Genomic DNA, 72,089 nt, shown 5'->3' on the forward strand with positions numbered 1-72,089 from the left:
GTGATGTAATAAATAAAGTTTTATCTGACATTGTTTGAAGGGGGAAATAGCCAGCAGAGAAGCAGTCATGCTGAAGCATTTGCTGTGATAGTTAGAACAAATGCTTGAACAGAAAGTTGGTTCTTGTGCAGATCTTAGTGCAGCTAATAGTAGACTCACTAAAGCTGTGTGGAGACATTATCAGAGATCATGATGGCTATTGTAGACTCTATGTGGACAATATGAAGAGTTGTAAGGACTCCTTCATAAGAAGATTGGCTGCCATTGATGTTGTAGCATGGAGACTACAGTGAAGCTGTAAACAGACAAAACTCAATAAAGAAGAGTTCTGAGAGCATAACATTACTATCAAACATGCCTTGACAAGATTGGGTCGGAGCCCTTGGGGTTGGTGCCTTAGAAGTTGGAAGGATTGGTGTCCTCGGGATTGGTGCCTTAGAAACTGGAAGGATTAGTGTCCTTGAGGTTGGTGCCTTAGAACTGGAAGGATTGGTGTCCTCGGAGTTGGTGCTCCTAAGTCCAAGGTTGGTGCCTTGACAAAACAGAGTTGGTACTCTGGAGGTTGGAGCCTCACAAAAGTCCAAGTTGGTGCTTGGCAATAGATTGGAATTATATATATATATATATATATATATATATATTGTATCTGTTTTATTGTAAAGATTATATTAATACAAGAATTTATTCTTGTTGTTCATCTTGTGTTCTGAATATAAATGTTTTAACTGGTAAAATAACAATTGAAAAAGAAATACTGATTCACCCCCCCCCTCTCAGTATTTCCAACAAAAGGAACATGTTGTTGTCAAAGATCAGACTAAACACAACAATATGCAGGTTGTAAAGTGATATGCAACATCCAATGGTGGTAATAATGGGGTTCAAAGAAATTTGTCAATGGTAGCAAAGGATGAAAGCTCAAGTTCAAATTCTAGTCGCAAGAGTGCCACACAAGTTGGTGCAAATCCATTGTCAGCAACTTTTGGGTAGAGTGTGGATACTATATTCAACAACAGGAAAACATCTGAAGAATGGCTGTCAATGTAGGGCCATGTTCTCAAAAATTTGAAGGGCCCGGTTGTGGAAGATTTCACGTTAGACAAGCAACCTTTTTCTTGTTCTTAGTTCATGCTACTTTCTGTGCAAGAATAATCTCAACAGCTCACCGCTCAACGGTTTTGATAGGAAAGCATGCAATGAGTTCTATTTTTTCACAAGGGAAACTCTCACTAAGCATAATGATACTGGTTAGGGGTTCCAATGTGGCTCCTAACTTATCATATCTTGTTGGTCAGAAGGGACACACAATAGTGCATACCCAATTGATGACAATAGAACCATTGAAGCACAATTTCCCTCCTTTGGTGGAGGAAGTCGGGACACTTCCCACTATAAATAGGGAGGAATTGGGCAACCAAGAAATGCTCACCAATCAGAAACATCTAGACAACAAGGAAAAATCACACTACTTTCTTAGCAACATCTAAAAACTCAAAAAGAAGGAAACATAAAAAACTAGTAAAGATGGAAACATATCTATAGTTGTTTTATCTAATAATGTAATTGATTTTTATCTCATATATTTTGTAATTAAAAATGCATAAGGAGAATGTTTTCATTGTTTATAAAATGTTCATCTCTCCCTCATAATAATATGATGGTATTGTTTTCCAGAACATCTATGTTATTCTCTCCTTTTCTGAATCTTTTTACATCTGCATGTAGATTGAGATGCTTGAGGTCTTAAACCTCAATGTACTAAGAAATGACTAGCACCAACAAACTGGTACCCTTAATGTTGAATGTGCAAGTTTCAAGAATCAGAGAGGGGTCGAAAGGAAGCCCCAATTCTAATTCTTAATAAAACTTGTGATGTTGTTACTAGAATAATGTATTAATCAACCCAACCCATATACACCCTTACAAGCTAGCTAGGCTCATTCAAGCAGATGTAAACTTTCCATTATCTCAAAAAGAAACATATAGGTCACGTAATTTCTCAAAGAGAGCTACAACCTAATTAACAGTCACCATTCATTAACCATTCATTTATCAATCAAACATGATAAGATCCTTAATTTGGATTTATCATAAAATCATTCTTATAACCAACATATAACTAGATAAAGAAAAATAATAGAGCAGCCATTAAAGCCACCTAATAACAAGTAAATTTACTCATAAAGACAAGAGGAACTTAGCTCTTATTAACCATATGCAAAAGCCAACCAAGTCAGGGATGTAACACCCTCCTCCCACATCTACCCAAGCAACCGGCTAACTGGGGTAAACATGTGACGAGAGGATATTATGATTGAATTTGACCTCCTATGTAGCCTTAAGGAAGTGGAATCGACAAAACAAGGCCTTACAGACCTCCCTCATGTGCTTCAGGGCCCCCAAGAGCTAATCCACCACTCCAGGTGCCCAACCCCTGAGTTAACCTAACATTTTAATGAATTAGACCCAGAGTCGCTCCCATGACAAGGCATGCATGTGACTGTAAACCTATAGTTGTTCCCACAATGCCTGCAAGGGAGAGACTGCAGTCTCTCTCAGCTAGTTCTGTGCCAGAGACTGCGAGATTTAAGCCACATTTTTAGGGCTAGCCTCCAAACCAATGCCTAGAACTTGATGAGACTTTCCAAGACAATAAATTACACCAAGGAAAATCCTCTAACACAAAACTTGATCAAGGGCTTGACCTAACCAAGCCTAACCATGGCAGACATTTTGTCAAATACTTAGTAAATATGCAACCTAGATGTGTAAATAACATATTTGAGTGTAGGGGTCTCATACTTATCTGAGATTCGCTATGAAGCATTTTATCCTTATCACATTAGCTTCCATTTCATCCATTAGGCCATAGATACATTGATCATTGAATAACAAGTAAGAACATGATGAGAGCCATACATAACTGTTGTCATAAAATTCATACATAGACAACATAGTAGGGACAAAAATACCAATGAAATAACATCCATATAAACCACATATAATCCATCATAATGCTCATAGAGATACAAGGAGAAATACCCTTTCATTAATGATGTAAAATACAAACTAGTGATGGGACTTCCACATTCTACCTGATCGTAGAATGGCTGAGCCAAATCTCTCTTCAACCATTCACCACCATGCCATATTCCAAGCATGAATGTGGGATATCATGGAACACATCAATCAAAACTCATCTAGGGCTTCCAAAGGCCATCGACCTCAACCCATCAAACAGTGATTCCACCTCACAGTCAGACATCACAAAACCATCATCATATTGGTCTCCATCCAAGCCTTCCAGAGCTTCTAGAGAATTTGTCCAATCAAGGTTTCCAGAACTAGTAACTCAACCCACAACTTATACATGGATTCTAGAGCGTTTGTCCAACTAGGGCTTCCAGGACTAGCATCTCAACCCACGTAGGGCTTCCAAAGAGTTTGTCTAACCAAAGCTTCTAGGACTAGGAACTCAACCCAAGTTGTTACAAGGCTTCGAGAGCGTTTATCCAACCAGGGCTTCCACGACTAGTAACTCAACCCAAGCTAAGGAAACATGAGAACCAACCAAAAAAAACAATAAAAGTAAACTGACAATCACCATGGCTATCCAGGAAATCAAAAGGTTAGGCAATCCACTGTCAATCCCATCTATCCTCCATGCCAATGACAGATCACAACCAAAAATCCACATGCATATGCCATGCATGCCAAAACTAGTGAAGGAAACATACATGCAACTCGGTACCTGCAAGTAAATATGATGTAGCTGTTGATCCCGATGCCCTCTTGCACTTTCCATCTCTTCCTTTACCTTCTTGCTCCAAGAATACAAATATGCCACACCCTCCAAGAGAGCTCCAAGAAAACTCTAAGTCTCCAAGATTATGAGAGAGAGAGAGAGAATAATGAGAGATCTCCAACACTGAACTGACCAAGTCTTACCCACTGATCCTCAGAAGCATTTTTATCCATGAGGCCTCTATTTTCTTCATTTTCCATTATTTTCCTTCATTTTCCTCCTCACATGCAACCTGTGACCTTTCACCTTCCTTTTCTCCTAATTTCCATTATTTCCATAAATAAATTCCAATTAATGCATCATGCCTTTCCAAAACCCTATCCATTTCCTTTGCCAATTTCCTCTAGCCATAATAAACCGAATCAACACCCATTAGGATGTTTCCCCCACCATTCAACTTGGAATACATGTCCCATCACTGTGGCCTTATATATTTTTACATGGAATTTTCACTAGGGATGTTAAAGAACCATCCCCCTTGGGGAAACACTATCCTCGGTGTTCAATGACACCTATAACCAACAAGATTGCTGAAACAAAACATACTTCCCATGGAGCTTTATAACACAACTCGTTGCAGTATTTACAATGACCATCTGCTGAAAACATGAAAATCATACCGTTTACTGGAACTTTATAACATAGCTCATTATGATATTTACAATAACCACATATACACATACACATTTGCTTCAACCATAAAATAACCATATTTTCTATGGAGCTTTATAAACTAGCTCGATACAGTATTTACAATAATATACACATATATACATATGCACATTTTCTCAACCAAAAAATAAAAGTGTACGATGCCTGTATCCACAACAAGGTAATCCAGAGGCTAACACCTCCACCCTCAAATTAATACCATGATTCAACTCCTTCCAATCAAGTCCATAATCCACTGCAAAGTCAAATATGTAACAAATGTCCAACTCTACAATCTAGCGCCACTTGTCGTCTCAGTGAACATTTACCGGCTCATTGTTCCAGGGTGCACTCCCAATGTGCATTTGATTCCATATGGAAATTCTAATGACCAAAACAAATCCATCCCCAGTTTTCCCTTCTCTACTATACAATCCCTTGGGAAATCCATTCAACCCCTTCCGTGCAGTCACTTACCTTCCAAGTTCCGCTGGCACCCCCCATCACTTGGCAAGGCTTCCTCACATCATAAGATACAACAACCAAGGCATATCCCTGCCTTAAAACCATCATACCGGTCATAGCCTGATCATGGAAATCAATGGAAACTATTGTGTACCAGTGTCCCACAATGGCCCTGCTCCTGAAGACATTACCAATATATTGCTTCCTGTTTCAATTCCTTTGTTGATGTTGCTAATTCTTGCAGTCACTTTCAACCACCCAACTAGGCATATTCATGCATTCTTGTACCAAGCACATAATTTCCATTAGATTCAAAATAAATTGAAATAACTTCCAGTCAGACCTCATTGGTAGATCGTCAATAAGGTACACTTGAAATCCTATTTACTTCCTGTCAAAACAAGTCAAACTAGAATCATGTAAAAATCATCACATCAGGTTAGCTCAAAACACAAACATCATAAATCACATTTAACCATGATAAACCATAATCATATATCACATGTAATCATCATAGACCAAAATCATAAATCATATGCATAGCAAAACTAAAATAAAATACTGATACTTATCCTTCATCGATCCTTACTTCTTCCTTTCTTCTTTCTATACATACACCGGATCAGTTTCCACACCCAGCAAACACTCAGTGCCTTCTCCTCCACCAAGTGCACATACGCATAGTGTGCATCACACACATACAACCACACACGCCATACAACACCATGCAACACATGCACCTATACCTGACATACAACACATACACCTACACCCAGTGTATGTACGTATATGTGCACAATGTACATAAGAAGAAATACATTCGCACACAACATGCGATACCACAAAATTCATACACGTACACCCGTTATACAACACAATTCATACACCTACAGCCAATGTATAAAATACAATACATATGCCTACATCCAGTGCATAACACAATACATGCAAGTACAAAATGCACATTCAGTACCACATGCCCTCAACACAACATGTATGACATGCACACAATACCATTCTTGCACCAGTACCATATGTACAACATGTACATAGTACCACCTGTACACCACACCACTTGCACAATGTGTGCACAACATCACATGTACACAGCACCACCTGCACAATGTGTACACAATTCCACATGTACACTACACCACTTGTACAATGTGTATACAATACAACATGTACATAGTACCACATGCACAACATGTACGCGACACCACATGTACACAATGCTATGTACACAACACCACCTACACACAACGCCACTTGTATAACATGTACACAACACCAGATGCACACAAAACCACTTGTACAATCATGCACACCATACCATATGTACATAACACCACATGTACAACATGCACGCAACACCACATACATAACACTACATATCCAACATGCACATAACATCATCTGTACATGGCACCACATATCCAACACACACAGAGCACCATATGCATACACCACCGCATATCCATCATTCACACAGTGCAATATGTACATAGCACCGTATATCCAACATGTACGTAGCACCATCTATACCCAACACTGAATATGGAACATTCATACAACACTATTTGTACTAACAACTTGTACATAATATTGCATAAACAACATGTACACATACTACATATGCACAATATTGCATGCACACAATCATTCATGATGCAACTTGTACAACATGTACGACATATGCACCACAATAATACCACACATCTGGAACCACACTACCTCTACCAAGCAACCTTCCTTCTGGTGTCTTATCTATGCTTGTCCCAACATGCTGCAGACCTCACTGGTTTCATTTCGTTGTTTTATCCCTCAATATAGCCTATCCATAACATAGACATAATATAATCGCATAATATCAACTCATAACCACATGATGTTGACCTCATATATTTGTCATGACTATTCTTCCCACTTGATTCCTCATGAACCAGGAACCTCTTCATGCCATTCACCTGTGTAAGCAATCATTCCTCCACAAGAACGATTCTAGATGACCCTGTCAGACAAGTGACATAGATACATGGACACATATATACATATACATAAAAATTAGCATAAAACAATCATGGTCCTGTCAGGCAAAGACATTCATACACACATATATATAAATGACATAAATACACCTACATGTATACATATATAAACATTAACATAATCATGATCATAACATAATTACCATATATCATGGTCAAGGTTAGGAGAATTCCCTTTATTCATCCACAAAATGCGCGACATTGAGAAAAACAATTCCCAACATAGCCAAGGCATATGACGCCTCCAATCCATTGATCTTACCCTTCTTGATTTCCTTTCCCATGATCTTTCTGTCATCGTCCATTTACCATAATGAACCCAACCAGTCCAACTAGATGTCACAGGCTTACCTTCTGTTGCACTTACTCATGCATTGAGCTTCATCCAAGCCTTACATCACATGTCGATTACCACACAACTCTCCTTGAGATCCCTTAACTTTTATCTTTCCCAAACAATTCCCAAGACTCAAAACATAAAAGGAAAGACAAGAAGAAAACAAGAGAAAACCACAAAAACCAATAGCAATACAACATCACAAACAAAGTGGTATGATCATGCACTAGACATAAAAAAATTGAAAATCAAGTGCAAGAAAATCACAAAAGACCAAAGGCACAAGACTAACAATAGACACCATGACTCAATCCCCATGGTTCCCAGTGCTTCCAAAGGAAAGCTCAACCTGAGCCTTCTTCAAAATTTCATGGCAATCTCTTTGCCATGCAATCCCCTACATCATATTTCCATAAACACATAATTGTTAGTGTATAAGTAAACATAATAATATACCATTTATCTTACCTTGTTGTGCCAAGCACACTGCATGCAACTGAACACATCCACACCATCTCTCAAGGGACTCCAATTCCCTTGAAAGATCCACTTGCAAGTAGAGACTGGCCAATATACCTGTCAAGTACATGTTCATGAATATAACACATATCCACATCATGTCAAACAAAATCAATGTTAAGAAGACTTCCTGTATGCAAAGCACTCATTCGTTTGGAATTAGGGTTTCCAAACATAGCCAACGAATTACTCCCAAATCCTTTCTTTTACCTTTTTACCTCGTTGCAATTGAGGCTCACTGTTTACTGTCACATCGCCCAACTATTAGTTATATAAACACATCAACTATTACCTTGTGTGCTAATACCAAGCATGTTTCCTGCAACTGCTCACACATGTCAACCACATGCTCCAAATATAAAGACAATCATATCTATCAATTTGAAATCAAATTTTACAAACAATCATGTCATAATCCATAGTCAACTCATAGCCATTATACATAATGCCACAACTATCACTTGCTATACTCAAGTACATATCAATTATCTCAACACGTGTTGGTACAATCATCTCAAAGCAATATCATTGGAACACATACTTGTATTATGCAATTCATCAAACATTCAACCAACTTGCAACCATACCATGTTAAATAAATCAACTAGATGACATAATAGACACCAAACACTCAATCACCCAATAGATGACATAATCAAACAGTTAAGCACCAAGCATATGACGTAAGAAAACGGATACCTTAATGTATCTCAGGGGAGGCAATCTTGTCTGCACAATCAATCCATGTTAGCACGATATATCTTCACAGTATATTAACCGAAACATAAATAAGATCATGATATCCAAATTAGTCACTAGCTAACATGTTTACATCATAACTCATACACAATTATCTTTCACACATATGCAAATTCAATCTAGATTAGTACAACACCATATCACAAATATGTCGGCTCATACCTGAATATTGTAACCATAACCATTTTCATAGGCCAATCCAACCTAGTATGATACATATAACATTAAGACCTTAATGTAATAACCCTAATCATCAAGTTACTAGCATATAAAACCAATAACCTATAGATCATGCTCATCAAAAACATATAACCTAATCATCAAGTTATCTAACATAAAACAACAATAGCAATGCATACAACCACGTGTTACTTTCATTCATGACTATTCGACACATGTGCATATAACTATGTTAATCAACTAGCATTTATCGTGTATGTAACCATAACAAGGCATGTACATAAACCTAATGTATATAAAGCTAATGCATACAACAATCCTTAACTTACATACCTACATGCCAAACATACAATACCTATATGACGATCCACTCTTATCCCAAAGTGTAATGTTGCAACCTCATTATGGTGATCTGCATCTCCTGCTCTATCTCAACCAACACATTAGCATCATAACAACCAATAGCACCATGATGACCTAAATTGCATACAATGACTTCACAAGGCATGTTTGACCTATTATTCATGCATAACTATAACCAAGACCATACATGCATAACAACTGCATATATACATATAACACATGAGTACAAAACCATATACACACCATTCTAGCTAGAGTTTAGACATCAATGTATGACCATACCAACTACAGAAAACATGGCCTCATGCACAAAAACAACCACCTCATGTGCACTTGATAATATGAGATCACTGATGTGCATAACAATGCATAATCAACCATACACACATGAAGACATACTCCATGACAACACCTTCAACCTTCACATGGTGACATCACTACAACCATGATCAACACCATGCAAATGCAACAAGAACATGGACTACATGCATAAGGAACACATATGCAACCAACATGAATGCATGACCAACACACAACCCAAGGAGAGTGCAACCATGCTCTGATACCACTTTGTAACACCCTCCTCCCACATCTACTCAAGCAACCAGCCAAACAGGGTAAACATGTGACAAGAGGCTACTATGATTGAATTTGACCTCCTATGTGACCTTAAGGAAGTGGAATTGACAAAAAAAGACCTTACAGACCTCCCTCAGGTGCTTCAGGACCCCCAAGAGCTAATCCACCACTCCAGGTTCCCAACCCCTGAGTTAACCTAGCATTTCAATGAATTAGACCCAAAGTCGCTCCCATGAAAAGGCATGCATGCAACTGTAAACCTATAGTCGCTCCCACAGTGCCTGCAAGGGAGAGACTACAGTCTCTCTCAGCCAGTTCTGTGTCAGAGACTGCGAGATTTAAGCCACTTTTTCAGGGCTAGCCTCCAAACCAATCCCTAGAAATTGATGAGACTTTCCAAGACAATAAGTTACACCAAGGAAAAGCCTTTAACACAAAACTTGATCAAGGGCTTGACCTAGCCAAGCCTAACCATGACAGACATTTTGTCAAGCACTTAATAAATATGCAACTTACATGTGTAAATAATAGATCTGAGTGTAGGGGTCTCATGTTGATCTGAGATTCGCTATGAAGCATTGTCTCCTTATCACATTAAATTCCATTTCATCCATTAGGTCGTAGATGCATTGATCATTCAATAACAAGTAAGAACATGATGAGAGGCATACATAACTGCTATCATAAAATACGTACATTATCAGTATAGTAAGAACATAAATACTAATGAAATCACAACCATATAAACCACATATAATCCATCATAATGCTCATAGAGATAGAAGAATAAATACCCTTTCATTAATGATGAAAAATACAAACCAAGGATGAGACTTCCATGTTCTACCCGACCATAGGATGGCTGAAGAGAGATTTGGCTCAGCCATCTAAAGTGGAACTTCTTTCATTTTCCTTTATTTCTTTTGCATTTTTGCCTCATGTCCTTGCTGACCTGTAATAACTAATTGTCATTTATTATGTTTTGCCTCTTGTCAATGCCAATTTCCATAGCCAATAAATAATTAACCACAATTGGATCACCATGTAATTTCTTTCCCCTCATTCAACTTGGAATATGTATCTTATGACGTTGGTTTGATTTTTTCTTTTATAATGTCTATACATTATTTATTTACATGGAAATTTAACCTGGGGATGTTACAATAAACTTCATTAACAAACATTGTGTGCTTTGTCTTTATGGTTTCTTTTAATTTGCTTCTTCTTTAAGTGTATGCACATAAGGTATTTAAATGCTCTTTCATGCAATTCTTCTTGCATCAGCCGAAGAAAAGAGACTAGATAATGCTAGTATCAGAGGAATACCAGATCACCCTATAAAAAAGAAATCACTCATCGCTTGGAGTGAAATCCTTAAATAGACAGTGGGTGAAGGCTGGTCTTGAGACACTCTGTATTAGTTGATAATATTGATTTAAAATTTATCTGAAAGCACTCAACCTCAAGCTTTGGAATTCAGCTCGAGGGTGACAGCTGCAAGTAAGAATTGGTTGCAATTGTCTATGGTTGGGTGGAGAGTTAGAGACCCATTCTGATTTTCTAAGCATGTTTAATCAGATAAGCATATTTAAGCCTTTACACATTGATTGTTATGTATATGTTTAATGTGTTGGGTTAATGCATTTGATGATAGTTCACTATGTTAATTAATGCATGTGACATAATGAGGAATGTGAATTCTTGCACAATGTTAAAGATCCATGAGATGGATGAGGAATGGCTCATTCCTAGAGCAATAATGTACCTTTTTTTACTTATTAATCATGTTTCGTATATTATATGTTGGCATAGAGGTGTTAATTGGATAGATAATAGTCAAGGATGTGAATTGGGCAGGAAAAATATATTGCAGATGTTGTGAATATATTTACTGGAATAGGCTTACTCCTGTGTTCATTATGGGCTTGAAATTTGGCTTAATATTTGTGTATGGTGAGATGAACACCTCTCTGTTAGTTAAATAGATAAATAAGTTGGGAATAATTGGGCTATTTGGCCTTGATCTGAATACTGCAAGCTCAGGTAGGATAACGTTTTCATTACTCATGTGAAGGTCTAAATATCTTGTATTTTTAGGTTGGGTTGAGGCCATGAGAAGCTCAAAAGAGATAACATAATTTCATACGCACATATATCAGTTTGTGTGTACAATGTTCTAATAGCCATGACCATGTGTCAACAAAGCTCGAGAGCGATAGCACTAGAGTGTGCTTCATAAGCCCTTAATGGCTACAGTCGGACTTTGGCGTAAGTCTAGATGTTTGCAAAACCACCATAATCGAGCCTTGGATTCCTCCTTTCGTAAATGGAACAAGCATGAACATCGTCTCATTTTCCCTAGCCTTAGAAACTTATCCAAGGTCATGGTGGGATTTATTGAGTCGAGTAAGGGGATGACTTCATGGCCATATTGCTAGCCATAAGACTGTAAGGTTTAACTCATTGCAAGGCTTGTGTAACGAGCAACCAAGACTAAGCGGGGGTAATCAAAGGTTGGTAAAGGAACCAAGATGACGTCAACCAAGAGGGGTTACATCCTTGAAGCCCACGCAAGGTTGCATGAGAGAAACACCCGTGATGGTGTGGGGCCAAGCTAGCATGGAAAGAATGAGGACCAATCGGAAGCATTGTCAGCATAGTGGTTGTACCCCAAAAGTGCAGGCAAGACGTGAGTTGAGGGGAGAAGGATGATGTCAGCTCGAGCTGCAATGGCATACACATGGGCCTGACAATACATTCAATGGAGTATGGAGTATAATTAGAGAAATTTTGAGGTCTAAAATTGGAATCCTGCAGAATATTATAAAATAATAGTGGAGATAATAAAATAAGATTAGATTACCACATCAGGTTTTGGAGGGGAAAAAGAAAAAAACTATTTTTTCAACTCGTATTTTCAAATTATCTCCCTATGATTTTACTCAAATTTTGAGCGAGAGCACTTGTTGGATGCTGCAATCATGTTTTTTCATGTATTTCACATTTTTCGTGTAGTAGGGTCCATAAAAAATATGTAACATGGGTACTCCTTGGATGTAAAATTAAATTATGCATCCAACGAGTGTTTCTGCTTGAAATTTGAGTAAGATATTAGGGAGATAAGTTGAAAATACGAGTTGAAAAAGTAGTTTTATTTATTTATTTATTTATTTATTTTACTTACCATTTTACTCCAAAAATGTTGAATCATACCCCATGGTTTACATCATCATATTGAATCTTATTGGTTCTTATAAAGTTTATTTTTGTTGTACAATTTTGTTTTAAGACCCATTTTTAACCTCAAGATTTCTCTAATGGTGTGGACCCACAAACGGGTCTACCTTAGACCAAATGTTAAGCGCACACTTGCAATGGGTCGGGATAGGAGGTTAGGTAGGTGGGTATAATCATTAAACAATTGCCATGTGGGATAGGAGGTTAGGTAGGTGGGTATAACCACGTGACCAAGTAGATGAGGTGGCACTCTTTGAATTGTTAGGAGCTTATTGGTCACATCTCATGATCTGAAGGTCGGATTGAGGTAAAGTTTTATATCATTGGAATCATCTCTATGAGATGAACACAATGGTGAAGCCAAACTAAGTTTCGAGTAAGTTGAAATAATAATAAAATTTAGACCCCATTTCCATAACAACATCTTAGATCTTGGGCCAGCATAGTAACCACCTCTCATAATCGGTGTTATGGTAAGGATTAGGGGGGGGGGGGGGGGATTGTTGCAAAACACTAGGGGTATGTGATCCACAATGACGTGGCCCCAAGCCACGTCACTCCACCTCCAAGCCATGTGGCACCACATACCACTAGCTATGTGTCACTTAAATTCACACACCTTTCCCTCCTAATTGGACCAAATCACCTTGCCATGTGTCACTTTGTGGAAGCCCCACACCAACATCTAGGACACATCACTTCCTCGTGGTGTCCACATCACCTGCGCCCTCAACCCAGGCCAAGGGTCCCACTAGGCCTTGGTTATTCGTGTTTGAAATTTGGGGTCCACGACACTCTTCCCATCAACTGTCAAATCCAGTCCATTCCTCATGATGGAGACAAACTATCCCACCACCATGCCCAGTACTACAACACCACAATCATATCTTAAAGCCACTTGGGTGCAACAATAAACGAGAATTCTCATGACAAGTGATTGAGGGGGATTCCCTCCCACAACTCCCATCAATCGTGCCCTGAGCATAATGTTAACATATTCCATAGTCGTAGGGGTGTGACATGACGTGATTCTTCATGTCAGTTAAAAAGTGTTCTCCCCATCCTACGATCATCCCATTCTGTTGAAAATACCAAGGCATTTCATTAGAATTTTATATAGGTTGACAACCAAAACACATACTTATTTAGATCTTGTGCCAACTTAAAGACTCTAGGGACTTTTGAGGCTTTGACGAGCCTTCCTAAGGTCTGTGTGTAGCCCGAAGCAATTCCACTATGGAATTGAATTTTTATTTAACCATCACGCAATATAAACAACCTACAAATTGCAACAATTATAGAAATGGCTCATAAATAGAGTTTCATTGCAATATTAAACAAGATTGTGATTCTTCCAACTCATAAATATGCCAACCATTAGAGTATTGAAATAATTGAGAATTTCATGTCTCCACGAAATAGTCACCATTGCACATAAACCAAGGCATCATTCATAACAACTACACAAGGAAATATTCAAACATAGTTACCCAAGCATATTACCCATTCAAGACATGCAATAATACACACAATAATAATTCAATATAATTCAGAACCATTCATGCATTCATTACATACAAAAGTAGGCATTAGACATAAGTCCATTGTATACAATCATGGCACTTATTTGAATCATTTAGCATGGGTTGGGAACTGAAGTTGGGACTTCAACTCTCCACCCAAACATAGACCAAGTACAACATTATTTCTTGCAGTTGTTCACCCTCAAGTTGGATCTGAAATCCAAGGGGATTTCAATTAGAATTAGCTAGTATCATGCTCATCTCCAGGAGTATGGGATTATTTTTCAGGTGGTTTATCAACTGTCACTCCTTAAGGTAAGCACTACAGGTATCCTGTAGCTCATAATTCTGGGTGGTTTATTAGCCTACTTGATAAACATTGATTGGTTTAGAAGCCCTCCTAGAAATCACTTAGCAATTTATCATTCCTTTCAGCAAGCACCCCAGTGAATGTTACTCTTCCTAGTGGTTTTTCAACCATCTTAACATTGAGAATTGAGGGATTTATCAGCCTCCTCAATAAGCCCTTAGTGGTTTATCAGTGACATAGTAAGCACCCAACCCAATGCTCTCTTTTGAGCTTTCCACTGATTTCTCCAAGTTTGGACATGCACCCAAATTACAACTTCAAAGCATTTACACAGGGAATACCATTCCCTCAGCTTCAATAGGCTCTTCTAGTGCTCAACATGCACTCAATAATTCTCTTTGTCCAATGTTCTCTACATGTTGTAGGTCTCCTCTTCTTTTGTTGTTCACAAATCAAATTTCTCCATTCCATTCTATCCTCTTTTGCTTGTGTCTGATTTTTCCTTCCACGAGACCGTTTAATTTCCCAAATCACTCTCCTTCTAGGAGGTATGGAAAAATATGTGGCCATTTTCTTGAGAATATTTTGTTGTCATTTGTTAGGTGAGGTGCATTCTATTAGGCTAGCCTAGCACCACTCAGATTCTTCCACTCAAATCGTGGATCCATATCTCAATTATCATTTCCAACCAGTTATTAAATTTTATTTATAATCTTTGTAAATTACAAAATCAAAGTGTATGCTAGGGGTATTACATATTTAAACATTCTAAGGCTATCTTGCTTCTTTTACTATCCATTGTAAATATGATTCTTTTTAATTTCATATTGATTAATCTTTTCTCCCTATAAATTCCAAAAGTAATTTGTTCACATTATATACTATGCCTTTTTATGTGATTCCATCACAATATTGAGCCTTGCCCACTTTTGACACACACAAAAAATGTCACCAAACCATGGTCACATGCAATTTTTTTGGGAAAAAATTAGTTTATAAACATTAAAAAATATGAGATTTTTATTATAAAAAATGGTTTGCATTCTTATGATCTTATCTACATTCCAAGAGATTAATATCCTCTTACATAAATTCCCCTTTTATTTTTACATAAAAGATATAAATCTTATATATTTGTCATTTTTTCCACATTGAAAATATATTCTCTTCTAAGGTAATTAAGTCAATTTTAACTAATATTCTTTTAATTTATTTATAGTTTAGGTTAAATGCTTGATATTATAGAAAGAAAATAGATTTGAAAACTAAGATTAAATGATAGAAATCGTGAAATATAAATCCCAATATAATTTTCATTGTACTTATTTTCTAAACTTTTATAATATACCTTATATATTCTTAATTTCATTTATTCTTTATACATTTCATAAATAAAAAATCTTTGTTCCTATACATTATTTAACTTTTTTATATTAAATATTTTTCAAAAATAAAAATAAAAATTATATCCAATATAATTTTAAATAAATTTTAAATTCAAGTGGCTCACTAGGGACTAAGTTCAGCGAAAATTTTCTCATCTCATGGAGGCACTCAACGTAATAGCGATCATTGCCTCCTAAGGGGGGATCAACGCAATGGTGATCATTACTTCCTAAGGGGGGATCATTGATCTAGGTGGATATTGGTGGCCACTCGCCTCTTCCACTTGGACCCCCATCATTGTTTCTTTTAGTTTCCTTAATTGTAGCACATTTTACTATTTTTGGCAGTATATCAGGTTTTGAATTTTTGGAGACATTTTGAGGCCCTAAGCGACATTTTTATTAAGAAAATTGTCAAATTAAGAAATAGTGGCACGAGTTTGCAGTCAAAAGTTGTAGTCTTCAATAAATATTTGTAACCAGGTATCTTATGCGTCAAACGAAGATCATATGTCAAAGTTACGATCCCGGGAAGTTGTTGTAACAATTCACCCCAACGGAGCCCACATACTTTTGGCACTTCATCTCCTAGGATTAGGTTCTTGGATGTTTAGAGTTTTCCATTATTTCTCAATAATAAATTAGTCTTTGTGCCTCATTGTAACACAATTCAGAAGGCATGTAGCTGCCACACCTATTCTCAAATATAAGCTATCATTGCCTAAGCTAGTTTATTTTCATTCTGCATAGAAACAATTTTTAGTACTTTGTTATTAATGAATTGAATGTGGACTGCCTTCAACTATACTTTCCACCATTATTGGACACATCAGACATTGCAGAACAACTAACACCAATAGAGCTAAATCCAAACTGCATGAAACATACCACAACTGATCGGATCATGGACGCATAGATCAAGAACACTAGCCAGCAGAAGATCTAACACTATTAGGTTGTCAAAGCTGACCAAATCCTGCACCAAGGCAAGTGGTTCACGAGGGACCAAGTATAGCAGAAATTTCTCCATCTCATAGAGGCACTCAACGCAATGGGGACCATTTCTTCCTAAGGGGGGAGGACTAATCCAAGTGGATATTGGTGGCCACTCGCCTATTCCACTTGGACGTCCACCATTATTTCTTTCAATTTCCTTAATTGTAGCACAATTTACTATTTTTGGCAGTTTTTCGAGTCTTGAACATTTGGTGCCATTTTGAGGCCCTAAACAACTTTTTTTTGGAAAACGGGAAACTAGATACCCATATCATGGGTTTGCAATCAAAATTTGTAGTCATTGGATAAATATTTCTAACAAGGTATCATGCACGTCAAACGTAGATCGTATGCAAAAGTTACGAACACGAGAAGTTGATGTACCAAACCCCAACAGAGCTAGAGACTTTTGGCACTTCATCTCCTAGGGTTAGGTTTAACCATCACCCAAGCTAGTTTATTTCCATTCTACATGTAAAAAAATTTAAGTACTTTGTTATTAATGCATTGAATGTGGACCACCTTCGACCATACTTTTTACCGTAACCATAAACATCAAAAATTGGAGAACAGCTAACACCAAGAGAGCTAAACCAGACTGCATGGAACATGCCACAATTGATCGGATCATGGACATGTAGATCAAGAACACTCACCAACATAAGATATTACTGTATTAGGTTGACAAAGTTGGTCAAATTCTGCACCAAGGCAAATGGCTCACTAAGGACCAAGTTCAGTGGAAATTTCCCCATCTCATGGAGGCACTCAATACAATGGGGACCATTGATTTCTAAGAGGGGAGGATTGATCCAAATGGATATTAGTGGTCACTCGCCTGTTCCACTTGGACCCCACCATTATTTCTTTCAATTTTCTTAAGTGTAGCACAATTTACTATTTTTCGTAGTTTTTCGGGTCCTCGACTTCTGAAGTTGTTTTGAGGCCCTAAGCGAAGACTATTTGGAAAATGAGCAAACAAATAACCTACAACATTGTTTTGCAGAGGAAAGTTGTAGTCCTTGGATAGACCTTTCTGATGAGGTATCACACGCGGAAAATGAAGATTGTATGCCAAAGTTATGAACCCGAGAAGTTGATATACCAATTTACCCCAAGGGACCCACAAACTTTTTGTGTTTCATCTCCTAGGGTTAGATTTTTCATGTTTAGGGATTCCCATTGTTTATCAATAATAAATGGGTCTTCGAGCCTCATTGTAACATAGTTCAAAAGACATGTAACCGCCACATCTCTTCTCAGAGGTAAGCTACCATCACTTGAGCTAGTTTATTTTCATTCTACATGTAAACAATTTTCAGTACTTTGTTATTAATGAATTGAATGTGGACCGTCTTTGGCCATACTTTCGACCATTAGTTGACACATCAGACATTGCAGAACAAATAACACCAACAGAGTTGAACCCAAACTGCATGGAACATGCCACAACTGATCAGATCATGGACACGTAGATCAAGAATACTCGCCAACAGAATATCCAACTGTATTAGATTGTCAAAGTTGGCCAAATCCTACACCAAAGCAAATGGCTCAGCAAAGACCAAGTTTAGCATAAATTTACCCATTTCATGCAGGCAATCGACGCAATGGGGAACATTGATTCCTAAGGGGGGAGGACTGATCCAGGTAAATATTGGTGGCCACTCACCTATTCCACTTGGACCCCCACCATTGTTTCTTTCTGTTTCCTTAATTGTAGCATAATTTACTATTTTTGGCATTTTTTTGAGTCCTGAACTTTCAAAGTCGTTTTGAGGCCCTAAAAGAATTTTTTCTTGGAAAATGGGAAAATTAAAAATAATTGTCCCCTGTTTCCAATCGATATTTGTAGTCTTCGGATAGATATTTCTAACTAGGTATCGTACGCGTAAAACGGAGATCGTATGACAAAGTTACGACCCTCGGAAGTTGATGTACTAATTTACCCCAGCGACTCCCACATATTTTTGGTGCTTTATCTCCTAGGGTTAGGTTTTTTGGTTTTTAGGGTTTTCCATTGTTTCTCAATAATAAATAGGCCTTTGAGCATCATTTTAACATCTCTTCTAAGAGATAAGATACCATCGCCCGAGCTAGTTTATTTCCATTCTACATGTAAACAATTTTTAGTGCTTTGTTATTAATGAATTGAGGTTTTGTTTTCATTGTATATCTTTGTTTTTGTTTATATATGTATTTCATTTTGTTCCTTCATAGATTTGGATTAGACACTTCCACTATGGAAGTGAAACTTTATTTAACCATCACATAATATAAACAACCTAGAGATTGCAATAATGATAGAAATGGCCCATAAACATAGTTTCATTGTAATATGAAAAACGACAGTGATTCTTCCAACTCATAAAAAGGCAAACCATTATAGTATTGAAATAATTGAGAACTGCATGTCTCCATGAAATAGTCACCTTTTCACATAAACCAAGGCATTATTCATAACAAACACACAATGCATTATTCAAACATAACTACCCAAGCATTTACCCATCTAGGACATGCAGTAATACACATAGTAATCATTCAAGATAATTCAGAACTATTCGTGCATTCATTACTTACCAAAGCAGGTATTAAACTTAATTCCATTGCATACAATCATGGCACTTATCTGAATGGTTAACACAAGCTAGGAACTGAAGGTGGGACTTCAACTCTCCACCCAACCATAGACCAACTGCAACATTATTTCTTGCAGGTATTCACCCTGGAGCCAGATCCACGATACGAGGGGATTTAAATGAGAATTAGCTAGTATCATGCTCATCTAAAGGAGTATGGTATCATTTCTCAGATGGTTCATCAATTGTTGCTCCTTAAGGTAAGCACTACAGGTCTCCAATAGCTCATAATTCTGGGTGGTTTATCAACCTACTTGATAAGCATTGAGTGGTTTAGCAGCCCTCCTGGAAAGAACTTAGTGATTTATCATTCCTTTCAGCAATCACCCCAGTGAATGCTACCCTTCCTAGTGGTTTTTCAGCCTTCTTGACAACACTGGGGGGTTTATCAACCTCCTTAGTAAGCTCTTAGTCGTTTATCATAGACACAACAAGCACCCATCACCCACACAAGAAGCACCCATCACCCAATGCTATCCTTTGTGCTTTCCACTGACTTCTCCAAGATTGGACATGCACCTAGACCACATATTCAAAGAATTTACACATGGAATCCCATTCCCTGAGCTTCAACAGGTTCTTCCAGTGTTCAGCATGCACTTAAGCTTTCTTTTTGTGCAACATTCTCTACATGTAGGTCTCCTCTCTTTTTTGGTTCACAAATTGAATTTCCCCATTCCTTTCTCTCCTCCTTTGCGGCTTATGTCCCCTTTTTCCTTTCACAAGACTTTTTGATTTCCCCAATCGCTCTCCTTCTAGGAGGTATGGAAAAAAACGTGGTTATTTTCTTGAGAATATTTTATCGCCACTTGTTAGGTGAGGTGTGTTCTATTAGGCTAGCCTAGCACCACTCAACTTTTCCCCCTCAAATCGTGGATCCATATCTCAATCATCAGTTCTAACTAATTATTAAATTTTATTTATAATCTTTGCAAATTACAAAATTAAGGTGTATGCTAGGTGTATTACATATTTGAACATTCTAAAGTTATCTTGCTTCTTTTACTATTTATTGTAAACATGAATTTTTTCAATTTCATATTAATTAATCTTTTCTCCCTATAAATTCGAGAAGTAATTTGTTCACATTATATAGTACAACTTTTTATGTGATTCCATCACAATATTGAGCCTCACCCACTTTTGACATCAAAAAAAGATGTCACCAAACCGTAGTCACATACAATTTTTTTTGGGATAATAATTAGTTTATAAACATTACAAAATATGAAATTTTTACTATAAAAACTGGTTTCGATTCGTATAATCTTGTCTACATTCCAAGGGATCAATGTCCTCTTACATCAATTCCCCTTCTATTTTTACTCAGAAGATTTGAATCTTATATATTTCTCATTTTTTTCACTTTGAAAATATATTATCTTTTAAAGTAATTAAATCAATTTTAACTATTTTTTTAAATTTATTTACAAGTTATATCAGATGCTTAATATTATAGGAAAAAAAATAGATTTCAAAACTAAGATTAAATAATGACAATGGTGAAAAATATATCCCAATATAATTTTCAGTGTACTTATTTTCAGAACTTTTATAATATATTTTAAATTCCTTATTGTTTATACATTTCACAATTTTTTTCTCCAATCTAATTGAAAACTTCCTATACATTATTTAACTTATTTATGTTAAATATTTTTCAAAAATAAAAATCTAAATTCAATCCGATATCTTTTAAAATAAATTTTAAGTTCAATTTTAAAAAAATCCCTATTTTATCTTTCGTAGCATATCTCTCAGAACTCTCTTCATTATGACTTTGATTATTCCATGCCAAAGAATTTTGCTTTTCGAGCGTGTAATAAAATGATTTCATACCTTGCCACCCCATCATTAAACTCATTTCTTAAAGGTAATTGTTATTTTTATATTATGTTTAAATGATTTCATACCTCGCGACCCCATCAGTAAACTCATTTCTTAAAGGTAATTTTTATTTTTCTATTGTGTTTCTCTGAATTAATATAAAATGTTAATTGATTTTCTTATTACTTTTGTGGCAAAACAATGGATATTGCAATGGGTTTTTGGTCAAATCCATATTAGTTTGGGTTTGACCAAAAAAATTTGCAAAAAATCTATAGTATAACATTACACATTGAAATATATAATTTTTGAAAAATAATTTTAGTTATGTTCAATTTGGTTGTCTATCAAATTTAACGTGTTATTGCCCTTTACCTCTATTAATGCGCCCATTAGCTCTATTAATTAACCAAAAGTACATAGATCACATCAAAGTATAGGATGGGCATTTAAGATACAATTTGTTTTGGAAAAGCAATAAATTTATTACTAATGAGTATAATCATTTTATATTCCTATTTTTATTTAAAATTACATATATAATTTAAAATGATTATTTAAAATCACATATGTAATTTAAAAAAATTTATTAATGGTATGTGAGAGATATATTATTATTTTTACATCGTATTTTTAAGGGGTAGAGGTCACTTAGGTTTTTGTGCGAACTTAACCATATATGATAGATTTTACACTATTTTTTTGTGTAAACTTGGTAGATCCCCTTTTCTAATAATATTTTTGGTTTCAACAAAACTGCAGGTGGCCTCAACCTTCCCACAGGGAACCAGGTCTATTAGCCACCTGTCTGCATCAAACGCTGTCCAAACAATAAACAAAGTTATTCTAATCATCCATGCTACATTGGCTACCTTATCTTCTATATGCTTCATGCTGAAAAAATAAATGCTAATCGTCATCAAAACAAAATTTAACTAGCAACACTGCTTCATTCATCTGAAGAATCGATTGGGGTCGGGGCTTTCACACTCGACCCTGGTACTTCGCTTCGCATCATATTCTGGAGATTATGTTCGACCCTATTCAGGCAGAGATTATTTTGATACAGTTGCATTTGGACAGACTGTATCCCCCTCTGAAGATCCTTTAGACTTGGTTTTGTTGGTCTGTCCTCTTTCGGTTCTTCTCTTTCCTTATAGGTGGTCATTTCTCTAGCCAGGATGTTTTTCATAACCCAATATTGTTGGTTGGTATGCCGAAACAAATTTTGGTGACCTTTGGTATTGCCTGGATCTTTGAATATTGTCTCTGATTCCTCTGCCCGAATCTCTTCATTTTCGATGTTAGCATTTAGTTCTCTTTCCCATTCAAAGATGACAAATTTCACCTCGCCTGTGGTTCCTACATAATATGCGTTGATGAGGTTCTACATACTTTCCTTTCCTCTTTTCCTTGGTTCTTTGCTTACGACTCCACGCCTTTCATTTTTTCTCTGTCTTTCCCGATCTTCTGTTTGCTTTCCTTCCCTGTTGGTTGTCTTTCTTCGACATCCGAGTATTCTCGCTGCTTTTTTCTTTCCTGTTCGAGCGGTGCACCTGGACTAGGGCCTGGTACTCACTAGCGTGGTTCAAGTACTGTGCCATCAGAGTCTTCTGCACACTGGTATTTAAGCTACCTATAACAGAAACCCTAATTAAGACATTATGAACCATAATTAAATTTTTCATAGTGGAAACATAGTAATTTATGCTCTGTAATTTGGTTTTGACATAATTCCTTATATTCTTGCTTTGATACTTGGCCTAAGAATTGGATTTGTTCCCAGCATGCTTCCCCATTTTTGGGTGAGACTGCTCAAGTGCAGTCTCTTTTGTCCACTATGTGCCCTCTTCATTGTTTTTACCCCAGTCGACACCCAGGTTCCACTCGCTTCCCTCAAGGTTTGCAAGATAGAGACAATTCCATGTTCCAGGTTGCTTCCCATGAGTAGTTGAATTTCCCCGTTGTGTGGCTCCTGCAAGACCTCCCTGAGCCTCCAACATCCTATGCTACCAACCCTGCCAACCGGTCTCCTCGAAGTCTTTCTTCCCTGGTTATCACCACCCCATAGGGTAAGACAATGCTTTACCCTTCCCCCCCAAACGCCAGTTATGTCACCGAGTCGCGAAGGTCCTACCCTTCGCCAGTCAATCCCCTCATTGAAACTTAACCAAACCCAAATTTGGATGTTCTACCCTCCTCAATTTTGGGGCTAGTTACTGCACCCACTTCTAGCAGCCCATTCCAGGTCTTGCATCGACGATGTACTAAGGGTTTGCATCGAAACCATCAGGCCAGAGAGGGCACTAGGGTTAGGTTTTGCGTCAGGCCTCCCACAATTATCTTTATTTCCTTCCCTCCCAATCCATATACCCATCCTTAACTGCCAAAATAAATTCTTCATACAGATGCAGTTGAAACTGCTCAGGATGACGCTACTGACAGAGTCAATTTGACCCAACGTTCTCCTTCTACCCCAGGACCTAGCTACCCTGATATGAGATTTGGATGTCCCTTCCCCCCCTCCCCGATGGCTCTCCAGTCTATCCCACCCCAGGTTGACAGGGCAATAACCCAAGGATAATAATAAGCTTCAATTCTATATTCGACAGGGAGAACCATAATTATTAACCTGTAATCGTCTACAGGATTCATCACTGTTCCTCTTTCTATCTGAAATCGTCGTAGGTTCCAATTGATATTTCCCATACCAAAGCAGGGGAAGGCAGGGAGCACATACCAAGTTTTACAGGCAAAAGCCAAACGCTGCTTGACGTCCCCCAACACTCTGCGCTTTCTAACTCCAACTGCACACCCTTCCTTCGTTTCCTGCATGCAATTTCCTCTCGACCTTACCACATTTCCCTTTGATTTTCTCATCCACCTACCCGACCTCCCTTCTCATCCACATGATTTGCTCTGCTGGCTGCCTCCCTTCCTTTCTCATGTGGGTCTCGGGATGAGAACCCACTTACCTTCCAATTAATGCCCTTCATTATTGATTGCCTACTTCTGGCTCATGGAAAATTTTAAGAACCCCCCTAAATTTATATGTATAATAAATGGGCGAATCTCGATGGTATATAGGAAAAATGGAAGGCAATTTTATCAATAATATAATATGTATATATAATTTTTTGGTGAATCTCTCACCAGGATTGGCGAATATTTTCCTCAATTATAAAATCTTGTAAGATCTTGGCGAGTCTTTCACTAAATAATAAAACTTTGTAAAGTCCTAGTGAATCTTAGCATTGTGAACTCTTAGAGAATTTTTTGAAAAAGTATAAAACATATATGACAAGAGCCACATGGTGGCAATATCACTGTTTTTTTTTCACATTTCCACGACATGGAACTTGTTTATAAAATTATAAAAAAGCCAACCAAGTCCCTTATAATATGCAGGTAAGCTTATAACAGAGTCTGATACCTCTACTATGCTTGTCTTCATTCAAGTGTCATAGCTGCTATACTTAACACTGTGAATCACAACTCTCTCAGAACTCAACTCTATAGTGTAATTAAAACCTTTGGAAATTGAATCTGACAACTCTATAAAAAGGATTAGTGAAATAGAAGCTTTTGTGAATGAGCCCACTAACTATCACTGCTAAACAATCAATCTAGATTATGAAGTCTTCCATCTTGATCACAATCGTGCTCACGATCAAGGGAGTGTGACCACCTGGCCTGACATAATGGCCATCATAGCTTCCAATAATCAACAACCACCTTGCAAGGACATCCTAGCTCATGTCTCATGAATTTTATTCATCAATCTTAACTGATATAAATCTTATAAAGATAATATTAGAATCCTCTCCAGATTCACTATTAATACAAGGGTAAAGGAAATTTTCTAGCTCAAGGCACTAGCCAATACCAACTTTGGTATTTGTGACCCCTTTGTGGGGATGCACCTACCCTGCCCCGTTGGGTTTCTGCCTTGTAACATAGTTCAAGGATCACAAGACTTTCCAATCTTCCTACTCCATTAGACACACTTTATATGCTATACATAGTGAATGGAAAAGAAGCATTATAGAACACACAATTTCACAGAAGGAAGAAAAATCTTAGCCAGTTCAATATCAAAATCTTAACCACTGATTAATAAAGAATAACAAGTAGTGTAATGAATTGTTCTGAGTTATTTATTTACAAGTTGTAAAGAATGTAGTGGAATGGAAAATATTACTTAGGCAACCCTTCAATATTTTCTATTAATATGTCTGTGCATGTACATATGAAATTAAGAGCATTGTTGAATACAAAGTTTCCTTTTCTCTTGCCTCCATTTTGACAAATCAGTGTGAAATCAGTGTCACTTTGAATCTCCTTTCCTGTGTGGATGTTTTGACAAATCAATGTGAAATCAAAGTCACTTTGAATTTCCTTTCCTGCGAGGGATCACATCCACAGTTGATTAGTAAAAGATAATCTACTATATATTATGTTCAAGAAACTGACTGCAATCTACAGTGGAAACGAGACCTCAATTCTTATTCTGAATTTGAATATCTCAGGACAACATAAGAGATAAAAATGCATATGGCCTTAGTAGCTAGAAAACAATCACTCCATCATTACAGAACCACCTAGATTTCGGCACTTAATCTAAATAATGGCACTAGTTGCAATGCTTATTTGCATTAACACCATGGAAAAGCAACAACAATGTTTCAAAGCACACTTACTGGAAAAGTTGTAACATTCCGAGAATATTTAATGATAGCATCTGAACCTCATAGCTATGGTGGGGAAACTAGGGAACCCAAATCTTGGAAGATATCTCATACCAAATCTGAGAAAAAAATAAAAAGGGAAAAAAATCAAAATCTATAAATCAAGCAATGAATTGTTTACAAATCAAATACAATTCCTTTAACTAACAGTTAAATTGTGGTGATATATTTAAATATTTAGTAAGAGGGGAACTTCAAACCATGGAATATTACCTTTGTCATTACTGTCATCCCTCAGTGACTGAGATTACAAATCAATACTTATGGAAAGATTGTAAGAAATTCTGTGAAATAGTAAAGCATAACCTCTATTTTCAAGCAACAAAATCAAGACATTGTTACATCAAGAGCCATAATTGATACATAATCAATGAATCAAGTCCTTGTATGGCACAGGCTTGTTTCATAACCTCTATTTTATCAATAACAAAATCAAGACATTGTATGTGGTTATTGCCAAAAGGAAACTGCGTTCTAATTTGGAAGCGGATCTTATCAAAAGACATGGATTTATTCAAAGCTACAAAGCCTAATGGGTTACTAAAAAATAAGTTGGAATATGGGATCATGATACTTAAATTGAAAAAATATGCTTTCCTTTTAGAAACATTACAGTTATACAATGTTTTTTGAAAGCATTAGAATTTGAAATTGGGCCTTTCTATCAAGACAAATTTTCATTAACAGAATGTACTTTCCTACCTGAAACGTTGTAGATATCCAAGAAAAACTTGAAAAGCATAAGAGAACTTAACATAATGTACTTTCTTTCCTTCCTTAACATTCTTAAAGAGTTGAGGTTCCCCAAGTCATTAGGGAACTTTCGAAGGAAATGACAGTTAGTAATAGTCCAATTCACAACTGAAGATGTGTCACAAATACGAGGGGGCATCTCCTCCAAATCACAAAAGTGCTCCAGGTTAAAATCTAGCATTATTGGAAGCTTAATGCTCGACTGGGTGTTATTGAACCCAGACATTTTTCCAATCTTCACTAAAAGCTTAAAGATAGCTTCTCTAAGTTCTACATGACTTTACTATGCTCTTGAAGTGGGGGCACATGCAGCCTCTCCAAGTGAATAGTCTTAAACTAAGTGAAGATAAGGCCGATAGATCATTCAGTGTGGATCTCTTTAACCCATAATTGAATACTATTAGGACTTTCAAATTTTTCATGGAACTCAAAAATGTTGGAAGAAAGTATTTGCTTCCAGAAAAGAATAAAACTAAAGCCTCTGCTTGAGGACAATTGATGTCACACCACTAATACTTCTCCATGGAATCTGTATAGGTAAACCACAAATGTAGAATTCCATTAGAATATTGTGTTTATTGAATACACAAATGAAATCATTGCATTTCTTTAAAATATCTTTTGAAATCAAAATTACCGAAATTACATATCGATAACCTAGTGGGTGTAAGATAAAATTCACCCGTGTCATTCACAGAAAGCATGAGAAAAAACCTAATACTATATATAAAACCAATAAAAATTCAAATTCATCACTTCTAAGGACCTCGTAACTACCCTGCCAATACACAAGTATTGGCCTGTTTGCAGTTAGAAAAATTACCCAAATTACAATCTGTTTACTCCAACCTATGTTGGAAAGTTATAGAAGGATGACTAGTGCAATCAATCCATTCCTTTTAGCCCTGGATTTGTTTCAGTATAAAACAGAAGCATACAAATATACTTGTCCAATGTCTATGCTTTAACCATTCACCTTAAGATGTTTTTACAATATAATTTCCTAAGTCTATTTAATATCTTCATTATCATAAAAACCAACCTATATCCATCTTAACTTCACATCTACCACTCTTAGGGGGATGAAATCTATTTATCCCTTTGAGCAATTGGTAGACCCAGAATTAAGATGGATCTAAGATGATAGAATTTTCCCTTTAAATGGTCTATGCTCACATGAATACCATGGGTCAATACCATGGGTTATCATAAACCTGGAGCTTAAAAATTACTATTAGTAATTTATAAAAAATAATAAAATTAATAGTTGATTTTTATTTTATTTTTTATTTTAACCAAGTTAAAATGTTTAACATACATTAAATTACAACATCCATTTTTACTCTTGATCCACCAAGCCCCGAGAGGGATCAAATATTTTTTCACTCTATGCTAGTTTGCATATCACGATATTTGATACCTCTCGGGGGTTAGTAGATCCAGAGTAAAGATGGATCTATGCTGGTTTAATTCCCCCATTTAAATAGGCTACATTCCAGGTGAATACCATGGGTCAATACCATGTGCCATTTTTATTTTTATTAATACTAATATTAGGGTTAATAATGTTTTTTTGCATGGTATTAATAATAATCTAGCTCATGGTATTTGTCCCATAGTATTTTGCCCATAGGTTTCACCTAAATATAACACATTTTTTGAGTGTTCGTAAATATAAGGTGACTTATGGAGTAAATATAAAAAAATGTTTTATTTGTTTACCATACCTCTCGTTTATATTTTTATTAATTTACCATACTCTCGTTTATTTATATTTTTATTAATTTACCATACCTCTTTTACAAATATGGTATTTGGCCCATAGGATTCACTTAAATAAAACCTCTTTTTTGAGCCTTCATAAATAGAACCAGGGTTATGAACTAAATATAAAAAGAGGTTTTATTTATTTACCATACGTCTGATTTATTTATATTTTTATTTATTTACCATACCTTTTGAATAAGTATAAAAAGACGTTTTATTTATTTACCATACCTCCACTTTACTTATATTTTTATTTGTTTACACTCTTGCATGTATATAAGGTGACCTATGGAGTAAATATAAAAAATGTTTTATTTATTTACCATACCTCTCATTTATTTATATTTTTATTAATTTACCATACCTCTTTTATAAATATGGTATTTGGCCCATAGGATTCACTTAAATAAAACCTATTCTTGAAAATTAGGGCGAATGGAAGGTTGTAATTGCTAATTTCAAGGCCTAAATTTACCTTTTTATCCTCTCCCTTAAAATAAGGTGGGCTATTTGAGGTGATTTGTGAAAATGTACTATGATACAAAATATTCGCCCACTAAAAATTTAAAACCCCTTAATTTCGCCAAAGGGCGAACATTCGCCCCTAAAATTTTCCATGTTCTGGCTGCTCTTGCCATGAGTTTCCCGTTTCTCCATCTCCACTAGCCAGCTCTCGTGCCAACTGTCCAAGCTCACTTCCCTCTGCCCGTCGTGCCATCTGGCCGACTTCTCTTACCTTTGCCCCGCCTTGACATCTGTTCCTGCCTTGATTTGCCCGGTTCTCCACATCTGCATGCCGGCGCTCGTGTCAACTGACCAAGTTCGCTTCCCTTTGCCTGTCATGCTATCTGGACAGCTTCTCTTTCTCGGACTGTCGTGACATCTGGCCAACCTCTCTCCCCTCTATCTTGTGTTTCCCATTGCACCCCGATCGGGGGTTCTCTCCCTTTTCCTTGTCTATTCTCAGGATTTCCTCAAGACTGCACATTCCTCCCATTCACTTAACTCGTCACCCCTTATATCAAGGTTTTTGCTAGTATGTCCACACCCCCAATTGGCTAAGTTATCTGCTGCCACGTTCCCTAATCGCGGACATATGTCGAAACAATATAGTCTATCCTTTGTATTAGATTTCCTATTTCTTGAACCAACCGTGCCGTCCTCCAACTTTGCCTTATCTTCTCCCATCTGGTTCCTTGCTAGAGTTTTTTTACCATCTCTATTGCCAGTCTCGAGTCTCATTCCACCTCTAGTCTCTGAAACCTTTCTCTCCAAGCTATTTTTAGCCCTCGCTTTAACGCATAGAGCTCTGCTTCATTATTACTCGCTATTCCACTATTCCACAATCCATGGTGCACAGGAAAATGGTGTTGCCTTGATAATCTCGGAACACCGCTCCTGAACCTGCAGCCCCGGGGTTCCCTTTCGCTGCTCCGTCGAAGTTTAGTTTTATGAACTCTTTCTGGGGAAACACAAAGAGGGTTGGGGAGTCACTGGGAGTACATTGTTGTTTCCATGAATTATCCATCAGCGTGTTGGGATTCAGGCTTAACCTTGCTAGTATACGACCTTCCTGTAGGTTGGTTTCCCAATCTTCTGGGTACCAGTTCTTTACAAGAATCATTTCTCAGATGTTCTGGACTATCATTCCCCATAATTCTATTGTTGTTCTCTTTTCCCCTTTAAAAATTATTCAGTTTTTTTTCCTTCCACACCACCCAGAGCAGGAATCCAAGGGATATCTGCCAGGCTCGGTTCAGGATGGGATTCTGGTAAGGCTTCCTTCTCCATTTTTCCATTGTTAATTTCGTACTTGTTTGATCCTTGTCTCTATGGCCAAAAAGTTTCACATGATACTGCCATAGAACCTCACTGTAACTGCAGGTATTTAGTAAGTGTTCCATCGATTCCGTTTAACTTTCACATATGCAGTAGGTTGATGGTCCTTTCATCCCCCTTATCTGTCGCTGATCCCAAGTTAGTGCTCTACCATGCCGAACTAGCCAAAGGAAAAAAGCTATTTTGGGCCATAGTTTGTCCTTCTAGATTTGTTCCCATATGGGTGGCCCTTGTTTTTTATGATGTGTTGCTTGCAGGTGGTAACCTTCTTGGATGGTGAACATCCCTTTTATTTATATCCCCACCTTATTATATCTGGTCCTTCCAATATCGCTATTATTCAGGACTCCATCTCCTTCTCGTAGGTTGCCCATTGAATCGAATCTGGAGCACTCGACCAATCTTGTTTCCGCTTCCATTTTCTCCAGTGTTTCCCTGTATCCATTCCCCAATAACTTTTCACCGTCTGATTTGCAGGGTTATTTGTATATTGGCACATTTCCGCAAGGTCTGGCCTACTATATAATTTCTCTCTCTGCTGCCATGCCTCTTGCCAGAATCTTGCTTTGTCTCCTCCCCTTATTTCCCAGAAACTATGATTTCTTATCAGTTCTTTGTTTTCAGATGCCAGATTCTATATCGCTGACCCCTTTATGTTTCCCTGGACTCTTAGCCTTCCTTCTTTCAATCTTGGCATTCCATATTTTCTCCCCCATATTTATTTCCATAGGTTTGTTCTTCTCTAAATCCATCTCCATCATAGCTTAGGCCCCATGACCTGGTTTAGAATATACGGGTCTCTGAGACCCTGCGCTCCTGCTTTGATAGGTTCGCTTAGCCAATACCAAGATAGCAATGCCCATTTTTTAGCTGTGTTTGGCCCTTGCCACAAGAATTTCTTGAAGATGTCAATCATTCCTTGGAAAACAGTTTTAGGGACAGCTTGGCTTGATAATTGGTATATCGGAATTGACTGAAGCACTGTCTTCAATAATATTACACTACTTGCCATATTCAGAGTCCTCAAAGTTCAATTCTACAGCCTCCCTTGGATTTTTGCCAAAAGAACTTTCTAGTTTGCCACTCTGATTGGATGTAGATTTAGCGGGATCCCCAAATATTTTGAGGGTAGATTTCCTATGTGGAAGCCCATTATTCTCACTAGAAAAGCTTGGGATTGGGCTGTTGTATTGAAAAAGAAGATATTCGACTTTTCTTTATTGATCTTTGTCCCTAAAACACTCATGAAATCATTTAAGATTTCAACCAAGGTTTTGGCTTCCTTGAGAGCTGCTTGCCAAAACATCATTATGTCATCGACAAACTGTTGACGTGTTAATCGCAGGTCATTACCCCACATTTGCAGACCGATAAATTGACCGCCTTGCACTTTCTCTTTTACTTATCTTCCTAGTCCTTCAACAACCAATATGAACAAGAAAGAGGACATTGTATCATCTTAGCCCCCTTGTTGCATTAAATGCCTCCGTCAGAGCTCCATTTAGAAGGATTGAGAACACAGGGGTGGATATCATTGAATAGATCTAATTTATCCATCAAGGATCAAAGCCAAACGCTTTCAGGATTCCTTGGAGGTAAGTCCAACTTAGACAATCATAAGCTTTTGATAGATCTAGTTTTATCATCATTCCTTTAGCTTTTTGGGTTTTCAGGGAGTGAATCGTCTCTTGAGCCATGACTATCCCATCCTCAATTTGTCTTCCTTTGACAAAACCTGTATACTCTTGAGAGATTAAGCCAGGAAGGATAGGTTTGAGGTGGTTTACCTTGGTTGTAGCCATAATTTTATATATTACATTGCATAGAGTTATAGGTATAAACCCCTGAGGCTCTTCCGAATGGTCTATTTTGGGGATAAGAGATAGGAAGGTGGAGTTCAAGGCCGAATGCATCCTTTTAGTGCGTCTTGACTCCTCCACTACTGCCACGATATCTTCTCCTATAATTGTCCAAGTTGTCTGGAAAAATTTTGCTGTAAAGCCATCCGGGCCCAGAGCTTTATTCTTCGCTAGCCCTTTGATTACTTCTTCCACCTCAGACTTAGTGATTTCCCTCATTAGACCCAGGGTTTGATCCCTACTCACCCACTGAGGGATATGTCGAGTAATCCTGTTTATATCTTTTGTTCTGTCTAAATTAGGTTCTGTCAATAAATTCTGGAAGTGTTGGACCAACAGGTTCTCCATATCATTCTTTTGAGTAAGGTGATTTCCTTCTTGGTCTACTAAGGAGAAGATCCTGTTATGTTGGCAATGTTGAATCATCGCTTTGTGAAAGAATCTAGTGTTCCTTTCCCTCTCTCTTAGCCATTGAATTCTTGATTTTTGTTTCCACAAAATCTCTTCCTCCTGCCTCCTTTTTCTCCAATCTATTCAGCAGATATATTTCTTCCTCCACTAGGGTTTCAGTGCGTCCATTATTTATTATCTGTTGTTGCACCTTTTTCATCTTTGCCTGTAGCAGTCCCTGTTCCTGTTGGATATTACCAAACTCTTCCTTGTTCCATTTTTTTATTTTGTCTTTGATTTCTTTAAGTGGGAATGTATGCATTTGGTTTCTTCCTTGTTTCTCACTTGCTTTCCACCATTCCTTCAGTGTTCCTAGGAAGGTCGGGTCTCTCAACCAAAATGCTTCAAACCTGAAGGGTCTCTTAATTTTCCCTTGTTTCATATCCACTTCTAATATAATCGGCCAGTGGTCTAATCCCATACATGGCAAGATGGATGCCTCATAGTATACATCTATGCTGATTAGGTTTTCAGTTACCAAGAATCTGTCTAAGCGAGACGATATTTGTCGGGTTCCTCCTCTTCTATTGTTCCATGTGTACATTCCATTGATTGTCGAGATATCAACCAGGTGGAGCTCTTCTTGGATATCCCTAAATTATTCCATTTCAGGTTCCTCCCTTCTAATTTCTCCTTTTTTTTCCTCTAAAGTATTTATCAAATGAAAGTCCCCTGCAATCAGCCAAATATTTTCATCGTGCATTTGGTTTAGGGTCCTTATGTTTTGTATGAAGTTTTCCTTTTCTACTGGAATATGCGGCCCATACACTGCTAAGATCATAAACCATTCTTTGGTCCCTATATTTCGGAAGCGCCCTGTGAGGATTCTCTGCATTCCTATCCAATAATCTTCCTTTACCTCTGCTAGGTTCCAGAGGATTTCTATGCCTCTTGCACTTCCTTTCGCATCCACTGCGACTACTTCATATCTTGGTTTGATCCTCCTTAGAATCTCTTCTAGCTTTTCCCCTGTTATCTTTGTTTCCTGGAGAAGCATTATTTGAGGTTTTTTTTTTCAAGCGATCTACTATATATCTCTGTTTTCCCCAGCTGTTTAAGCCCCTTATGTTCCAAGATATTCCTATCATTGAGTAGCTTTGTTGAGTTGTTGGTAGACCGCTGATAGCAATACCACCCTTCCAGTGTTTACCAACATATCTCCCATTATCTGGATCGATTCCTATAGATTTCTCCTTCCTCTTTTCTTTCCTTCTTTTGTTCTGTTTTAAAATTCCTGAGGGTTTTCTTGTTGCATGCCCAGTTGCTCTGCAATCTCTACTTGTCTTTGTCCTTGGTTGGCCTCGTATTGTTGGAAGGTCTCTTGTACAAATTCTTTTGATCCTCTGGGATAAATATTTCGTCTAAGTGCCTCCATCCATTTAACAATTTCTTTAGAACTTCCTCTTCCATGCTTAACTCCTCCCCCTTGCCTCGGTCTATTTCCATTGTAGTGATTTCCTTTCTTGCTCGTTCTTCTTTACCTGTGAGATCTATTTGAGATTTCCTCTTTGGTGTTGTTTTTGCATGATTTGGACTACTTTCTTTTTCTTTTTCATGGTAATTCATGAGTTGTGTTTCATTTTCTGTTTCTGCTTCTTCTTCCTCTTGCAATACCTCGTATCTGTTTTTACTGCTCCACTGAGTTTGGTTGACAGTTTCTAGGTTATGAGATCCCTTTGGAGGCCTTCTCTTGCTCTTCACTTCTTGGAACCCTTCATTTCCTTCTAGTGGGGGTTTCGTTTGTTTTTCTTTTAGATCCGGACCTTCCTGGTTCAACGAGAATTCTTTGATAAGTGGTCATATTCATGGCACCTTTGACATTGGAACAGGATATGCTCATAGTCCAAGGTTTGTTTCCAGATGTCTTCATGATATTCTAGCTCTACTAATTCAAGGATGGGTTCTGCTATATTCATATACACACAGATTCTAGCATATTAAGTATATCGGCCTCTTTTTGTGGTTTCGGCTATTTTGACAAATTTTCCTACTGTGTTCCTGATTCTTTCCAATATTTTCGAATCCAAAAAATCCATTGGGAGCCCAAAGAGTCGCACCTAGATTGGGGCTGCTAGGAATTTCTCTTTATCCGGGTTGTAACATTCTTCCCAATATCTCATGAATAGGCTTGCATTATAATAAAAATATGAGCCATTTTCAAATACTCTTTCCTTATCTTGCGGGTTTGAGAAGATTATCGTGAGAAAGCCTTTGGCTCCCAGCTTGAGCTCGATATGGCGTTTGGGTTGCCATTTTTATTGTATCCACTTGATCAGGTCCTTGTCCGTCCCCCAAATGCCTATGAACTTGCAGATCATCGCATGGTCCTTCAATAAGCTGCGGTATCTTTCCAGTTTGTTCATCGAGATTACAAATCTGCGTTTCTCTGTTGCACATGGTAGACACTGCCCTCTGCTTCTTGCCTGCCATCCCACTCCAAGGACTGGGCCATTTGTCGGATTAACCGCTTCTTGGGAACTCGACTGCTTTTTGGTTTGACTCCCCAGTCGTTTCATCCTCGTAGGAGGGGATCTCTCCACCCCCCGTTTGTATCTGTCATCTCTTTCTTTCTAGCGGTTTTTTGTCTGTCGCTCCTACTGTGTTTGTCAGAGTTTGCAAGTTTCAGGCCCTAGGGTTTGGACATTCCAATGACGCAAAGCATCTATATAAAAATGCTAAATTACAATACACTGATAGATTTTACACTATTAATGAATGGATGATATTCAAAATAATAAGATGTTTGTAATACGAATAAATATAAAAAAAAAATCATATTCACAAACCACGGTATAATAGAAATTTATGATAGCACCTCTATATAGGACTAGCTACTATGTAGCCCTTGTTTCATAATGATAAAAGAATCAAATTCAAATTGAAGGAAACTTTGATCTAATATTACATTTATTTAATTTTTTTTTAACTAAAAATATTTATTTTATCTATATCTTCAAATTTGCATCAACTTTGAATTTATAAACCTTTCATAAATACAAAAACAATACACATGTTTTTTTTAAATAAATATAGTTTAGAGGTATACTTCATGAATAAATGACATTAAGGAATGTCCACTTCACCTGCAATTTTGATATGAAGTTTCATCTTTTCTTATTAGTTTAATTTTGATATGAAATATATCTTTTCTTGTTAATTTTCTTATTAGTTTTGTGAAACATATTAGGTTCAATCATATTAAATTACATACTCACTGCTCATTTAGAAACATATATTCCATAAGTGAGTATACATTCCTAATGCTAAATTGCATAAACTGCATCTTCTTAAAAAAATAGTTGGTATGGTAAGTACTTCAATTACTTATAGAGCAACCTCTCAATAAACTATGCTTTAACAAAAATACTACCATACATAAAAATAATAAACATTAAGAACTAACAAATAAATTATACAAAATCTCAATGTTCAACCAAATATTAGAAAAAATGATCGAAAAGAAAAAAAAAATTACTTTAATTATAATCTGAAATTCAAAACAACCATAATTATAATTATAATCTTAATGTTTAATATAGTACTGCAGGTGTTAAGCCTTTCTGACAACTGCCCAGATAAGAATGATCAAATACAAATCTACATTAAGAACTAACAAATAAATTATACAAAATCTGAATGTTCAACAAAATATTAAAAAAAAAACTAGTGAAAAATTAAAAAAATTACTTTAATTATAATCTGAATATTCAAAACAACAACCATTATATAATCTGAATGTTTAGTTTAGTATAAAACTGTACGTGTTAAGCCTTTCTGGTAACTGCCCAGAAAAAAATGATGAAATACAAATCAACCTATGCTGACAACTCTCCTTTCAGCATTCTCATATTCAACATTGTAATACTATTTAATAAACCACCCTAACCTACCTAATATTAAAGAACAGAACTGAAAGCATGACCTTAGACCTTTCGAGATGATTTCAATCACATGATATAATTACAGCAGTCTCCCTTTCTTCAACATCTAGAAGTCTGGCGCATGAAATTTAAATAACAACTGTGCCTCTAAGAGTGTAGCAAAAATTATATATTAGTAGAAGATTGCCCAGGTTAATATTTTGTTTTAAAAATAAATTTGTTTCTAAAAGTGCTGCATAAATTATGTACTAGTGGGAGTACTGTTTATTAATTAGGCTAATAAATTCAATTCAATTTGATTCCTTTAAAATCACAATCCATACCATTGATCATTCAGAGAAATATGATATAAGCATTGTCAATATCGATATGTAAGAAGTTTACATAGAGAAATGATTTAGCAAACTCAAAAATGTAATATGGGTGCGATAGCAAATGATTTAGAATTTCACTCAGGTTACCAGCCCCTATGGGCTCTTGTCTATTTTTATACATAATCTTTTAACATGCTCCATTTTCTTTACCAATTCATCCTTCTCTGCATTCGCATTTTCACTGAGCCATTCACCTACCTCTTCAAGACCTGCTTTGATGTTTTGAACATCTTTCTCCTTCATCTCTCCCCTCAGTTTTTCATTATTCAATCCTTTAGTCATGTCGTAGATGTATTGATCCAATGCATTCCTCAATTCCACTGTTTCCTTCCACACTTGATCTTCAATTTTGAGTTTCTCTGCCTCTGCAATCATTTTGGCAATCTCATCATCGCCCAACCTACTGCTGTCATTCGTCATGATCCTCACTTCCTTTATCCCACTAGTCTTATGCTCTGCTGACACCTTCAGAATTCCGTTTGCATCGATCTCCAGACATTTGATGATTTGGACATCGCCTCTAGGTGCACGCGGGAGTCCCTTCAAAACAAATTCGCCCAAAGGATTATTGTGTTTGACATTAGGTCTTTCCCCTTCATACACTCTTATTCTCATTCTTTCCTGATTGTCATTGACAGTGATGTAGTTGTCCTGCCTTTTAACTGGAATTTGTGTATTTCTTGGGATCAACACGTCCATGATATCCCCTTGAAGTGCAAATCCTAGACTAAGGGGAGTGACATCTCGAAGTATGAGGTTTGCTGTGTTGTCGCCATTCAACACCGCAGCCTGCACGGAAGCACCATAAGCTACAGCTTCATCAGGATGGATGGCCTTACACAACTCCTTCTGGCCGTCGAAGAAAGCTTTAAGCAACTCCTGCACTTTGGGTATTCGCGTAGAACCTCCCACCAACACAACGTTGTCAATTTGGGATTTAGTCATTCCAGTATCCTCCAAGCACTTGCCAACAATTTCAATGCATTTTTCAAACAGATCCATGTTCAACTGCTCAAACTTTGCTCGCCTTATTTTAGAATGAAGGTCTTGGCCTTCTTGGAGACAGGGCATTTCAACGATGGTCTCCACAGAGGAAGACAGCTCTCTCTTGGCCCTCTCGCATGCACTGCGAAGCCTCCTAAGCGCTCTTGCATTTGAAGATATGTCAATTTTGTATTTCCTTTGAAATTCCTGCACAAAATGGCTGACCATTCCGTTGTCAAAATCCTCGCCCCCCAGATGGGTATCTCCTCCGACTGCCTTGACTTCAATTTTGTGCTTTTTTATATTAAGCACAGCAACATCGAATGTTCCTCCACCCAAATCGAAGATTAGGATGTTCTCCCCATCTTGTGATGCATAAGCTTTCCAGTCAAAGCCATATGCAATCGCAGCAGCTGTTGGCTCGTTCAATATTTGTAACACTTCAAAACCTGCTATCTTCCCGGCATCCTTAGTGGCTTGCCTCTGGGAATTGTTGTAATAAGCGGGAACGGTAATGACAGCCTTATTCACTTGACAACCCAGGTATGATTCGGCAATTTCTTTCATCTTAAGCAATACCATTGACGAGATTTCCTCAGCTGTAAAAGTTTTCTCTTCTTCCTTGAATGTTACCTGGATTAAGGGCTTGTCATTGGATCCGCAAACAATAGAAAAAGGCCAGAGGCACCTATCAGCATGGACAGAGGAATCGGAGAAACGCCTGCCAATCAACCTCTTGGCATCAAAGATTGTATTTGCAGGGTTGGAAGCGACTAGATTCTTTGCAGGCTGTCCGATAAGGCGTTCATTTTCTGTGAAGGCAACCATGGAGGGAGTAGTCCTGTTTCCCTGTTCATTGGGAATGATATCCACTCTGTCATGGTCGCCACGCCAAACACCCACACAGCTGTAGGTGGTTCCGAGATCGATGCCGATAGCCTTACCATTAAGATTACGAGACAAAGCCATGGAGGAAAAAATCAAACCAGAGGGAAGGCGCTGGGTATTAAAAAACGGAACAAGTGGGAAATATATAAAGGAAGCCGGAGGCTCCCGCCTATCCAATGAAATAAAAGCATAACTGATTCTTGGCTGTGCACCATGGTTGGGCATATCAAGGTCGGCGCTCCGTTTTGCAACAATGTTCAATTTTTCATAAGAAAGCAAAAGCAAAGTATAGGATCATCGCTGGCCGATGGAGTATGGATCGACATGTCAAATCGCTCGTTTTGGGAGGCGCGGAGGATCAAACACGATCTCCTTCCATTCATTGCACCATCAAACACAAAGCGACGCTTATTCCTTAGGCTATTAATGCGGTTGGGCCGTATATATACCGTTAGATTTATAGTTGTTTAAATTTAATTCACGAAATAATATATATAATTAGTAATTACAAAAGAAAATTAAACCATTAAACTGTTTTGAAGTTTGATACAATTCAAGATTTTAAACAAGTAATGTCATCTCAATTTGATAGTTTTCTTTATCATAAATGATAAAATACTAAAAATCAATTTCACCTATGAAATTGGGCCCATCTTAAACTACTGGGATTGAAGACACTGAAATATGTTGATCTTAATCTGTTTTCTTTTCATTTCATTAGGTGAACGTTGTGTTTCTTCAGCATTCATATTTAGGTTAGAACAGAAATCAATAAGATTATGAAAAACATGAAAGCAGAGGGAAGGCGTTGGGGTATTACAAAGAAAAAGGAAGAAGAGGGAAATATATCAAGGATTCTGGGCTGCGCACCATGATTGGGCATATCAAGGTCGGCGCTTCGCTTTTCAACAATGTTCAATTCTTCATAAGAAAGCAAAAGCAAGGTATAGGATCGACATGTCAAATCGCTCTTTTTTTGGGAGGCGCGGAGGATCAAACATGATCTCTTTAATATTCCGCCATCAAACACAAAGCGACGCTTATTACTTAGGGTATTAATGCGGTTGAGCTGTATAGGTCGCCGTCCAGTTTTTCTTTGGGTTTTTGGCCCGTCTGAGAAGGTTTAAAAGTAAATTTGGCCCTCAAGAAAATTTAAACTATTAAAATCATTCATCATATATTTAGGTTAAATTTCTGTATTTCAAAAAATGGTACTATTTTTAATAACCTTTGGCCCTCAAAAAAATTTAAACTATTAAAATCATTTTAAATTTTTTATCTAAAAAAACACTATTTTTAATAGCCTTTAATATTTTTTTCAAGTTCTTTGAATTTACTCCTATTTTTATATAAACAATAAATAAAAATAATAACAAAGTAATGATGATCTAATATATTGGTTCTAAAAGCAATTCCATCTCTCAATGCCCCATCAACCTAAGTAAATCTAGAGTACTAACTTTTAATGCTTAAAAGAGATAAATGAATTGTTATTGGTGAGGACCATCAAACACAAAGCGACGCTTATTCCTTATGGTATTAGTCCAATTTTTCTTCGGGTTCCTAGACCGTCTTAGAAGGGTTAAAAGTAAATTTGGCCCTAAAAACAAATTAAACTATTAAAATCATTCGTCGTAAGTTTAGATTAAATTTCTGTGTTTCAAAAAAAAATGGCACTATTTAGAATAACTTTTAATATTTACCCTCAAAAAAATTTAAACTATTAAAATAATTTTAAATTTCTGTTTTAAAAAAAATAGCATTATTTTTAATAACTTTTAAAAAAGGGCATTATTTTTAATAACTTTTAATAGGTACATGAGAAGACCACACATAGAGACTTCAAAAGTATGTAGGACTACAAGGGATTGAGATTGTGTAGACGAATGGCGATATGATGTGGGGTTAATGAAATCATGAATGATGATACATGTTAATGCAGTTTTGGGTACCAAACATTAAATATTCTACAACGGGGTGGAAAACATTGAGTCTCCTACAATAAACCACATTGGACCATATAGTGGATTGTAATAAACATATATATATATATATATATATATATATATATATATATATATATATATATATAACGTCATTGTGAGTGTTGTCGTCTTGATGTGTTGTCTCTATTCTTCTTTTAATAATCATACTTTGTCATAAGAATAATATGGTTAGAAAATTGATACCCCAAGTTGGCGCTATTACACCTCGCATAGGGTGACAGAGTGCATTGAAAACCCAATGACCCATTCAACAAATTCACACATTCTCTCGGCTCTTGCTCCTCCCTGATTATCCTCGAGCACTCTTTCCCTGCGAGTTGCATCCAATTTTCCTATTTTCATTTGAATTGCAAGTTTGCGACCAATCATCCGCAAAGGGTGCAACCCATCACCCATAGAGGGAAATTTATCATCCACGATCCAACACTAAATTGTTGTTGGCCTTTAATCAACACTAGAAGCAAAGGCAGGGCCAATTGATTTGGTTTTCGAATTTGTTGATTCAGATCGAGATGGAAACCTAGTAGCATATGAGGCGAGAGTAATACAAATTTCAATATCATCACCAGTAGTGTTCGTCTAGTTTTTTTCCATTCAGACACAGGAGGTGTCGAGGCGAGAGCTCCGGCTTAATCCAACGAGCCGATTAGTCCCTGTGGATTTGGTCCCTTTCGAAGTCTTCTCACTACGATTCCATAAAGAAAGTCTTAAATGGAAGGTATTCTTCTTTATCCTCCTATCAAGAAAATTTTGTTTGCCTCAATTTTTCAATGTGAGGTTTTGCTTAGGTTGGAAATGTCACTATGACAAATGTTTTGATTTCTTTCACACTTAGAAAATCTCCACTTGCTTTCTTGTTGGCATTTCTTTGGAATTTCAAGATTTAGAAAAAAAAAACTATTTCATTTTAACATTTCTTTTATGAAATGGTTTATTTAATATACACTTGTCATTGAAATTACAATTTTTTTATAACCTTTCATTTATTAAAGGGTGGATGAATATATGCCCTTCCAAATGAAATTAAGACGAGCGTTTTACAATATGATATGAAATTAAGGTTAATATTGACATAATATAGTTAGTAATGATGAAGTGTTGAAAGGTATTTATAGTAGTTAGAATTCACAAAGTTGGATAAAGACAAGTAGATTGACGCTTAAGGGAGTAAGGTTGATAGAGTTGGATGGACTTAGTTATCTAATGAGTTAAGGTATGTGAAGCTATATGGAGTTAGCCAACTTGGAGTTTGGTGGAGAAAGGTTTACAAATTTGGATGAAGTTGAAAGCCTAGAGTTCCATAGGGTACAATTTGTAGAGTGTTGCAGCAAAGCCGCATATTTCACGATCTGATCCTTGGCCGGTGGGTTATGGGACTGCTGTATGGTTAATTTTTATTATGAGATGCTTTATTTGCGGTGGCCCATGGTTTCCTTCACAAAAATTCTTCACAATATCACAGCTCACACAATCGTGTGACTCCTCTCTGCATGTAATATGCTTAAACACAGCCGGAATGAAACGATCGTTTGACTTGTATGACCAGAATTCAAATAAAATTTAATCCTCTTTGATAACATATTGGGTCACAACAGGTCCGTTAACCCACGCACATGTTCATGCGCGATTATCGTCTGATCAATCAACCAACGAATGGTCTTGATGGTCGGAACTCAATGAGGTTTTAATCCCGTTGTATAAAACCTTATCGCGTCCATTTCTAACGTTAACCTGCGAACTTTCAGAAGAGATATGCATCCAATCACCCATTAAACGGACGGTCCGATCACTCTGAACCTTAAACTCTTTTTAATAACCACATCGCGTCTGTTTAAAATGTTAACCTACTTGCATGTTCTGACGCGATATGCGTCAATCTCCTCTGATCGGACGATCACCGCTTCCCCGCGATTTCGTCAATTTTAGCAGTCTGCCAAACTTCTTTCTCATTCGCCACTTTTACCTTGACTCCAGTGTGCACTCTACAACCACAACACCCCTCCGAATTCACACAATTTCTGTCGATTATCTTCAATCCGCTAGATTTTAGACTATCACGATTATTCCTTTGCGGCTAATCAATAACCAGACATGAGTTTACAGAGCATCCAACCACCAAGCCAAGGGTAGTTACCAACATAAATCTCTATCACCAAAAGTATTATTACAGAATCAAACCATAACGAACACAGAATCATGTGAGTTTGAAACATAAGGAACACAGGTTCAATCATTTCACAGGGAATCTAAAACCTCCGGAATTTGACCATTCATGCGTATAAATTACAGAGATGCAACAAGATACCAATTCGGAAATTAATAATCACAGATTCTCGCTACCAGTGCACAAATTCAATTATTCGAGCGAAGGAACCCCGATTATCACACAGATATATACAAATCTACACTGTTTTGGTATTTATAAAATATTTACAAAGGAAACCTTCACATTCGATTGTTTCAGTTCTTTTCCATAAAATCCATCTACTACTCTTTCTAACCTGTAGCTAACCTTCAATTCTCTTCCCAAAAGGAAGAACTTATTTATTGAAAAAAAAACCTCTCGAATGTTTCTAAAGCTTACAATATATAAAAGAAAAGGATTCATGAACCATTTCAGTTTTGATCCCACAATTCTCTCACTTTCTCCTAAAGTATCTTTTCAACTCCATTTTTCCCTCAACAAAATCCTAAATTAGATATTTCAAATCCCTAAAATCCTCACTCTTCCTAGGATTACTCATTCATTCCTAAGATCTATACAACTCATGAGATATTCCCTATTAATCAAATTACATTCCAATCTCTTTAAAACTCAAAATAAACTTAGGAAAATAAATAAATAATTAAGGGAACCCACTCCCTTTAGTAAATGTGTGATAAGACTCCTAGGTCTTATAAACCTTGAAGAATGCTCCTGCATCAGACTCCCCGGGTTGAAATAATTCATGGACTCCTATTCATGAGTCTTTCCACTTCCTTTGTTGTAAACTTCATCAGCTTTCATTTTCCAATTGGATGTCTGACCTTTTCCAATTGCAGGTGCATTTACTTCCTTCTCTCTTCCTCCTGGATGCCAAACTCTGTATTGTGGATATCCTTGTGCTCTGTTGTCATGATCATCTCCACTGCATACTGTTTTGATGCTGATATCCTCCATAAACAACTCCGCAAACAACATAAATTTCTGCTCCTTCGTCTGCTACTGTCTTGTCATCATCTCAATAGAATTGAGCTCCAAATTTATGTATTTTCCACTGTCTTGTACCTGACTGTATATTCTGATTTCTGACTCAATCACTAGCATCTTCTTCTGTCTATAAACCATTTCCTTTTTTCTGTCCTGTATATCCTTCCATCTTTCCTTGACTTGCTGACTTTGACAATTCCTCATGCTCATCACCTTTGTAGTTTTAATCATCCACCTATCCAATATCTTGAGTAGAATCCTCTCAATCTCTAAAGAAGATTGTTTCTTGTTTGATACAAGAACATATAACCTTTCAGCGATACTGTCCATCAGTTGCAAATATTTTAGTTATTGAACCTTGTTCAATTTCCTCCATATTCCTGGTAAATTTAACTGAACTGTTCATCCCAATTTTCAATTGCAAATTCAAAATAAACTCTCGATATTCAAATCTTCTTTGGATTAAAAACAAAATCTGTTTGTGGATTGCACTTTCACATCCTCTGTAATTTTCTTTCTCTTCTGCAGTGACTTGGTTAAGAGTTATCCCGACTTTCCTTCCTTCATCCCGAACTTCTGAGTCAACTAGTTGCCTACTCTCATCTTCTTGTTACCATAAGGAAAACTGACTTTCTGCATTTCTAGAACTTACATAATTATTTATGTTTACTTGTGCAAACATATCTCCAAGAGCAGTTTGTCCTTCATCCTGAAAACCACATTCAACAATTAATAATTCAAAATCAGAAAATATATTACATTTTCCGCTAACACTGCTCCTTAATTTCTCTGATTTATCATTCTCTTGATGCACATATGACATGTCAAACTTGTCATATCCTCCTCCATATTGTCTTGTCTCGAAAAAGTCTTCTTTGTTTTTACTTTGCTCTGGATGTTGTCTAATTTCTGAATTATGTTCTCTGCTCTTCTCTTTAGCCTTCCTTCCTTTCACAATCGTTTTCATTCTTCGTGTTTCTTCCTTACAAATTTTGTAAGCCACTAAGTTGCCTTTTCCATTCCTCTTTCTTTTCAATTAAAATCTGCTAATCTCTGATTTTAGAACCTAAAGTTCTCTTTGTTTCTATACAGGAAACAAAATCACTATATACAATAGATTTTTCATTCCACTGTAGAGTCCCTTTTACAACAGTAAAAATTACTGTCAACACCATGAATATCACCTTCCATTGAACCCCTTTGTTGCTCACTGCATATGCATAGTTCATGAAAGCATCCTTGTCTTCATCCTTTGAGATTGCCTTTCTATTTTCAGTTTGTTGATTACATTCAACTTTACTCTTTTTGGAATTTGTACAAATAACATTGTCTTCAATTTTCTGTTGTGCATCAGTCTCTACCAACTTCTCTTTAAGTTCCTATTTGTCCTCTTTTCCTTTCCTCTTCACATCCTTTTCTGGACTAACTCTACCTCCTTGGACTGAATTCCCCTTATAAATTTTTGTTTTGTCATCTTCCATAGTACACTCTTTAGTAAGAGTCCTTTCCATTAATGTTCCACTATGTCTTTCCAAGACAATTTCTTGTCCATTAACTATCAATACAGGTTCATAATTTTTGAATAAAAATTGAAGAGATAATCCCATTACCTCAAGTGTTTGCACTGCACATATACTCTTGTTTGCTCCTATCATAAGGTTATCTTCATACCTCTTTTCTACTTCTCCTTTTTCAATCTGCAATTTCCTTTTGTCTTCAGGCCGTCTGCCATCTTTTTTCCAAGTCTTACTAGATTCATCATCTTCACCATCCTTAGTAGTCTTCAACATTTGTCCATATTTAGTGTCTTTGAATACATTTTCAATCAAGAAATGTTCTATTACAACCATCTCTTCTAACAGTTTCATTTCTTCAGCAACCTGCATAAACATATCTTCTAAAGGTTGTTCACTACCTGCATACATACACAAATCATCAGTTTCAAAAACACTAGGCTCCTCTTTCTTTGATGTTTCAATCATTACATCTCTCTGCTGATCCGAACTTATCCAACAGTTCAGAAAATCATTAATGGTTCCTTCCTCAACAAGGTAAACCTCTTGCTCAGGTCTACAATAGCCATCTTTCACCTCTAACTTAGCTGCTTTGAGTTCCTCACTTAATCTGATGTACATTCTCCTCTTTATCTCTCTCTGTAGCAACTTCCATTTTATTTTCTTTCTTTTCATAGTCCAACCATACCTTTGGTCTTTATCATTCCTTTGTAACAGTCCCATCAGTATTTCAAGATGAACTATTATCTCAGCCTTCTCCCTCTCATATTCTTCATCAGTGAACTACTTCCATATGCCATTTGCCTTGGCACCTTTCTTTCTTCTGTTGTGGCTTCTCTCTGAACCCCTGCTATGACTATCAGTATTCATTTTCTTATCTCACTTTATGAGCTCCTCACTCATTATGAACTGCACTAAGCCTCTTGCAACAAGAAGTCTTCCCTGCTGTCAATTACCTCACCAATCCCTCTCTGGACTTGGTCTTTGATAAACATTGGTTCTCTATCTCTGGAACCTCTTGAGAACTACCTTCTACTCTCTTTAGGCTTATATCCTCAACTCACCTCTCTTGAGAACACTTTAACTGTCCTCCCTGTCCAACTTTCAGTTGGAATATTTAGGTTCATTGCCACTAGCACAACTCCTCTCTTTCTTTACACAGTCTGCTATTGTGTGTTGTTGCTATCATTCTCTTTCTCTATAAAAAAAATTCAAGTAAACCAAACATCAAGAGAGGGATCTGGACCTTCTTGGTTCAACGAGCATTCTTTGAATAAGTGGTCATATTAATGGCACCTTCGACATCAGAATAGGATATGCTCATAGTCCAAGGTTTGTTGCTAGATGTCTTCATGATATTCTAGCTCTACTGATTCAGGGATGGGTTATGATATATTCATATATACACAGATTCTAGCATATGAAGTATATCGACCTATTTTTGTGGTTTCAACTATTTTGAAAAATTTTCCTATTGTGTTCCCGATTCCTTCCAATATTTCCGGATCCCAAAAATCCATTGGGAGCCCAAAGAGTCGCACCTAGACTGCGGCGGCCAGGGATTTCTTTTTATCCGGGTTGTAGCATTCTTCCCAATATCTCATGAATAGGCCTGCAGCACAATGAAAATATGAGCAATTTTCAAATACTCTTTCCTTATCTTGCAAGTTTGAGAAGATTACCGTGAAGAAGCCTCTGGTTCCCAGATTGATATGGCCTTTGGGTTGCCATTTCTGTTGTATCCATTTGATCAAGTCCTTCTCTGTAGGCCAAACGCCTGTGAACTTGCAGATCATCACATGATCCTTCATAAAGTTGTGGTATCTTTCCAGTTTGTTCATCGAGATTATAAATCTGGGTTTCTCTGTTGCACATGGCAAACACTGCCCTCTACTTCTTGCCTGCCATCCTGCTCCGAGGACTGGGCCATTTGTCAGATTAACCGCTTCTTGGGAACTCCACTGCTTTTTGGTTTTCCGGCTTGACTCTCCAACAGTTGCATCCTCGTAGGAGGGGATCTCTCCACCCCCCATCTATATCTGTCATCTCTTTATTTCTAGTGGTTTTCTGTCTGTCGCTCCTACTGTGTTTGTCAAAATTTGCAAGTTTCAAGCCCTAGGGTTTGGACATTCCCATGGCGCGGAGCACGTATATAAAAATGATAAATTACAATACACTGATAAATTTTACACTATTAATGAAAGAATGATATTCAAAATAATAAAATGTTTGTAATACGAATAAATATAAAAAAATTCATATTCACAAACCTGGGTATAATAGAAATTTATGATAGGACCTCTATATAGGACTAGCTACTATGTAGCCCTTGTTTCATAATGATAAAAAATTCAAAATTCAAATTGGAGGAAGCTTTCATCTAATATTGCATTTATTTAAATTTTCTTAACTAAAAATATTTATTTTATTTATTTATCTATATCTTCAAACTTGCATCAACTTTGAATATATAAACCTTTCATAAATACAAAAAAATACACATTTTTTTTTAAATAAATATAGCTTAGAGGTATACTTCATGAATAAATGACATTAACGAATGTCCACTTCACCTGCGATTTTGATGTTAAGTTTCATCTTTTCTTATTAATTTAATTTTGATATGAAATACATCTTTTCTTGTTAATTGTCTTATTAGTTTTGTGAGACATATTAAATTCAATACTCAGTGTTCATTTAGAAACATATATTCCATAAATGAGTATACATTCCCAATGCTAAATTGCATGAACTGCATTTTCCTAAAAAAAATAATTAGTATAGTGAGTACTTCAATTACTTATAGAGCAACCTCTCAATAAACCATGCTTTAAGACAAAATACTACCTTACATAATAATAATAAACATTAAGAACTAACAAATAAATTATACAAAATCTCAATGTTCAACTCAATATTAATAAACCATGATTTAACACAAATTGCTACCATACACAAAAAAAATAAACATTAAGAACTAACAAATAAATTATACAAAATCTCAATGTTCATCCAAATATTAAAAAAAATGAACAAAAATAAGAATAATAAATTACTTTAATTATAATCTGAATATTCAAAACAACAATAATTATAATCTGAATGTTTAATATAGTACTGCAGGTGTTAAGCCTTTCTGTCAGCTGTGCAGAGAAGAATAAAAATCAACGTTAAGCCTTTCTGTCAGCTGTGCAGATAAGAATGATCAAATACAAATCAACGTTAAGAACTAACAAATAAATTATATAAAATCTGAATGTTCAACAAGATATTAAGGAAAAAAAAAAACATTCCTTTAATTATTATCTGAATATTCAAAACAACAACAATTATAATCTGAATGTTTAATATAACACTGTAAGTGTTAAGCCTTTCTGGCAGCTGCCCAGATAAAAATGATTAAATACAAATCAACCTAGGCTGACAACTCCTTTCAGCATTCTCATATTCAACATCATAATACATGTAACTCAAAAACTATTTAATAAAGCACCCTAGCCTACTTCATATATTAAATAACAGAACTGAAAGCATGAACTTAGACCTTTCAAGATGATTTCAATCACATGATATAATTACAGCATTCTCCCTTTCCTCAACATCTAGAAGGAAGTCTGGCGCATGAAATTTAAATAACAACTGTGCCTCTAAGAATGTAGCAAAAATTATATATTAGTAGAAGTATTTTATTGACCGGCTAATATTTTGTTTTATAAATAAATTTGTTTCTAAAAGTGCTGCATAAATTATGTACTAGTGGAAGTACTCTTTATTAATCAAGCTAATATTTTGTTTTATTGTGTTAAAATGTTAATAAATTCAATTGAAAATTTGAAGCGATTCCCTTTAAAATCACAATCCACACCATTGATCATTCAGAGACAAATTACAATATAGAATATGATATAAGGATTGTAAATATCGATATGTAACAAATTTACATAGAGAAATGATTTAACAAACTCAAAAATGTAATATGGATGCTGTTGCAGATGATTTAGAATTTCACTCAGATTACCCGCCCCTATGGGCTCTTGTCTATTTTTATAAATAATCTTTTAACATGCTCCATTTTCTTTACCAATTCATCCTTCTCTGCATTCGCATTTTCACTGAGCCATTCACCTACCTCTTCAAGACCTGCTTTGATGTTTTGAACATCTTTCTTCTTCATCTCTCCACTCAGTTTTTCGTTATTCAATCCTTTAGTCATGTCGTAGATGTATTGATCCAGTGCATTCCTCAGTTCCACTGTTTCCTTCCACTCTTGATCTTCAATTTTGAGTTTCTCTGCCTCTGCCACCATTTTGGCAATCTCATCATCGCTCAACCTACCGCTCTCATTCGTCACGATCACCGTCTCCTTTATCCCACTTGTCTTATGTTCTGATGACATCTTCAGAATTCCGTTTGCATCGATCTCCAGGGTGTCGGTGATTATGACAGCGCCTCTAGGTGCAGGAGGAAGTCCCTCCAAAACAAATTCACCCAAAAGATTATTGTGTTTGACATTAGGCCTTTCCCCTTCATACACGCGTACTCTCATTCTTCCTTGATTGTCTTCCACAGTAACGTATTTGCCCTCCCTTTTAACCGGAATTTGTGTATTTCTAGGGACCAATACGCTCATCATATCCCCTTTAATTTCAACCCCTAGACTAAGGGGAGTGACATCTCGAAGTATGAGGTTTGCTGTGTTGTCGCCATTCAACACCGCAGCCTGCACGGAAGCACCATAAGCTACAGCTTCATCAGGATGGATGGACTTACACAACTCCTTTTGGCCGTCGAAGAAAGCTTTAAGCAACTCCTGCACTTTGGGTATTCGCGTAGAACCTCCCACCAACACAACGTTGTCAATTTGGGCTTTACTCATTCCAGTATCCTCCAAGCACTTGCCAACAATTTCAATGCATTTTTCAAACAGATCCATGTTCATCTGCTCAAACTTTGCTCGCCTTATTTTAGAATGAAGGTCTTGGCCTTCTTGGAGACAGGGTACTTCAACGATGGCCTCCACAGAGGAAGACAGCTCTCTCTTGGCCCTCTCGCATGCACTGCGAAGCCTCCTAAGCGCTCTTGCATTTGAAGATATGTCGATTTTGTATTTCCTTTGGAATTCCTGCACAAAATGGCTCACCATTCTGTTGTCAAAATCCTCGCCCCCCAGATGGGTATCTCCTCCGACTGCCTTGACTTCAATTTTGTGCTTTTTTATATTAAGCACAGCAACATCGAATGTTCCTCCACCCAAATCAAAGAATAAGAAGTTCTCCCCATCTTGTGATGCATAAGCTTTCCAGTCAAAGCCATATGCAATCGCAGCAGCGGTTGGCTCGTTCAATATTTGTAACACTTCAAAACCTGCTATCTTCCCAGCATCCTTAGTGGCTTGCCTCTGGGAATTGTTGTAATAAGCGGGAACGGTAATGACAGCCTTATTCACTTGACAGCCCAGGTATGATTCGGCAATTTCTTTCATCTTAAGCAATACCATTGACGAGATTACCTCAGCGGTAAAAGTTTTCTCTTCTTCCTTGAACGTCACCTGGATTAAGGGCTTGTCGTTGGATCCGCAAACAATAGAAAAAGGCCAAAGGCACCTATCAGCATGGACAGAGGAATCTGAGAACCGCCTGCCAATCAACCTCTTGGCATCAAAGATTGTATTTGCAGGGTTAGAAGCGACTTGATTCTTTGCAGGCTGTCCGATGAGGCGTTCATTTTCTGTGAAGGCAACCATGGAGGGAGTAGTCCTGTTTCCCTGTTCATTGGGAAGGATATCCACTCTGTCATGGTCACCACGCCAAATACCCACACAGCTGTAAGTGGTTCCGAGATCGATGCCAATAGCCTTACCAATAAGATTATGAGACAAAGCCATGGAGGAAAAAATCAAAGCAGAGGGAAGGCGTTGGGTATTACAAAGAAAAAGGAAGAAGAGGGAAATATATAAAAAGCATACGAGATTCTTGGCTGTGCACCATGATTGGGCATATGAAGGTCGGCGCTTCGCTTTTCAACAATGTTTAATTCTTCATGAGAAAGCAAAAGCAAGGTATTGGATCGACATGTCAAATCGCCATCATTCATTGTCATTCCTCCAAACACAGAGCGACGCTTATTTCTTATGGCATTAATGCGGTTGAGTGTATAGGTCGCCGTCTAGTTTTTTTTGGGTTATTGGGTAGCTCTTATTTCAGACCCTATAGCAATATTAATGCTGTTTGACATGGGGTCGATATAACACAGGCCGTGTGGTAATGAGAGAGAAAAAAAATAGTAGGGTGTTATATCCTGTTATATCGGCCCCATGTCAGACTGCATTAATATTGCTATAAGCTCTGAAATAGGAGTCTCCGGGTTTTTGGCCCGTTTCAAAAGGTTTAAAAGTAAATTTGACCCTCAAAAAAATTTAAACTATTAAAATCATTCATCATAAATTTAGATTAAATTTCTGTATTTCAAAAAATGGTAGTATTTTTAATAACCTTTAATATTTGGCCCTCGAAATAATTTAAACTATTAAAATCATTTTAAATTTCAGTATTTCAAAAAAAACATTATTTTTAATAACCTTTAATATTTTTTTCAAGTTCTTTGAATTTACTCCTATTTTATATAAACAATAAATAAAATAATAACAAGGTAACCACTCTTTGTATTTTTTCCATGATGATTCAATATTTGTATTTTTTCCACGATGATTCAATATATTAGTTCTAAAAGCAATTTCATCTCTCAATGCCCCATCAACCTAAGTAAATCTAGAGTACTAACTTCTACTATGCTTAAAAGAGAAATGAATTGTTATTGGTGAGGATCATCAAACGCAAAGCGACCCTTATTCCTTAGTGTATTAGTCCAGTTTTTGTTTGGGTTTCTGGCCCGTCCTAGAAGGGTTAAAAGTAAATTGGGCCTAAAAACAAATTAAACTATTAAAATCATTCGTCATAAGTTTAGATTAAATTTCCGTGTTTCAAAAAAAATGGCACTATTTTTAATAACCTTTAATATTTACCCTAAAAAAAATTTAAACTATTAAAATAATTTTAAATTTCTGTATTTAAAAAAAAATGGCATTATTTTTAATAACTTTTAATAGGTACATGAGAAGACCACACACAGAGACTTCAAAAGTATGTAGGACTGCAAGGGATTGAGATTGTATAGACGAATGGCGATATGATGTGGGGTTAATGAGATCATAAATGATAATACCTGTTAACGCAGTTTTGGGTACCAAACATTAAATATTCTACAACGGGGTGGAAAACATTGAGTCTCCTACAATAAACCACATTGGACCATTTAGTGGAGTGTAATAAACAATATATATATATATATATATATATATATATATATATATAACGTCATTGTGAGTGTTGTGGTCTTGATGTGTTGTCTCTATTCTTCTTTTAATAATCATACTTTGTCATAAGAATAATATGGTTAGAAAATTGATACCCCAAGTTGGCGCTATTACACCTAGCATAGGACGGCAGAGTGCATTGAATGCCCAATGACCCATTCAACAAATTCACACACTCTCTCGGCTCTCGCTCCTCCCTGGTTATCCTCAAGCACTCTTTCCCTGCGAGTTGCATCCATTTTTTCTATTTTCATTTGAATTGCAAGTTTGCGACCAATCATCTACAGAGGGTGCAACCCATCATCCATAGAGGGAAATTTATCATCCACGGTCCAACACTAAATTGCTGTTGGCCTTTAATCAACACTAGAAGCAAAGGCAGGGCCAGTTGATTTGGTTTTCGAATCTGTTGATTCAGATCGAGACGGAAACCTAGTAGCATATGAGGCAAGAGTAATACAAATTTCAATATCATCACTAGTAGCATTCGTTTAGTTTTTATCCATTCAGATATAGGAGGTGTCTACGCGAGAGCTCCGGCTTAATCCAATGAGCCGATTAGTCCCTGTGGATTTGGTCCCTTTTCAAAGTCTTCTCACTACGATTCCATAAAGAAAGTCTTTAATGGAAGGTATTCTTCATTATCCTCCTATCAAGAAATTTTTGTTTGCCTCAATTTTTCATTGTGAGGTTTTGCTTAGGTTGGAAATGTCAATATGACAAATGTTTTGATTTCTTTCACACTTAGAAAATCTCCACTTGCTTTGTTGTTGGCATTTCTTTGGAATTTAAAGATTTAGAAAAACACTATTTCATTTTAACATTTCTTTTATGATAGGGTTTATTTAATATACACTTGTCATTAAAATTACATTTTTTTTTATAACCTTTCATTTATTAAAGGGTGGATGAATATATGCCCTTCCAAATGAAATTAAGACGGGCGTTTTACAATATGGTATGAAATTAAGGTTAATATTGACATAATATAGTTAGTAATGATGAAGTGTTGAAAGGTATTAATAGTAGTTAGAATTCACAAAGTTGGATAAAGACAAGTAGATTGACGTTTAAGGGAGTATGGTTGATAGAGTTGGATGGACTTAGTTATCCAACGAGTTAAGGTATGTGAAGCTATATGGAGTTAGCCAACTTGGAGTTTGGTGGAGCAAGGTTTACAAATTTGGATGAAGTTTGAAAGCCTAGAGTTCCATAGGGTACAATTTGTAGAGCCAAGAAATCCTAGTAATCTAGAATAAAAAAACAGAATTGGTGTTGGTAGAAACACAATAGAGTCAACAAATTGAACAATATTTTATAAAGCAAAACATAGAATGTGGTCATAGTTTTGAGAAAGTTGCGAATGAACAACCCCAATAGAGTAATAAAAAACCCCTATGATTATGACAAGTGTCATGCCAAAAAAATTGATCATCAATTCCCACATATATGTAGATCAAGCTAATAAAGGCATTGACCATATCCACTTGTTTGAGAGCATTAACATGAGAAACAAAACACTATGTATTTACACTGTAACTTGTTAAGTGTGATTTCTTGGGATCCTAAGTTGACTTATATTCATGCTTTACATTATAAGCTATAACTTCTACAAGGAAAAATAATAAGCTATGTGTAATTTATTTAGTTAAGTTCATCTTTAACACGTCTAGGAAATTCTAATAATTAGTTAGTATCTTCTTTTGTTGCATTTTATTCACTTTAAATTTCTTGTTTTTCATCATTAATCTTGATAGTAGATTCATTCAACATGTATCAATATTCTTCTTCTAAAGCTTCTAGATTAGCTTCCCCTTCTTCTTACTTCCATTTTTGTACCCTAGTCTTCTTTTGACGAAATCTAAGCCCTAATGGTCACATTAATAGCTTTTGTAGACACCACATATAGGGCCTGTTACCCACCCCCTATGGGTAGTGTCCATGAGAGAAACTTTTTCTCCTAGATGTTCCTCAACCGGCAACGAGTAGCCCCTTGCAGCATCCAGATAGCTCAATGTGCCACAACCTTTGCCACCTGAGTCAGTCTTGTGGTCCCTCGCCCATTTGTTCCGATCATATGTTTGAAGGTGGGCCTCCCAACCCCGAAGGTATGGCTTTTCATTGTTGTAGTTGAGTAATTTTGTTTACTTATCATCGACACTTTTTGGTATGGATTGGTGGGGGGATTCTGATCTAGGTGGATGTTGGTGGCCACCCACCTATCCCATTTGGACCCCCACAACTTTCTCTTCCAGTCTTTTCAGTTTCCTAAATTGTAGCACAATTTACTATTTTTAGTAGTTTTTCGGGTCCTAAACTTCCGGAGCCGTTTTGAGGCCCTAAACGACATTTTTTGGGAAATCTACCGCCAGCAATCCTTTTACCAAAAAATCGTCTTTTTCGTCGTAGTCCTTGGAGAGATCTTTCCAACGGGCTATCATGCGCATCAAACGGAGATAATATGACCAATTCGCGACCCCAGGAAGTTGATGTACCAACTTACCCAGAAACGAGGCCCACAATTTGGCGTTTCATCTTTTAGGGTTAGGTTTTGGAATGTGAAGGGTTTTCCATTGTTTCTCAACAATAAATAGGCCTTCGAGCCTCATTGTAACACAGTTCAGAGGCATGTAGCTGCCACATCTCTTCTCAGAGATAAGTTGCCATCGCCCTAGCTGGTTTATTTCCATTTATGTTTGTAAGCATATTTCAGTATTTTACAGTAATGAAATGAAGTATTATTTCCGCTACGTACCTGTCTTTATGGTTATCTCTGTATTTTATTGCGTTCCTGTTTAGATATGGATCAGATTCAGCGGAAAGAGTGAGCTAGGCCCGTACTCTTGTCTCCTCTACCCGATATGGTGGTTAGCCTTGTATCATAGTCATGTGGGATCTCCTTTACTAGCCATTAGCTTTAGGGCTAATACTACATGGGAAATCTTGATTTTGGTTGCGTGGTCCCGCTTCCCGAGACTATATACATCACTCCCCTATGATCATTTTAACCCCATTCATCATTTTTTCATCTGGGTTCACATTTTCCACTAGGTCCACAAAGTGTTAGCCTTCCCCTCCCCTTGTCCACACTTTGGGTTGGCCCTGGAACAATGCCCTGGAGGTTGATGTAGCTAAAAGAAAAAAGAAAAAATCTTAATTTGGTCACTCTCAATAGGAAATGTACCACAAAATGTAAAATATGGATAGGACATACAAATTTAGCATGTTGAAAAAAGCCAAACATGAGCCCTACCCCTTATTTATGGCCATCACCCTGGTTCCTATAGGCCCTAAATGAGCCCCCTCCACATGAAGGAACTCATGATTGTCCCAACCCCTGGTGGGAAATGAACTGTACCACCTTAAAGGGGGTATCTACTGCTATATCTTACACATCATGCTCTCATCCCCTAGAGCCCCGAGCAGTTATGAAGAAAAATCATTCAAAGGCAAAATTCATATGAAGAAGGGTAGAAAAAAAAAAGGTCAGGGTAGCTCATGTACCATGATTACTGCCTCCTACACTCATATACCAAAGTGTGGGCTTCCCCTATTATAGTTACCCTTGTACCATGACATATGGCTTGGAGCCTTCCCTTGATCTCCACTATGTTCCATCATTATATCACATGCCACCTACCACTTGATGGATGTGCCATGGACATGTCACCCCCTTTCAAGGTTGAAACCACCTAATAGGGTCCTTGGTTAACCTCCTTATTGAACTTGGAGACACATGTACATGCCAAATCCCACTATGGAAGGGCATGCCACCATGAAATGCCCATTTGATTCCATGATTTGTAAGCTCTTTTACTTGATTACCCTAGTGATTTGTTGTACTGGAAGGCAAGGGGACGCATTAGATCTTATGCAGTGCAGGTGGGTCTCCATTTGGATTTGGTCTCCCTATACGGGGTCCAAGCCCTCTAAAGGGACACATTAGCACTTATAGGGTGAGCGTAGAGAGACATGGGCCTCCACCATAGCAAAGAGCACTTCATGGATCCCCAGTACCATTCAGTGACTGCTCATGTTCCACCTTTTTGGTTGATGATGATGCACCTAGACCACCATGCCCAATCGAATTCACATCTGTACCACACACTTGGCAGAGGTTCCAAGGTCTAGACGGGGATGTGTCTCACTGCAGGAGACAAAGGGAGGGATTATGTCATCATCCTAGCCCTTAAAAATGGTTTATAGGCATCATCGATACACTTGGACACCCATGAGGATGTCCTTGTGCCCCCACACCCACTTGGGGACACCACAAGTGACATGCTTGGATATTAAGGGGCCAACCCCTTTTTCACTATGTTTGGAACCTATTCTCGCACATTGGCACACTTTGGAATCCATTAGGCCTTCTCAATAGCCCAACGACTCATCATGTTTACTATTTTGCACCCTTGAGAGGCTAATTTTTCTATTTTGAGCTATCTTGGTGGGCTTGTCACCAAGGAATGTTATTATTACACATTATTTTATTATTTAGGGCTTAATTAGGCCAATTAGGCTATTCGAACTCCCTTATGGATTGTATAAATGGATGAGAGGATCATTCATTCCTCTCATCGTCACTTGGATTAGATTAGTATCTCTTGAGAAATTTCCACACTTTTTGTTGGGATGAACTTTTTGGAGCTTACTGATGCACTATGATGCTTGGATTTTTGCTATTGTCTATGGAGATTCTTTCTAATGCAAAGTTGATGAATGTATATACTCTCTCTCTCTCACATATAAGTGAACTTTTAATGTTATTCTTATTATCTTACTTGCCAAAGGCAAGTATATTGTTATCATTATTCTTGTATGGGTTAATGTAATGTGAAATTCTTCTGGGACCTTGAATAAGTGATTTAATGCATTCGTTTCTCTTTAAGGGTTTGGGTGAATGTTCCTAGAGGCACCTCTTACATTGAAAGACCTTGAAACTTTATCTCTTTGGAAAATTTGAACTATAAATATCTAATTACCTAGTTGTTTCCCTTGATTATACTAGTGAAGGTTAACTAGGGCTCCTTATCTCATGAAATTACTTGATCTAGGTGTATCTTGACTCCATTAATCCCCCTGAGAAAGGCACTGATCCTCGCATCCTCTTGATGGTAAAATTTATCTTCTTTTCTTCACTCTAGGCCTAAACCTAGAGGGTCACCTAGGGCATCAATCAAATTCCTTTGTAGTCATCCAAACACCTCGATTTTTGGTCCACTACTGCGTTGGGGTTTTCTCTAGAGGTCCTCCAAGTTTGAGGCAAATCCGATGGTGGAATCCTGAGATATAGCAAGCCCTATACATAAGACCAATTCTTGCCCTAGGTTGATTTGGGTTAGTGTCCTCACTTGGATCATTGAATTCAAATCTCAAAAGAAAACTTGTCCTTTGATCCTATTCTCTCCCCTAATTAGGTCAAACCCCTCCTTGGTTGATCAACTTGATACCCTTGACTTAGTTTTGGCCCACTTGCGTTCTTTGTGGTCCCACAGCTCTACAACTCAAATTCCACAAGGATTAAATAATATCCATTTCTTCACAAGGATCCTTAAGCCTAGGAAGCCCCTTGTCAAGGCATACCTGCCAACCCTAGGTCTAGGTATCCTCATATCCATTCTTAGAGAGCAATTCACCTTCCTTTCAAAGCAAGCAAGCCAATTACTTGAGCCTTTCTTGTGAATAGGCTTTAGGAATCACTCGTCATCCCATCATTGACCTATTCATCCTTGTGATTCCTCTCATATCAGGAGTCCTCCTATCGGTGAAAGTCCGTAAAGAGTAGGGAGCTTTAGTTGAGGTGACAATGGGATATCACTCCAAAATTGAACTCACAAAAAGCTATGAACTGGTCCTTAGAAGCCTTTTTATTAATGAGGCCTCTATTTTCTTCAATTTTCCATTATTTTCCTTTATTTTCTTCCTCACAAGAAACTTGTGACCTTTCACCTTCCTTTTCTCCCAATTCCCATTATTTTCATAAATAAAATGCCAATTAATGCCACTTTTCCTTTCCAAAGCCTTTGTCATTTCCTTTACCAATTTCCATAGCCATTAATTAATCACAAGTTAACCCATCAATATGTTTTTGCCCAACATTCAACTTGCAATACGTGTCCCTTGACCAAGGCCTTATTTTGTCGTTATTAACTTTATTACATGGATTTTTGACCAGGGATGTTATAGAACCCTCCCCCTTGGGGAACAACATCTGTGGTGTTCAATGACACCTACAACCAGCAAGATTGTTGAAAAAATAAGCATACTACCCATGGAGATTTATAACAGAGCTCATTGTAGTATTTACAATGATCATCCTGCTAAGAAGCAAACCAACACGAGAAACGTAACAACATGACAACTATAACGACCTGACACCCATATTTCTTATTGGACCTTTATAACACAACTCATGGAAGCATTTACATCCATATACATATACATATACCAAAACATCACACCAAAACTTATGCCAAAAACATTCACTCAAAAAATGAATAGAGATGGATACATAGCCTGCATTTGATCCACCATCTCCCATGTAGATTCATCGGGCCCAAAATGCTTCCACTACACTTTAATCTACTCGATTTCTCAGCTCCAGAGCATGAGCATCTTTCTCTGCAAAATGCACTGAGGTTCTGGCTATAATTATCTTTCTGGTTCCACCTGTAATAAAAACGAGTTAATCACATGATCAACATCTTTAACATACTTCTTAAGAAATGACACATGGAAAATATCATAGACTTTCACTATCGGCGGTAGTTCAAGGGGATAGGCTACTAGTCCAATCCTTTCAAGAAAGGTCCACAAAACCGAGGTGCTAGCTTGGCACATGATCCGATCCTTAAGGAGCTCTTCTTGGGCTTGATGCTTAAGTACACCTGTTCCCCAACCTTAAACTCCTTAAACAACATGTTTTGATCTGCATAATCTTTTGTTTATCCTTCGTTGCCTTCAGATTATTCTTTATTACTTGCATTTCTTTTTCTATCTCTGCCAACATGCTTGGTCCTATCAATACCCTGTTCACAACATCACTCCAACTGATAGGAGTATTACAACTTTGGCCATACAATGCCTCAAATGGACTCATCCTAAAAAATTCATGGTACCCATTGTTGTAAGTAAACTCAACCAGTGGAAGATACTCTTCCCACTTTCACTGCTAATGCATCACATATATCCTTAACATGTCCTCTAATATCCTGTTGACCCTCTCTGTTTGTCCATCTGTTTGCGAATGATAAGTTGTGTTGAAGGCCAACTCTATAACTGCCCTGGTGAAAAATCCATGTAATAAAAGTTAAAAACAATAACCACAGACGATGGGACACTTATTCCAAGCTGAATGTTGGGAAAGACATCCTAGGGGGCATTCATTTGGTTGTTTATGGCTAAGGAAATTGGCAAAGGAAATGGCTAAGGCATTAAAAGACAAAAAGACATTTTTGGCACAATTATTTATGAAAATAATGGAAATTAGGAGAAAAAGGAGGTGAAAGGTCACAGGTTGCATGTGAGGAGGAAAATGAAGAAAATAGAGAGCTCATTCATAAAAAGGCTTCTAAGGATCAGTTGGTAACCCTTTTTCAGTTCAGTGTTCGAACAAGAGGGAAATATATAAAGGAAGCTGGAGGCTTCCGCCTATCCAATGAAATAAAAGCATACCGGATTCTTGGCTCTGCACCATGATTGGGCATATCAAGGTCGTCGCTTTGCTTTGCAACAATGTTCAATTCTTCATAAGAAAGCAAGGTATAGGATCATCATTGGTCGATGGAGTATGGATCGACATGTCAAATCGCTCATTTTGGGAGGCGCAGAGGATCAAACATGATCTCTTTCTGTATTCATTACACATAGCGCCATTCATTCCACCATCAAACAAAAAGCAACACTTAGGCTATCAATGCGGTTGGGATGTATATGTCCACTGTTAGATTTATAGTTGTTTAAATTTAATGGTTGAGTATATATAACCTGAGTGTATTAATAAGCTTATGGCAAAAAAAAATTGGTTGCCCAAATATAATATTATTTTGTCTGTTCATAGAGCATTCAAAATTTAACTCGTCTAGTCTTTCCTTGGGTTTCTGGCCCGTCCAAGAAAGGTTAAAATAAATTTGTCCCTCAAAAAAATTTAAAAATTTAAAATCATTCATTATAAGTTTAGATTAAATTTCTGTATTTATAGAAACAATAAATAAAAATAATAACAAGATAACAACTCTTTGTATTTCTTTCGTGACGATCCCATACATTGGTTCTAAAAGCAATTCCATCTCTCAATACCCCATCAACCCAAGTAAATCCAGAGTACTAATTTTTAAGTTCTTTAAGCATTCGTTGAAAATAGATAAATGAATTGTTATTGGTGAGGAAAATAATTGTAACTCGTTTCATTCATTTACATAGAGAATAACATTTTAAATTTACAATATACTCATGTATCTATCACAAGAGGATGGATTGGTCCCATGCACGTTTTAAAGGAAACTATTGTAAAAATAGACAACCAATATTTGTGGAGCTATAGCTCCATTAATGCATGGGGAAGTATATGCCATTAATGGAGCTATAGCTCCAAAAATATTGATATCCTTAAAAATAGGGGCACCTACATCTCAAAGGAAACTATTATAAAAATAGGGTCCACAGAATCATATCATTCCTCTAAAATCATAGTTTTCTATCAACATACCCTGAATTTCATCCATTAATTTGAATTTTGAGAAGCAATTAAACTAATTTCTCCACTATCCACTCCACTTTTAGAGTTTGTTGAAGGCATGGACAAATGGACTCAATTAATTTAATTATGAAACCAATCTTGATTGATTCTTAACCCATATAAAATGCAACATATGCACGAGTGGCGACTTCGTAATTGTCTAGCCACACCTGATAGAATAATCCTCAAACACCCAATATATCAACAGATTCCTTAAATTGGAAATAAATTATAAAATAAAAAATGAAATCAATTACACATAACTTTTTTGTCTCATTTTCTCCACAATATTTATCTTTATTCAAACTTTGTTGCTTGACTATACAAAATTTGATGTACTCATCATTCATTTGGTTTGACAGTGAGACCAAAGCAATAACTATGTTGTCTACAAAGAAGTCACATAGAATAGAAGTTTTAAGAATCATTGTAAAGTAATAACTTCAAGGTGAACAAGGACATGGGATGATCTCATTTAGAATATTAGATTGTTGTGCTACGATCCTCCTCAAATTAGAAACAAAATGCTTTCATTGTGCTTAAGGATTCATGAATTTTGCAAGTGAAAAATGAGTTTTTATGTTAATTTTATGAGCATTTTTAACATAAATAAGAGACTGAACAACAACATGAACATGTACAGAACATCACTAAAAACACATCACAGCAGGAACATGATGAAGGAGTTCAGCCCTCCTGGGCTACGTCTCCTTGGTCCAGCTTCCAATGGCTTGGGCCTCTCTATTATCCTAAAAATTGTAAAAATATGTGTTTACAATGCTCAATTGCTTCTGAAACCTACTCCAATGAGTCCGTAATGTCCAAAAATGGCTATCTAGCCTCTTTTTGCACCCAATTTGGTCGAAAACTGGACAAGTTATGACCTCTCCTAGTTTCTCCACTATTCGCTCTACAATTTGCACCAAATCTAGCATCATCTTACAAATTCACCCCTTTTCCCGCTAACGCAACAACAAATTCTCTGAATTTCGGGCGAATTTTCTAGGACCGTTAATTTAGCCACTGAGGCCTTAGAACCAAAAACTGGGTCATATGGGGGCCATGCGCCTGGGGGCTAGCCCGACGTTGGCCGCCTCCCTTCGGCGGTTAACGTAAATGTTTGTAGGCGGTTAGGAGGAGAGCTCACATGCAGTGGTCTGGTGGTCAATGTGGTAGTTACAACAACTGTTATGGTCTGTGGATAGGTGTTCACATGGGGGCGGTTAACTCTGCTCACCCCCCAACCCTAGCGGTCAGTGAACTGTAATACAAACCCGCATGCATTATATGTTAAGTCAAAAAGCTTGGGCACATTGTTGCATCCTTTGGTTTGTTGTGTGGGAGGTCGTGGGGTCAACCCCAGCCTCCCTCCCATCTTCCATACAAAATTTTATAACGCCATTAGGAGGACATGTGTCGGCCTTCGACTTAGCCATGTGTCACCTCTTGATTGGCCCAAACCCAAATACTCGGACCAATAGGTCTTCGTCAGCTCAACAAAATATTCTGAGAATATTTCAAGAATATTTGAGAATATTCCCTTTTCTACCTAGGTTTTACGGATGCCCAGTCATCATCCCAGTCAGCGACCTGCAAAATTTTTACCTGTTTGACAAAGTGAACAAATCGTGTTTCTGGGAGCATACGGTGTCCGTTTCGCGCAAAATGAGTTGCACCAGATTCATGATGACAAGCACTACGCGGTTTTTCAAGTTCCACACCATTCTAAAATCTTTGATTTTTTATCATAATTTTGAGCACCTGATCATGGGAAAGGATAGAGGATTGGTGATAGTATCCACCTACCATCGATAGTAGGGTACATGAGAAGACCACAGACAGAGACTTCAAATGTAAGTAGGACTGCAAGGGGTTGAGATTGTGTAGACGAATGGCGATATGATGTGGGGTTAATGAAATCATGAATGATCTGTTAATGCAGTTTTGGGTACCAAACATTAATTCTTCTACAATGGGATGGAAAACATTGGGTTTCCTAAAATAAACCACATTGGACCATATAGTGGATTGTAATATATATCTATATATATATATATATATATAACATCATTGTCAGTGTTGTTGTCTTGATGTGTTGTCTCTATTCTTCTTTTAATAATCATACTTTGTCATAAGAATAATATGGTTAGAAAATTGATACCCCAAGTTGACGCTATTACACCTAGCACAGGTGGCAGAGCGCATTGAATACCTAATGACCCATTCAACAAATTCACTCACGCTCTTGGCTTTCACTCCTCCCTGATTATCTTCGAGCACTCTTTCCTTGCAAGTTGCATCCATTTTTTCTATTTTCATTTGAATTGCAAGTTTGCGAGCAATCATCCGTAGAGGGTGCAACCCATCATCCATAGAGGGAAATTTATCATCCACGGTCCAACGCTAAAATGTCATTTGCCTTTAATCAACACTAGAAGCAAAGGTAGGGCCAATTGATCTAGTTTTCAAATTTGTTGATTGAGATCGAGATGGAAACCTAGTAGCATATGAGGCGAGAGTAGTACAAATTTCAATAAATTCACCAGTAGCATTTGTCTAGTTTTTGTCCATTCAGATACATGAGGTGTCAAGGCGAGAGCTCTGGCTTAATCCAATAAGCCGATTAGTCCTTGTGGATTTGGTCCCTTTTGTCTTCACAGTGCGCTTCCATAAAGTAGGTCTTTAATGGAAGGTATTCTTCATTATCCTCCTTTCAAGAAAATTTTGTTTGCTTGGAAATTTCACTATGAGAAATGTTTTCTTTTCTTTCACACTTAGAAAATCTCCACTTGCTTTGTTGTTGGCATTTCTTTGGCATTTAAAGATTTAGAAAAACACTATTTCATTGTAAATTTTCTTTTATTTCTTTTATGAAGGGTTTATTTAATATGCACTTGTCATTAAAATTACAATTTTTTTATAACCTTTCATTTATGAAAAGGTGGATGAATATATTCCCTTCCAAATGAAATTATGACCGATGCTTTACTGTATGAGATGAAATACATATAGATCGACATGTCAAATCACTCATTTTTGGAGGTGTGCAAGATCGAAGGTGATTTCTTTCCATATTCATTGCACAGCCCTATTCATTCCACCATCAAACATGATCTCATTCTGTATGTTCAAGCACAATGCACCATTTATTCCACCGCTAATCACAAATGAATGAATATCGCCTCACGAGAAGGAAGGGGTCGATTTCCTCAACAAAACAGGGAATTGTGATACAAAAAAATCTAATTTTAGTATAAATTAGCGAATGATGTGAATTGACCCAAGAAATAAACTAGACATCGGGATATTCTACCTTCAAGATACGCATCCTATAATGCTTTCCACACCACACTAGTCTTGATATTCCCCATTAGTAAAGTGTTTGTTATCACCTGGTAATTATTAGGTAGAAATTAACAGACTCCCGGTTACACTTCAACATACCATTGATGCTTATATTGGATACTTTTTAATGAAAATCCCACTCACGTTCTGAGTAAAGGGTAAGGACGTATATTCTAGGGAATTTCCACCACTCATTGTACAATGAAATATTGCCTAAGGAAATTTGCCTCAGCCTAAAACACAATTTTGGTTCCTGTCTGTATTTTGATCAATGATTATTTTCTTGTGAATATTTGTCTCTCAAGCATTTCTCCACGTTGATCAATTCATCTAAATTAATCCACTAGCCATCTATTTATCTTGTTGAACTTATATTTGGATGTATGCAATTACTTTTTTGAACTTGGTTGTCGCAAATAAGGCCACACACCTAGAAAGGCAAACTATGGATCCAAAATACCAATACAATTTTTCCGTGCACGAATTATTGGAAACTTCATGTGACATGCAATGATCTAATTTAGAAAAATATTTAGTTTTTCATAATGATATTTTGGTGTCAGATAGATCAATTACAACTATTTGAATTACAATAAACTAGTTGGAAAATAATCTATTGAAGATATATGGTACTTGTCAATCCACTATTTTAAAAAACCATGGGTATTATCTCACTAATATTATTTACAAAAGGATGATAATCCACCGAATTAATCAAGTAGCCATAGTTTGAAAACATACATTGTCCATTCTTGTCATTTTTCAGGTGGCCTTTGTTGAGCCCCGATTTTGTTCATTTTTTATAACATTTCTAAGACCTTGCCTCCCTCCTTTTTAACTCTTTTTGACCCTTCATAGTTCTCTTTTTTCCATATTATATGGGTTTTGACCAAAAGGGTGTTGTGAGCTTTAAGGTATGTAAATCATTTTAAAAAGTATCATTTCACTTTATTCTTGAGTATTTTTTAAGATAAATGTTACCTAATTGAATTATCTAGAATTTCAAGAGTGTTTACCGAATATTATGCACACCAACTATCTTCCAAAGCAGTTCCGCGATTTCCTGTAGACAACCTGTGATTTCCTGTAGAATTGTTGATTTCCTATAGAATCATTTATTTCTTGTAGATACGTTGATTTCCTGTAACCGCTCCTATTTCTTGCAATGATATCGATGGTTGAGTATGTTTCGTTCAACCTCGAGGAGAACGAAAACATATGTTGTGTTAAGAAATTCGCTTACATGGATGTTGTCCTATTGGTTGCCTCAAAACTGCCACCGAAACCACCCAGACCTTCAGTCCTCTCATAGATGGTCGTATTGGGAAATAGCTCCAGCAACTCAACGAGATCAGTTTGATTCATGCTTTTACTCATGGATCAAACTCACCATGTCTATTTTTATTGTCTTTTCCAGTTATTGTTAGCAAATAGTTGCAATATGCTAGTTTTCCTAATCCGGACAAGTTTATGCCTCTACACTTGTATAAATACTTTTATGTTTCATTTACAAAAGGAGAGCGGATATACCATACTTTTGTACTACTGTAATATTTGTTCAAATTAATATAAAGTTCCATGTTTTGTTGATCTTGTTGTGTAAGCTCCTTTAGCAGTTGAAGGGGTTGTGAGTAACGGAGGGCCCCCTTTACTCACAACTCCAATAGTTTCATATTTGCATTCTTTTAATTATATTCATGAATTGTTAGAATTATTACACAACCTTTGTTTCTCTTTTCTAATTTGTAGCAGAACATGTATAATGGTTAAATGGTGAAGCTTATTTGATGAATCTGTTTGGAGTTGCTTGATCAAGATTTAATTTACGTTGTGAAATGTTGAATTAGTTTAATTGTTGTTTGATTGATCCATTATCTTTTTCTTATCACCATCAACAATTTTAGGTGCTGTAAAGGGATGATTAAATCCGCTCCATAGCCTTTATTGCTAAGTGTTGAAGAGGAAAAGAGATATTGAAGTTGTGTGTGTGTGTGGTTTTGTTTAGAAAAACACTTTAAGTATTAGCCTACATATATTTTTCGTAGCATCTCATAAGGTTACCTACCTTGGTTGATGATTTATGTCTTTCAAATTATAAGTCTATAATTTGCCCAAACATTTTGGCTCGTAGACGGGGAGGTGCTAAGGGGTGATACTGAAAGTGTTTTAGTTTGATTTCTTTTTGTCAGAGTTTTTTTTAGGACAAGGGGAGGCGAAGTGGTATGACATAGGTTAAGGCATACATACCTGCAGAGATCAGAATTCACCAAAGCCATGTCGTGATTGTTTGGTAAGTAGAAGTTTTCAATTTTTTTATAAATTGGGTCCAATATTAATTTTCAAGCATTTTAGTGGTGGTGTGAGCACCACTTCGTTCACTAATAAACTGGCAGGGAAAAAGAAGTTTGTAAAGAACAAGGCAAAGGATTCAGGAGAATTTGAACCAAGGACTGACAGTTCTGAATAGGGATCGACAACTGATCCTAAGAAAATTAATACCCCCACATTAGAGAAGAATCCTTCTAACAGAGAATCCTCTATTGCTGCTCATCTAAAATCTCCTCTTATTAGGGGGACACCATCTTTGCTTAGTGGTCAGCCTGAAGAGGAATTCCTTTTCAATCCTATTCAAGAGCCAGAGTTCTAGACAACTAACTCCGAAGGATCTATAGCTTACCAAGGTCCCACTCCCTTTTGGTTTGATATCTCTCATTTAAAGGGTACTGGTACTACAAATGGGGACTATCATGAGAAGGAATACATTCAAATTTCCTATCAAAGATTTTGTTGGGGCCAGTTAGATGAAAAAAATTGCTCCCTCTGCTTTTCCTAATTTTCATGGTACCCATAGTGAAGATCCCGATGCCTTCTTATTTGAGTATGATGTATTGTGTAGGAGCTACAATTATTCTTCAAAATGCTCAAAAGTTGAAGTTGTTTCCTGCCACATTAAAATATGTAGCTCTTAGATGGTTTATGGGATTGACTGCAAATTACATTTCAACATGGGATGACATGAAGAAGGTGTTCCTAAAAAGGTATCAGGATTATTGTAAAACCAAGGACATCAGAGAAGAAATATTTGGAATGACCCAAAAGGAGGAAGAAAGTTTGGAAGACTTCCTGGAAAGATTCTAGTATAATTTGCAAAGATCCAAGATGAATCAGCTGAACAAGGAAACCCTGAGAAAAATTTTGCTAAGGGCCATAAGACCAGAATCTCACGAGGTTTTGAACTTAATGGGAGTAGGTGATATATCAAAATTGAGTTATGATGATGTGTGTGAGTTGTGTCGACAATATTTGAGGGGAAATTCTAAGGTTGGGAAAGGATCAAAAGATACTTCTTCCAGATTCACTAAATCAGTGGCAGGGGCTAGGGTAACCAGAGTTGAAATGGGAAATTTATTTGAAAATTATAAAACTGACATTCTTAGCACTTTGTCTTCACAGTTAGATGTTTTGCAGAATAAGAAAAAGCGGGAGGAAGTGGAGAAAGCCCTGGTTGTGTTTTTCTCCATGTGTAGAAAAAAACATCCCTTGAGGGAATGTCCTGCAGATAGTATAGAGGTATGCCGAATTTATGAGGCTGATCATTCTAATGATCAGTGTCCTTCTCTTCTAGAGATTAAAGCAACATATCTAGTAGATCAAGAAGTTTTCAATTCACTCTATGCAATGGCACCTCAAAAACCATGGCAACCACATCCTACAGGTATGTCACAACAACATTTTCAATTTCCTTATGCCCAGAATTAGATGTGGAACATTCCAATGCCCTGGCAGCCCTGGCCTCCACAACAAACTTGGAAGGGGCATTTTTCTTACCTTGTCGCACCAAATTATCCCCCTCAAAACATTTATTCACCACAACCCATACCACAACAAATGGTTCAGCCACAACAACAACAACTTCAATTACTTGCCCCACCAAATCAACCACGTCCCACACAACTTCTTACCCAGCCAGTATCCAATCCCAATAATAAAGGTGTCCAATATACTCACAATATTGGAGTGGACACTTATACCACTTTTCCTACCTATTTTATTGCACCACAGCCTCTGTAGGAAATTTGTGTTCCTGTGCTGTAGGAATTTCTTGTGTTGTTGCAGGAAATTAAACTCAGATCAGGAAAAGTGGTGACTCAGCCCGGAAAAATTGAAGTGATTATAGAGGAAGGTACTCTAGACACAGCTGAAGTAGAAAACATACCAGAACCAAGAGAACAAACCATTCCAAAGTCACACAAACCTTCGTTATCCCATACTGTCCAGCCTCCTTTTCTAGATAGGTTGGAGATGAAAATAAAACAGCCCAAGTTTGATCTTGTGTCTGAACTGAGAAATGTATGCATTAAGATCCCGTTACTGCAAGAAATTAAGGATATCCCAATTTATGCCAAAACAGTGAGGGAGCTATGTACCAAGAAACCAGGGAGATAGAAGAAGGAACCTTCTACAATTCAAGTAGGTGGGAAACTTGCAAGTCTTATGTCCACCAGATTTGTTACTGAGAAATATGCAGACCCTGGGATCCCTATGGTTACCACCTTTATCAATGGGTATCCGATAAGAAAAACTCTAATCGATTTAGGTGCAGCCATCAATGTGATGACAATGGAGACATTATCTCACATAGGATCCTTTGACTTACTTCCTACTCCTACCATGTTAGAATTAGCAGACAGGTCTAAGGTAAAGCCAGAGGGTGTATTAGAAGACATTGTCATTTCATTGGATTCCTGGGAGTACCTTACAGATTTTTATGTTCTTCAACCTAAGACCAACTTGGGAGGGCATCCTTTGATCTTGGGGAGACCTTGGTTAGCTACGATAGATGCCTACATAGGGTGTAGGTTTGGAAACATGACCATCACTCATGGGGTTGAAACTAAACACATCAACCTATACCCTCTTGCCAAACCCCTCCTAGAATTAAAAAAAAAATACTTATTGGGACAATGAAGAACATAATTATGAAATTATTCGCCCATTGTTGACTATAGCCCAAGCCATGAGCCTTAAGGAAAATATAGAGGAAAATCTGATAAATTGTTATATTTCTAATCCTGATTTTTTACAGCATTTAGAGGGGCAGTCTAGTCCTAATATAGATATCATTACTAACCTACAGAACTCTTATAAATATAGTACAACAATTGAATTACATCCATCCCTCTTATTTGCATTCCCTGCATATTCAATGAATGAATGTGGAGGTAAGGTAATTGAAAATTTTCCTGGAAAAACTCTAAATATCAATTCTGCCTTGACTCTTGAACAAGAGAAACAATTAATTCATACATTGAAAGAATTTTCGGATACATTTGCTTGGGAATATACAGACATGAGGGGTATTCACCTGGACACATGCATTCATCATATCTACATAGAGGGAGATGCCAAGCTTGTGAGACAACCACAAAGAAGAATGAACCCCACTTTAAGAGAAATTGTAAAAAATGAATTGCAGAAATTGTTAAATGTAGGGTTCATTTATCCTATTTCAGACAACTAGTGGGTATCCCCACTAGTTATCATTCCTAAAAAGAATGATAAATGGTGAGTGTGTGTGGATTATAGGGAACTGAACAAAGCTACATTAAAATATCACTTTCCCTTGCCTTTTATAGACCAAGTGCTAGAAACTTTAGCAGGGAAGAAGTATTTTTCTTTCTTAGATGGGTTCAGTCGTTACTATCAAATTAAGATAGCTCCAAAGGACCAGGATAAGATGGCATTCACATGTCCCTAGGGTACCTATGCAGGTAAGGTATTAACATTTGGTTTATGCAATGCACTAACCACATTTCAAAGGGTGATACTTTGTATTTTCTCTAATCTTTTGCATGATTGCATAGAGGTTTACATGGACGATTTTACAGTAATGGGTGATACTTTTGAAGAAGCTTTACATAATATTAGGAGAGTTTTGCAGAGATGTAGAGAAACTAATCTTTCATTGAGTAATGATTTTTTTTTTATGATTATGACTGAGGGTATTGTTTTGGGTCATCATGTTTCTGCTACATGAATTAAAGTTAATTTGGCTAAGATCGAAGTAATTGAAAGTCTACCCCCACCAACCAGTCAAAAGGGAGTTCGAAGTTTCCTTGGACATGCAATCTACTACAGAAGGTTAGTTGAGAATTTTACAAAGGTAGCCTCACCATTGTTTAAATTATTGACTAAAGAATCTGAATTTCATTGGAGTGATGAGTGTCAAGCTGCATTTGATACACTTAAGGAAAATATTTTTTCGACACCTGTCTTGAGAGGTCCAGATTGGAAATTTCCCTTTCATATTTGATCCGGATTTAAATAGGAACGCAACAAATTACAGAGATAAACATATACACAAAGATGCATCGGAAATAATACTTCATTTCATTAATGGAAAATATTGAAATATGCTTACAACCAGAAATGTAAATAAACCAGCTAGGGCGATGGTAGCTTATCTCTGAGAAGAGATGTGGTGGCTACATGCCTCTCAACTATGTTACAATGAGGCTCGACGGCCTATTTATTGTTGAGAAACAATGGAAAACCCTTCACATTCCAAAACCTAACCCTAGGGGATGAAACGCCAAACTGTGGGCCCCGTTTGGGTAAATTGGTACATCAACTTCCCGGGGTCGTAACTTTGGCATACGATCTCCGTTTGCGCGTACAATAGCTCGTTAGAAAGATCTATCCGAGCACTACCAGTTTGGGAAGGGCAACATCGGTCCATGGACCCATGTTGCCCCC

The 72,089-nt window shown here is 36.9% G+C and overlaps 2 protein-coding genes across 2 annotated transcripts; both read right to left on the minus strand.

Annotated features, from left to right (window-relative positions):
• Window positions 1-37,327: 37,327 nt before the first annotated feature.
• Window positions 37,328-39,598, minus strand: LOC149230777 (heat shock 70 kDa protein 18-like). The gene has a single exon (XM_089376135.1). The coding sequence runs from the start codon at window positions 39,392-39,394 to the stop codon at window positions 37,391-37,393; it is 2,004 nt and encodes a 667-aa protein (XP_089232261.1). The 5' UTR covers window positions 39,395-39,598; the 3' UTR covers window positions 37,328-37,390.
• Window positions 39,599-49,813: 10,215 nt separating this feature from the next.
• LOC149230778 (heat shock cognate 70 kDa protein-like) lies at window positions 49,814-51,819 on the minus strand. The gene has a single exon (XM_089376136.1). It carries the CDS (start codon window positions 51,761-51,763, stop codon window positions 49,904-49,906), a length of 1,860 nt encoding a protein of 619 aa, XP_089232262.1. The 5' UTR covers window positions 51,764-51,819; the 3' UTR covers window positions 49,814-49,903.
• Between the last annotated feature and the right edge of the window lie 20,270 nt (window positions 51,820-72,089).

This window comes from Pinus tabuliformis, chromosome J (assembly GCF_031772625.1).
Source record: "Pinus tabuliformis cultivar Carrire ecotype Pingquan chromosome J, CPIR1, whole genome shotgun sequence".
Taxonomy (NCBI): Eukaryota; Viridiplantae; Streptophyta; class Pinopsida; order Pinales; family Pinaceae; genus Pinus; species Pinus tabuliformis.

Excerpts from the sequence above, each read along its gene's own strand:
- LOC149230777 (XM_089376135.1), bottom strand. The coding sequence starts at position 39,394 with ATGCCCAACCATGGTGCACAGCCAAGAATCAGTTATGCTTTTATTTCA.
- LOC149230778 (XM_089376136.1), bottom strand. The coding sequence starts at position 51,763 with ATGGCTTTGTCTCATAATCTTATTGGTAAGGCTATTGGCATCGATCTC.